Genomic DNA, 71,840 nt, shown 5'->3' with positions numbered 1-71,840 from the left:
GCATTGAGGGTTTGAATTATGAAGATTTGTGTATTCATCCAGATATAGAACTGCCAGAGAAGGACTTGAATTATGAAGATTCACCGTAACTGATAAGGACTTGAATCCGAATCCGCCGAGAAGGACTTGAATTATGAAGATTCAACGTAACTGGTGATCAGAAGGTGCACTTGAGAACATATTGTGACAAGCTTGTACGAGCTGGCAGGGATGTAAGAATCCGCATGAAGCTGTTCATGAGGAGCCTCACCGGAGATGCCCTGTCTTGGTACATCGGTCAGAACCCAAAGAAATGGGTTAATTGGGTGAGCATGGCATCAGATTTCATGGATCGGTTTAGGTTTAACATAGAAAACGCACCAGACATTTTTTACGTTCAGAATCTCAAAAAGAAGCCAACGGAAAATTTTCGCGAGTTTGCTACTCGGTAGAGGTCTAAAGCTGCAAAAGTAAGGCTAGCACTGGAAGAAGAACAGATGAATAAGTTCTTCGTCAGAGCTCAGGATCCGGAATACTACGAAAGACTGATGGTTATTGAAAACCATAAATTTTCTGACATCATCAAATTAGGAGAAAGAATAGAAAAATGGATCAAAAGCGGAATGGTGACAAATTTTGAAGCACTCCAAGCCACAAATAAAGCCTTACAGTCAGGAGGTATCTCCAAGAAGAAAGAAGTAGGTGCGATGATGGTAGCCCAAGGTCCAAAATCTCATCTTACATACCAAGAACCCCCACCCACATATCAGCCTTCACCTCCCAGATACCAATAACCTACCGCCACTTACCATACTTATAACACCCAGCCAGCATACTACCACTCACCACCATCCCGCCAAAACTACCAAAAACCTAGACCAAATTTCGACCGCAGACCACCCAGACAATACACCCCAATTGCTGAACCTATAGACCAGTTGTATGAGAGATTGAAGGTTGCCGATTATATCACTCCCATTCCCGTTGTTGCTATGGAAAACTCTTCCCAGTGGATTAATCCAAACCAGACATGTGCCTATCACTCAGGCATGAAAGGTCATACTATTGATGAGTGTCATACTTTGAAGGATAAGATTCAGACATTAATTGACACCAAAGTCATACAGGCAAAGGAGGCTACACCCAATGTCCGTAACAACCCTCTCCCAGATCACAGGGGTGGAGGCGTAAGCGTGATAGAGACCGATGAAGAATAGGACTTTAAGGGGTCAATTGGACTCATTCGAGAAGGGGATAATTCTGAAACATCTCTAATCACTCTCACACCTATCATGGTACAGACTTAGGCACCAATTGAAATTGAGGTAGCTGCACCAACTCCATTTGAGGTTGAAGTAACAACGCCCTTCACTGTGATGGTAGCACATACGCCGTCTTATAAGTCTAATGCTATACCATGGGATTATGTTGCGGAAGCAAGAAGGAAAGGAAAGGCAAAAATGGAAGAAACAGGTGCAGTGCAAGGCATGACCAGAACTGGTAGGATTTATACACCCGAGTATTTGGGAGGAACAACCAAAGAAGCCGCCTCTAAAACGCATGTCATTGAGACTGTCCCAAATGATCTTTGGAGAAAGGTGCAGGCAAGAGAGTATTCTGTGGTCGATCATCTGAACAAAACCCCTACTCAAATATCCATTTTATCACTGCTGCAAAACTCCGAGGCACATAGGAATGTCCTGATGAAGGTGTTGAATGAAGCCTATGTACCCAACAACATCACCAGTGGAGAGATGGATAACATGGTAGGGAAAGTGTTGGAAAGCCACAAGTTCACTTTTCATGAAGACGAGCTGCCACCATAAGGACTAAGTCACAACAGGGTACTGCATATCACAGTGTAGTTTGAAGACAAGTTCATTGCCAGAGTCCTAATAAATGGGGGTTCGAGTCTCAACATATGTCCACTAACTACTCTGAAAAGATTGGGTAAAGGCCTGCACGAGATACGAGCAGGAAGTATGAATGTGAAAGCATTTGATGGGTATCAAAGGGCCACAATTGGGGAACCCAACCTCAGCCTACAGATGGGCCTAACCTGGTTTGATGTTGAGTTTCAAGTGTTGGACATATCTACTACCTAAAACCTATTGTTGGGATGACCTTAGATACATGCCGCTGGGGCCGTAGCTTCTACTCTACATCAGGTCGTGAAGTTTGAGTGGAACCATCAGGAAGTGATCATCCATGGGGACGGAAATAATCCTATTTACACCAGTCAAACTGTTCTGGTCATCGAGAATAGAAAGAAGTTGGGTGGAGAAATATAGCATCGCATCGAGCGCGTCAATGCAATTGAAAATGACAAATGGTGGAGCAGTAAGATAGAAGGCATATTGGCATGGACAGGGTATGAGCCTGGAAAGGGTCTTGGTAAGAATCTTCAGGGGATCACCAAACCGATACATCTAAAGTGTCACGGCACAACTTTTGGGCTTGGGTATGAATACACCTGGCACGAGTATCAGAATTGGTCGCCACCATGGCATGGTCTTTATTACCCTTTAGAGCAACCAGTACCATATTTGAGCCAGTCATTTCATCAAGCTGACATGATATGGGAGTCCGAAGAAGATGAAGTTCTAGCTGGCATAAGGAATCTATTTCTGAAGGATGAAGACATGGATTGCGGTGCGATAGTTGAGGAGGAGGAGGAGGAGGAAGGCCTCATTATTCAGACCGTGGAGGAGGGAGTTGTTCTCAAGAATTGGACTGCTGCACCCTCAAGGGCCCGTCGAGTTCCTGGGTAGCTTGGCAATTAGCATCATTTATTTTGAAAGCAATTTTATGAGCATCTAAGATATTTTCAGTATTTTGGTTTAAGCATATTTTGTTTTGAAATAATTGCTCGAGTCATCGAGCTGTACTTGTTTGACATTTTAAAGATTTATCTAATGCATTGTTATTTTTAGTATTTATTATTATTCTTCACATTTTTCTCTACAAAGTTATTATTACCTATCCCGATGAACCTATGAGTGTGACATGTAATGAGATAACGCAATATAAGGATAATGATTCAGAGGATCTGAAAGAGGATATAAATACCCGGGGAAATTGTCAGAGAAGTGGAAAACTTTGAAAATAAGCCTAAGTCTAATTTGGATGAGACCCAAACAGTTAATTTGGGAGACTCCGAAATAGTCAAGGAGACGCGTGTAAGCATTCACCTATCACCGTCAGAGAAGGAAGAGTATGTTCGGTCCTTGAAGGAGTATGAGGATATTTTTGCATGGTCCTATGATGATATGACCGGTTTGAGCACGTCCATAGTGGCTCACAAACTACCTACCAACCCTATGTATCCGCCTATAAAGCAGAAGCTCAGAAAGTTCAAGCCGGATATGAGTCTGAAAATAAAGGAGGAAGTCACCAAGCAGATCAAAGCCATGGTTCTCAGAGTGGTTAAATATCCGACCTGGTTGGCTAACATTGTGCCAGTTCCAAAGAAAGATGGGAAAGTCAGAGTGTGTGTCGACTATCGGGACTTAAACAGAGCAAGTCCCAAAGATGATTTCCCGTAGCCCAATATACACATACTGATCGACAATTGTGCCAAGCATGAACTCCAATCTTTTGTGGATTGCTTCGCGGGATATCATCAGATCTGGATGGATGAAGAGGATGCTGAAAAGACAACCTTTATTACACCATGGGGGGTGTATTGCTACAAAATGATGTTGTTTGGCCTAAAGAATGCTAGAGCCACCTATATAAGGGGCCATGACAACCATTTTTCACGACATGATACACAAGGAGATAGAAGTATATGTGGACGACATCATCATCAAATCCAAGAAAGGTACAGATCACATAGCAGACTTAAGAAAGTTCTTTGATCGGCTTCGAAGGTATAATTTAAAACTGAACCCCGCAAAATGTGCTTTTGGGGTCCCTGCCAGAAAGTTGTTAGGATTCATCGTCAGCCGCCGAGGAATTGAGTTGGATCCGTCAAAGGTGAAGGCTATCTAGGATTTGCCACCTCCGAGGAACAAGAAAGATATGATGAGCTTCTTGGGGCGTCTCAACTACATCAGCCGCTTCATAGCAAAATCAACTATGATTTGTGAGCCAATTTTCAAAATGTTAAAGAAGGATGCCGCAACAAGTTGGACTGAAGAATGCGAGAAAGCTTTTGAGAAAATCAAGGAATATTTTTCCACATCACCAGTCCTGGTCCCGCCGGAACCTGGTAGACATCTGCTACTCTATTTGTCCGTACTAGATGGGGCTTTTGGTTATGTCTTGGGACAACACGATGAGACGGGGAGAAAAGAGCATGATATATACTATCTGAGTAAGAAGTTCACACCCTACGGGGCACGGTATTCTTTGTTGGAACGCACCTACTGTGCCCTGACGTGGATAGCTCAAAAGTTGAGGCACTACTTCTATGCCTATACCACATATCTCATATCAAGGATGGAGCCTCTAAAATACATTTTCCAGAAACTCATGCCTATAGGGAAGCTGGCAAAATGGCAGATACTATTGAGTGAATTCGACATCGTCTACGTAACTCAGAAGGCGGTCAAGGGACAGGCATTAGCAGATCATCTGGTAGAAAATCTCGTAGGAGGAGAATACGAACCGTTGAAAATGTTTTTCCCGATGAAGAGATATCATTTGTAGGAGAAGAGATCACTGAAACCTACGACGGTTGGATAATGTTCTTCGATGGGGCTGCAAATTTCAAAGGAGTGGGTATCGGAGCTGTTTTGGTATCAGATATAGGTCAACATTACCCGGTATCCGCAAAACTCAGATTTACGTGCACCAACAATATGGCAGAATATGAGGCTTGCATCTTGGGGCTCAATTTGGCCATTGACATGAACATTCAGGAATTGCTAGTAATTGGTGATTCAGACCTTTTGGTACATCAAGTTATAGGAGAGTGGGCTATAAAGAATACCAAAATATTATCATATCTGTACTATGTGCAAAAGTTGATGAAGAGATTCACAAAGATAGAGTTCAAATATGTTCCGAGAATCCAGAATGAGTTCGCAGACGCATTGGCCACCCTGTCTTCCATGATACAACACCTGGATAAGAATTTCATCGACCCTATTCCAGTAAGGATCCATAATCGGCCAGCTTATTGCGCTCATGTTGAAGAAGAAACGGATGGGAATCCATGGTTTCATGACATCAAAGAATACCTAGCAAAAGGAGAGTACATGGAGCATGCAAATCATACTAAGAAACGCACACTCCGAAGATTATCCAACCATTTATTTCAAAGTGGAGGAATTCTGTACAGAAAGACTCCAGACCTAGGATTATTACGGTGTGTTGACGCTAAGGAAGCTTCTAAACTGCTCGAAGAGATATATGCCTGAACTTGCGGACCACATATGAACGGTTTCGTTTTAGCCAAGAAGAAATTAAGAGCAGGATATTTTTGGATGACTATGGAAATGGATAGCATCAGATATGTTCAAAGGTGTCATCAGTTCCAAACACATGCAGATATGATACGAGTGCCACCAAGTGAACTCAATGCAACAAGTGCACCTTGGCCTTTCACCGCTTGGGGAATGGATGTCATCGGTCCGATCCAACCCGCCGCTTCAAATGGGCATAGGTTCATTTTAGTGGACATAGACTATTCACAAAATGGGTTGAGGCTGTATCTTACAAAGATGTAACCAAGAAAGTCATTGCAGATTTTGTCAGGGATCGTATTGTTTGCCGATTCGGGGTGCCAGAATCCATCATCAACGACAACGCCGCCAACCTCAATAGTGACTTAATGAAATTTATGTGTGAAACCTTCAAGATCAAGCATAAAAATTCCACAGCGTACAGGCCTCAAATGAATAGATCCGTGGAGGCCGCAAACAAGAACATCAAGAAAATATTGAGAAAGATGGTAGACAACCACAAGCAATAACACGAGAAATTACCATTTGCCTTATTGGGGTATCGTACCACAGTCCGCACATCAACTAGAGCAACCCTCTACTTGTTGGCTACGGTACTGAAGATATCATTCCCACCGAAGTCGAGATTCCTTCTTTAAGAATTATGCAAGAGGCTGAACTCAGTGACGCAGAATGGATACGAAGGCGCTATGAACAATTAGCTCTTATTGACGGGAAAAGAATGAATGTGGTATGCCATGGTCAACTTTACCAAAACAGAATGTCTAGAGCTTTCAACAAAAGGGTCAGACCTAGACAGTTCACAATGGGGCAGCTGGTGCTGAAGCAGATCTTCCCGCATCAAGATAAAGCCAAAGGAAAATTTTCACACAATTGGCAAGGGCCCTACATGGTTCACAGAGTACTAACAGGAGGAGCGCTCACACTTACAGAAATGGACGGAGAAATTTGGCCAAAGCCCATCAACTCAGACGCAATCAAAAGATACTATGTTTAGATTGTTCGCATTTCTTCTGATGTAACTGAACTACGCTTGACCTAATTCCCATTTAAGAGGGGATACGTAGGCAGACCTGTGGGTTTGGTCACAACTCAATAAAATTTTCATTTTTACCATGGTCAGAAACTGGGGCAGAATTTTGAGGAGGATCCTCAAAATTCCGGAACAAGTCCAGCCAACTTCGTCATATGCAGAACGGTCAAAGAATTGCTTATTGAATTGGGGCAGAATTTTGAGGAGGACTCTCAAAATTCCAATGCAAAGAAGTCGCAATGTCTCTAAAAGTGTCACAATCATTGGTTCATCTAACTTACTTGATATTGCATACTACTATGTTTTTAATTAGCTACATTCATCAAATGCACGCATATTTTCTCAAAAACATTTTTTATAAACAGCTAGATGCGACCCAGGATAACTCGAACAGGATCTCGAAATAAGATCAAAAGAAAAGCAAGAAGGTGAAAGCACGGACCAACCTTTCCCGTAAAGCTCACGATCTTTCTTTGGATGCAGGCACAATGAACATAACAGGAATATTCACAAAAATCACTATTTTCATAACGACAAAGTTGCCAAACGCAAACATATCTCCAGTTAAGAAATACTCTACTATCACTCATCACCCTCTTTTTGCATGAGGCTAAGAATTGCCTCCCTAATTGCATAAGGCTAAGCATTGCCTTTCTTTGCATGAGACTAAGCACTGTCTCCTTTTCCTTGCATGAGGCTAAGCACTGCCTCCCTAATTGCATAAGGCTAAGCATTGCCTTTATTTGCATGAGACTAAGCACTGTCTCATTTCCTTGCATGAGACTAAGAACTGTCTCCTAATTGCATGAGACTAAGTACTGTCTCCTTTTCCTTACATGAGGCTAAGCACTGCCTCCCTAACTGCATAAGGCTAAGCATTGCCTTCCCTTGCATGAGACTAAGCATTGTCTCATTTCCTTGCATGAGACTAAACATTGTCTCCTAATTGCATGAGAATAAGCATTGTCTCCTTTTCCTTGCATGAGGCTAAGCACTGCCTCCCTAATTGCATAAGGCTAAGCATTGCCTTCCCTTGCATGAGACTAAGCACTGTCTCCTTTTCTTGCATGAGGCTAAGCATTGCCTCCCTAATTGCATAAGGCTAAGCTTTGCCTTTCCTTGCATGAGACTAAGCACTGTCTCCTAATTACATGAGACTAAGCACTATCTCATTTTCCTTGCATGAGACTAAGCACTGTCTCATTTTCCTTGCATGAGGCTAAGCACTGCCTACCTAATTGAATAAGGCTAAGCTCCACCTTTCCTTGCATGAGACTAAGCATTGTCTCCTAATTGCATGAGACTAAGCACTGTCTCTTTTTCCTTACATGAGGCTAAGCACTGCTTCCCCAATTGCATAAGGCTAAGCATCGCCTTATCCTTGCATAATACCAAATGCTACCTCCGTTATGCTACTTGAAATCTAGCACTATATTCTACTTTCTCGGGGCTAAGCTCTGCCCCAATCTTACACAAGACTAAGCTCTGTCTTCTTTCTCTTCGTATATGACCAAGCATCATGTCTTTGCATCTCATGGGCTGAAACATCGCCATTTTGTCCAAAGGCATCATAGTCTGAAGGAATCATCCGCATAGCCGGAAGACACCATGCCATGGCCTGAGGACCTCTCAATATTGCACATCATTATTCAAAGTCGTCATGGTTCAGAGGCACCATTCACCTGGCCCGAGAACATCATTTCATGGCCTGCAAATCCTTTATCATGCGATTCATGGTCTAGGACATCATGGTCTAAGGACATCATCCTCATCGTCCAAAGACGACTTTCATGGTCCAAAGGGAATTTGCATCACGTTTAAATTCTCGCAATAATCCCATATATACTTGCATGCATTGTGTTTAAGTTTTGCAGGTAATCAAGGAGGTAACCGTTCCCTTAACGGGAGCAATCTTCGCTCCGGTTTCCGTTCAATGCTCACATCTTGCAATTATTTCAAACACAGTCAACCACCATCAGTTACCCACTTTTACTTGATAACTGTTCAGATACCCGTTCTAAGATACATCCGTTCACGATTTAGTATAAACTCATTTGATATTATCCTATCTAAAGGAGCCTTTCCGAAGCATACGACTATTCCTATAACAACTCCATCGGTTCAGTTCACCGTTAAATCCAGAACTACACACGACCTGATTCCCGTAGCACCAGGTTTATGTAGGCAACTCAGAAACCAGAGTTCGGCCTCCATTTTTCAAATCATCCCATTCAATCAAAATCGATCATTATTTCTTTACCCGATAATTCTTTCACCATTCCCGGGTAAAGAGGGGCAGTTGTTGATACCCAATTTTTTCCTCATCTTTTCTAAAAATGCATATATATTTTCAAAATGACATATTTGCATCATAATTTAGTGTACAAACTTATATAAGCATTTTCTATAATTTTTCATAATTTTTAAAGCTCTAAATCAATTTCTTTCTACATTTTTATTATATAAAAATCTAATAATTCTCCTTTAAATTATTTTGTGATGACTTAATCATCCAAACTTATTATTTGCACCAACATGTATGTTTTATAATATTTTATTTCATTTTTTCTATAATGGCATTTGCATTTTTAGGCTAATTGCATATTTTTGCAATAATAGCCTATATTTATGTATAATTACATTATTTGTGCCAAAAGAGCTTTATATATTTTAATAATGTTAAGTTATTATTTTCAATCATTTTAGTGCACAAATAATATTTTTTTTATTTATTAATTACTTTTATAAATTATTTTTGATAAATTTTGAGTATTTAAACAACAAGCCAATTTTTAAACCAATGCCGGACCAAATGAATGGCCCAAACACACAAATACCTAGCCCAAAGCCAAATGACACATGTCTAATACCCGGTCGCGACCCGCTTCTAAACGACCTGCCCGTCCAATTTTTTGATCTCAGCCATTGATCTCTCAAGATCAACGGCCATCGTCCACTCCCCCTTCTTAAATTAACCTAACCCAGAACCCTACCCATTTCCCCTTAATCCTCCGCCCCTAAACGCTCAACTCTCCTATTCTATCTTCTGGAGAACCCTAGCTGTCTCCCCCTTAATCCCCTCTCCTAATCCCACTGATAATGGGATTCGACTACCATTCTCTTGCCATATTCGAATCCTTTTGGTACTGATTGACCATTTGTGGTATTACCTAGGTGCTTGCCTAAACATGGCAAGCAATATCTTCCGAAATCAAATTAAAGTGGTTCGAATATTTGATTTTGAGCAATATTTCGTCTATATACGTTCAATACCATACTGTGCAAGTTCGATTTTGTTTGGATTCTGCTGATTTACAGTTTCCCTAAAAAAAAACTAGGGTTTACAGATTTTTTTCTCTCTTAAATTGATTTCATATCGATTTGCATGTTTCTTTTCCTTGTTTGTTGCTTAAATTATTCTGTTTCCTTATATGTTTGCTCGATTTTGACTGCTATATAAACCCCTCCCCCATTCCCTTTTAGACAGACTTTGAATAAAAAAAATTCCACTAAAAAGCTAAAGATCTTCACTCTGTTGTTCGCTTATTCTCTTGTTCTACTTTTTCTCTTGGCCAGCTGAAAGCCAAGGCCACCGGAATTCCTATTTCTCTCGACCTTCCTTGGGTGTGAGCATTGCCCTGGGTTCCTTGAAGCCCTTGGTAACTTGACGCATCTAAGGTCCTGGGTGAGACTGCTTTGTTGACGTTCAAAGTGATTCTGTTCTTTTCTTGTTTGTCTATTTGTCAATCAGTAACTGGTGAGTTCTTTAGCCTTTGCAATGTTCATTCTCTTATATTCCTGATTAGCATATTCATGCCTATGAAATTGCATAACCTAATGTGTTTTTAGACAATCTCTATGTATAACTCTGCTTATGATATGAACCTCTCTAGCATTTGCTCATGCCTAAATTGTCAGTTTTAAAATGTATTTGTGTTTAACTTGAGCAATTTAGACTGTTTAAAGTTCGTTTAGCTTAATGTGTTGGTACTTTGAGTGTTTATATTGTTTATATGACATCAGCTTATTTCCTGCCCTATCCTGGATTTCTATAATGATTGATTTGTATCTGTGATATGCCCCAATCCATGCTAAGACCCTCATTCTAGCTATGGTATGCTCCTATGATCATTTTATTCACTTAGTATGTCCTTACCCTGCCTAACTCTGTACTCCCTAACAACTAGTTGGAACCTTTTAGAATAGCTTCTTAACTTATGTTCCCTATAACATTTGATTCTGTTTGCCTTATTGGTGTGAGTTGCACTGTTCAACCCCTGGTGCTTAGCATAATTTGACCCTTAAGCTTGAACCTGTTAAGTTAATGTTCTGTTGTTTGTCCTATTTGGCATAATGCCTTGCTTATTAATTTCGTAATCCCGGAAGCCATAATCCCCCTTGCTTTCTTACAAATGTTCCTTGCCTCAATGATCTAAGTGTGGACTTATGATATTAACATGTCTCTTGAGTTTGTTTTCCCTCTGTGTTGATATGTTCATTGTGTGATCACTCTTGCAATGCATGTTCCTAAAATGCAAATGCACTTCTTCAAACTCTGCTATTTGACTACTATTTTCATTCTCATTGGTTGTTTACCCTATTCTGAACCTATAATTCTTGGTCGGCTGAAAGCCAAGGCCACTAAAGCTTTCCCTATTAACCTCCCTAGTGTGAGCACTGCTCTGGGTCCATTTTGAGACCCTTATGAACTCTCACACACTAGGGCCTGAGGTTCTTTAACCATTTTCCTTACTACTCAGTTCTGTCCTTCTTTCTGCCTGTTGAATGTGCAAATTGACTTGTGTAAGTGATTATTTCCTGGATCTTATGATCAAACCATGGTTGTTGGATTTGGTTCGAGTTCTCCTATGGTTTTTGGGCTATGTTGAGATCTGTGTGGAGAAAGAGCTTAGTTGAAGGCTTGTCAGTGCTGGGTATCTTTTGGGCCTGTCTTGGGCCTACTATTTTTGCTTGTACTATTTTGTAATTTATTCATTATTGGGTCTGTAATAACAATTGGGATGATAGTGAAATTGGAAAATGGGTATCTCTTAATATTTGCATGAAAAAGGGTAGAAAGAATGTTTATAGGATTTGTGTGATCTATTTGCTATCCGACTTGTTATATGTGAATCTCTTTGGGCACTATTAGAAATCATGTCATTAGGGGATCACACACTCACATAATTAGTATGTTGTCGATGCATGAGTATTCTATCTATTCTTGTGTCTACTGCTATATGTTGCTAGATAGCATGCCAATAGGAAATAATTGCTAATGAGTGCTACCTAATCTTCTCAGTAGATATCATGCCCATAGGATTTTAACTAATTAATTCGCTATTGCAATCTCATCGTCCATCTAGAAAGCACACCTATAGGAGCTAATTGTATGAGAATGAGTTTCAATCGCTAAGCTTTAGAAATCATGCCTATAGGACAACACTACTCGCTTTTCAAACATTGTTTTATTGTTCATCCACGCGATTATTAGGAAGCGTAATAATTTTGAGCACTTCTAATGAGTTTCACTGTTCCTTTTTATATAAATCACCTAGAAATCATGCCTATAGATGTGTCCACTGATAATCTGTAATAAGCCACTAAGCAATATCTGGCATTTACAAATTGGTAATTTGGAAATCATTAGGTCTAAAATGGCTTGCGCATCTGAATCAGATCATCTAGAAACCATGCCTATAGAGTTTAACAACTGCAATCCCTTCAATTCTGAAAACTGCCTAATATGTAAAATATGTTTGCGTGCATTTGTTTGCCTAATTGCAGAGGCTAATGTGAGCCTTTAATTGTATCTAATTACAGTCCTATTTGTTTTGAATTGTCGCCTAGTTTTAGCATTTTTGAGCAGCCTAAGTCAAGTTTAGAACCACCCAAAAATAGAGGTCCAAATACCTCCTGGACCATAGGCATGGGACGGGTAGTGCACGCATAAGGCACGATTTAGAATCAACTAATGCGCTTAAGGTAATAACTTAAAGATAGTAATTGGATAGCAGGAGATGATAGTTTGTGCCCGCTGAATAATACGAGTAACACCCCATCTTGAGGGAATTACGAAGTATTATTTATGTTGCACAGGGTGATCCTTTAGGCTAAAAAATTTAGGACCCCCCATTTTATCCTTGAATCAAGTGTTTGTACTTACTCAAAGTCTTTGATAATCAAACTTCCCAAACTTTTTATTTTCTCTGTCTTTGTTTATTTGACTAATTCATATAATTTAAGTTCGGCCGGGACCCACAGTTGTGGACCTCGAAGAGTGCCTAACACCTTCTCTTCGAGGTAATTTCGAGCCCTTACCCGATCTTTGGTGAGCAAACTGGTCAAACCCGAGTCATATGCAAATAGGTGCCCTAACGCACCTTAAAAATCGTTAGGTGGCGACTCTCCTCTTTTAATACCACCTTTAAAAGAGTTGTCACATGTAGAGGCTCGATTTTGCGAGAAAACGGGGTGCGACATTCATGACAAATACATTTGGAACAAAGAGTTCAAGGTGGGCGATCCCGTATTGTTGTTCAACTCGAGGTTGAGGATGTTTCCCGGAAAGCTAAAATCTAAATAGCGTGGTCCTTTTGAAATTGTGGGTGTGACACCTTTTGGTGCATTGGACTTGAAGAACAAAAACAATGAGGTATTTCGAGTCAATGGTCACCGGGTGAAGCATTATTTGGGAAAAGTTGGAGATGGCCACATCGTGGCGGTGATTCATTTCAACTAATGGTATTTTGCATCGTGTCGCGATGTTAAATCAGGCGCTTATTGGGAGGCAACCCATGTTTTTTTTTTCTTTTCTTCTTTAGTAGCTATGTGTTATTTGTGTGCTAACTTGATTTGAAGTGTTCTACAGGGATGAGTGTGCCTTACAGGAATTGTGTACAAAAATTTGGTTAAGTGTTGAAAGAATTGCAGACCGCAGTTGCATTGTGCGGACCGCACAATTATGGTTGCTGCAACAAAAGTGCTTTGCTGGCGGATAATTATCTTGCGAACCGCAGAAATAGAAGGTGGAAAATGCCAACTCTCTGAAGTTGGTCTCTCAGAAAAATGATCAATCTACGGTAGCAACAGGAAATTTGCGACCGCAACAAGGAATCTACGGTCGCAAACAAATATTCTGCGGACCGCAGATGAAGGTCACAATTGAATCACCAGGTAACAGAGTGCGGTCTGCAATTAAAATTTTGCGGCCGCACTCGCTCTTCTTTCCATTAGAAAATCAAGGAGTATAAATAGGGGGCTAGGGCCACTGTTACTCTTTTCCATCTCTGACCAAAAAAATCACATAATCTTTTGAAGTTTCTTGCTGAGTCTACCTGTGCATTCATACAACATCTTTGATCAATCACTCATCACACTCACTCATTTGGTATGCTTCATAATCTTATTAATTTCGTTCTTTTAATTTTTAGATTTTTAGTCAAATTTTAGACAATTTGTCAATTGATAGGAACTGCAGAAGAGGTTATGGATGGTGGTGGAGGCATAACTGCAACACTAGATGAAGGCTCGCCTGAAGTATATGGGACATCAACTCCCTCCGCAATTACCACAACTGGCTCATCAAACTGGCCTGTGGTAGTAGACGGTTGACCTTTTCTCTTCGGGTTGCTTGCATCCATAAGTAAGTACCATGAGAAAGGCTTCTTCGGCTACACCTTTATATCATAATCCCTCGGCTCTATCCTCGCATCCGTGATGTGCTCTGTAATAGTGTTGGAATATGGGTAGGACGAGTCATCTTGTTGAGCAATGACTAAGATGTTGTCCGACATCACGGCACCCACATTGATAAGGTACCTGGCCATGATCTAAGCAACTAAAACTGCCCGAGGGATCGGGAGATAGGTCTCATTCTGGCTCGGGTCCAGTCTGCTGCAGACAAAGGTTTGCCACCCCTTTGCCTCAGAGCTCAGAGTGCTCCTGTGAATAGGAACCCCTGCTGTGATCCATGGCGGTGGTGGCCCAGGAGCTGCTAGAATCTCTGCTAACCAAGGTCGGGCTTCATCTCCCATTGCATACTTCTCTAAGTATTCCTTCGGCTCGACATCTTCGAAACTCAAGTACATGTTGTGAGTAGCTTGATCAAATCTCACTTTAAGGTTACATACTTTGGTTAACTTTGTCCTCTTCTTGATATGCGCCACATTGGCATAGAATTCCCGGACAAGATATTCTTTGGCATCCACTACACTCTGGGTGAATCACATCTACCCCTTGTGTTCCTTGAACTGTCTAAGCACTGCCAGGTTATATTTCTCCAAATCCTTCAACTGAAACTGTCGCTCAAGAGTAAGCGACCTCACTGGCCGCCATTGACGGAAGCTGGTGAAGGCGGCCAAACTGACAAACCGATCATCCCAAACCTCTTTCTTCTTTGTCCTTTCAAGGCCGATAACTGTAGCATCTCCCCCTCTACCATCATCGGGGATGTCCTGAACTGATGTTTCTGGTACCTCAGGGGAAAGTGTAGTAGATGGCTCAGAAGCTTGACTAGCACTTTCCGAATCCTCAGAAGTGTTGTGGGATAATGATGGCTCGTCCCTCAGTTGGAATCTCGCTGACGGCCTGGACTGTACTACTGGTTGTTCCTGAACTGAGGCTGAGTTGCCCTCTGATACGTCCCTAGATGGGGCGTATGAACTCATCTTGGAGAGATCTGCACCTCTCCCTATCTCGGCTACTATCTTTTTTCTGATTTCATGCTGTTGGGCACTAGGTAAGGCTCTCTTGCCTCATCCCCGAGAAGGTTCTCCCCTTCTTTTAGAAGTATCACCTCTGCCTCTAGATCGAACCATTATCTGTATCTAGTAGACGTAGTTGTTAGTTGCAATTCAATGTTCAATCAGATACAGGAGTTATACAAGAAAACACAGTGAGGGTCACACACACAGGGTGCTTAAAGGGTGAGGGTCTGCAGTCCGCACAATTTGTTTTGCGGCCGCAGATGAAGTCTTGCGGACCGCACAATTCTCTCTTGCGACCGCATATGGGAATTGCGGTCCGCACATTTTTCCTTGCAGCCGCAACTCAGAAATCAAAAACATGCAACTCTCTGATGCAAAGAATTGGTGGATGTGCGGCCGCAACATGTTTTCTGCGGTCCGCACATTTTGTATTGCGTCCGCACATTTAATCATAGATATGTAAACTCTCTGAAGACAGTGAAACAACTATTTTTGCGGCCGCAATGGAAATTCTGTGGTCCGCATAATTTTTGTTGCGGCCGCAGACTCATGCTTAACTAATCTTACCTAGAATCAACTTCTGCGGACCACACAATTCAAAATATACGAATAGTCCTTTCTAGGGTTTGCAATTTTTTGTGTGCAATATTTGACATGGTAACATCATCAAAGTATGAGAATACATTTACCCATTCCCCATAGAGCATGTACTAGTTGACCCACTACAGATATACCTCCACAAGTATGTACAACCTCACCTTTAAAGCCTGTGCCCATACCTACTGTCCCACTTTTTGCGTCGCGAGTCTCCCAGACATTAGTGAGCCTCAAAAACTGGATGCAGACAACCACTATAAGGCTGCCTGACCTATCCAGTACTGTTGCAGCAAAGTCTTCAGTTCAGGCACCTCAGATTCCCCCGACAGTTGAAGAGATATTGAAGAAGCTCCTAGAGAACTAGAACACCATCGTAGCTACCTTGGTACAACACGGGTCAGTGATCGAAGAGCTGGGCAAAGAAGTAAAGAAGATGAGAAAGTCCCAGGCCAATAAGAAGTCAGTGGACAAGCTCCGGAGGTAGGTGACCAAGCTTGTTGCAGCCGGAGACATCCCTTTTGACATGTTGATTGACCCACACCCTTCAGGACCAGATCGTGCAGCACCATCAGCACCGGTGGCACCAGCTGGCCAGTCTGAGGAGCTAGACTCTGCTACCGACACTGCCGAGGCAGTGTGTCAGATCTTCACCAACCCAGGCACTCCCAGAGTTGAGGATGATGAGATCCAGTTGGATGAGACTGAGAGTGGTGACCTTTCTGTGGACACAGAGATGTCCAAGGAGCCATAGGGAGTTTTCTTCATTCTTTCCCCTCTTTTACTCTTATTTTGTTAAGCATTGGGGACAATGCTTATTTTTATTCAGGGGGTAGAGTGTGATGTCGCCCAAACACCACTGATTGGGATTGTGAAGCGGTCGATGCAATTATAATTACCCAACTTTAAGTCGGGGTCGATTCCTCAGAGAGCTTATATTGGATTAGGTATATACTTATACTAGGTGTATGACATGCCTAAATTGCACTTCCACCTACTTGGTTGTTTCTTTCTACTTCTATATGCTATTGTTTGTAAATGTAAAGCTATAGAACGATATTTTTGGTGTTGTTGTTTTTTCAAGTTTATAAAAGATCTAGGGCTGTGACATCCACCTAGGTGGTTACCTAACGGGTTGTGGGATTTAGGATATGTTTCATTGGTCGGGGTGTAATATAGCAATCAACACGCAATTATCCACTCGATACCTCTCGGTAGTTAGAGTGGTTTTGCCCAATTTGGCTTTCTCAAGTCCAAATGGACAATTCACAAAACCGTTGATATATGCTCAAGTCGGGTCTTACTATATCTAGATTCAACCCTTTAATTGAGGCTATCAGTTTCTTCAGTTCACCCCAATTTCTTGTTAGCCAAGTTTTCCTAGACTTAGTCTCTCTTTCTCAAGTAGAGACTAAGTTAATTAGGCATGAATCAATGTTTGCAACCATTAATTCCTAAATTCAAGCAAGAACTAGGCTAAATATCATACACCCAACCTTAAACAAGCCCTAAATCAAATACCCATTAGGTACCCACACTAGGGTTGGGTCACAACCCTAGCTAGAGATTTAGCTACTCATAAACAAAAATAAAGAAACTAAGGAAGAAGATAAGATTAAACTCATAATAGATGATAAAGGGATGAAAATCCAATGTTAAAATGATAAACTAATGCAAAATTTCCCAAAGCAGTAAAGGAAAAACGGCTATCTACTTTCTGCAGTTCAAACTTGACCTAAATTTGACAAAAAGAACTATTTATACACAGCTGAAATTATCGGACAAAATTGCCCCTGTGGAGGTTCTGCGACCACACAATTATGTGTGCGGTCCGCACTTTGAAGATGGGCTTGGCAGGATGGACTTCTGCGGCCGCACAATTCTGGGTTGCGGCCGCACGTCTTCAGATTATGCGGACCGCACATTTCTGAGTGCGGTCGCACTCTTGAATTTGAGCTAGACATGAGGGACTTCTACGGATCGCACATTTTTTAGTGCAGCCGCACTCTTGACTTCTGCAGCTACACAATAATAGTGCGGTTCGCACTTCTTCATGGACTCAGAACTCCATCTCTCTGAACTTCATCTTCTGCAGCCGCACAATAATTGTGTGGTCCGCACTCTTGAATTCTGCGGCTGCACAATAATAGTACGGTCCGCACTTCTTCATGGACTCAGAACTCTATCTCTCTGAACCTCTCTTCTGCGGTCGCACAATAATAGTGCGGTTCGCACTTTGCAAAGGCATTATGTCAGAGGTCCTTCATAGTCTGCGGCCGCACTTTTCTCGGTTTTAGTCCTTGTCCAAAAACACTCCTTCTTGAGTTGAATTTCATCGTTTTGGCTCTTTTTCCAATGCTCCTGCAAGTAAGCATATTTTATCAGTTTTCGGGAATACCTTTAAGCATTTTTGAGCTAAAACTAAAGTAAAAGAGTGCAAATAAGTAGTCAAAATCCCTACTAATCAGAGTGTATTTTGATGGTATTTGGTACATTCTGAGACAATTGCCATGTAATATATAACTTGATATTATTTTCTTTCTCTTTCTAATTCTGTATATATTCTTTATTTTTCTCTCATTATGTATATTCAGTAGTTTTTTGTTTAATTAGCTTCTTTGTTTATTTTAGTAGGTTCTTTCTATGTTTTAGTAGACAATAAGCTTTTGGTTTTCTTAATGCCACGGTTCTTTCCAAAGGTAGTTGTTGTGTGAACCGGGTGACTCGTCCCAATGATGGATGGCGTGACAACCTTCTTAAGGGAATGAGTCCGTTTTTGGTATTTAGTTAATAATAGTAGTAGTAATGAATAAGAAGACCTAATTAAGTCATGCTCAAAGAGTCAAACATGTTTCATTTGGTACCAACACACTTAACTACGTGCTTATAGTTAGAAACAAGGCCTTTGAAAGAAATAGCTCTAGTTAGTGACTTTGTGACTCTTGTGTTAACTTTGGCAACAATCGAGTGATTTAATTGAACCATAGTGATTTTCAATATTGAATGTGGTCGTTATGGTCCCTCGACTCTATCATTTTTAACAATCCAGTTATGTGAGGGGTGAGATACTTTGTTGCTAGTCCAAGTACCCGCGCGAAAGGTCTAGAACTTGCCCCGAATGTGTTTTAAGGCAAAATCCTAAGTTTTTCTTGGCTTAAAGTGATTGTAGGCTTTCCTTGGCCTGTTTGAATTTTCTATTGCCTACCAATGTTGTTATCCCTAGTCAACCCATTTGAGCATCGAGCCTTTCTCATTTGATAACCATGTTACAAGCTTTTACCCGTTTTGTCGTGACCCTCTCTTGGCACCCGAGCTTTCTTTAACACTCTTGTGAAACAAATGGCTTAAAACGTAAGTTTGGAGGAGATACGAGGAAATTGAAAAAGGTATCAAGGCACAAAAAAAGAAAAGAATTGATGAGAAGGAAAGTCAAGAGAAGAAAAGAACAAAAAGAAAAATGCAAAAAGAAAAGGTGAATAAGTGGAAGAGTTGAAAGGATTCAAAGAGAGGTAATGATCCCAAACATGGAGAAGTCAAAGAGGGAGAAAATGAATATAATGATTAAGAAAGAGTGATGTTAAGACTCTCTAGTACCCCAAGGAAAAGAAAGTGCCTCAAAGAATTGGCAAAGTGTGAGCCGAGAATAAAAAAAAATGGAATGCTTAAGGAAAGGTGTAACCACTCAACCATATTATATCCAACCCTAATCCAAAAGCCTTCATTACATCCCGAAAGAAGTCCTATTTGATTTCAAGCCGAGTGAGCTTACATTAGTGGCGATCTACATCTATGGTACTTGAAGCCGTACTTGCGACATTCTCTTGAGAGAGATGAGTGAACCTTTCATAAATCTTTGGATTGAGTGCTAAGAATTCTTAAGTGAGCCAGGCAACCGGAAAGTAGAAGAGGAAGAGTTTGGAGTCCACCATGACCTACCTGATAAAGAAAGAGTCCTTGATGAGTAAAGCCAATTTTTGATGCTCAAATGTCACTTTAGAACTATATGTGCATAAATGTTTAACTTGTCGTCTTGTTGATAATACATAAGTAGTGTGGGTAATTGTTGGTCCCAACTGATGTGTGGATGGCTCACCTTCGATTCGCTGAAATGATCCTTAACTTTTGGAGGTGAGAACTAATTTATTTGCTTGAGGACAAGCAAAGCCTTAAGTTTGGGGGGTTGATAAGTGGGGATTTTGACTACTTATTGGCGCCTTTTAACTTTTATTTTAGTCTAAAAGTATTGAATTATGTGCCCGAAACTAATAAAATTATGTAAAATTATAGGAATGTTGGAAGTTGGGCACCCGAGATGAAATCCGACTAAAAAAGAGCAGTCTAATCACAAAACAATAAAGGGCACAAAAGCACAAAATGTGCAGTCCGCAGAAGAAATTACGGACCGCAGAATTCCATTTGCGGCCGCAAGCAAAGAAGGAAAATCTGCAGACAATTGTGCAAATTGTGAACCGCACATGAATTGTGCGTCCACAAAAGCTAGGCTAGGAGTCAAGATCAGAGAGTATGCAAATTACCAAGTCCAGAACCTTAGTGAATTGCGGAAAGCATAATATTTGTGCTGCCACAACCCTAACATTGCGGACCGCAGAAGATTATCTTGTTGCTGCAGTTCTAAATTTGCGGACCGTAGAAAAGTTGCTTCGCGGCCGCAGTTCAGAATTATGCGGTCGCAGAACTCCAGCTCTTGTCAAATGAAGAAATATGCGGACCGCACATGGAATTATGCGGTCGCAGAACCTCCCGAGTGGTATTTTTGTCCGAGATTTTTAGCCTTGTATAAATAGACGAGTTTTACAAAATTAGGTCAAATTTGAATATCAGCAATTACTGTAGCCGTTTTTCTTTGCCATTTTTGGAAGTTTACTTTGCTTTGGTGTATTTTACAATAGATTTAATCATTTTAAGCTTTCATTATGAGTTTAATTAGTTTTTCTTCTTCATTTTCTTCAAACCCAAGTATGAGTAGTTAGATTTTTACTAAGGTTGTGACCCAACCCTAGTGTGTAAATCTTATGGGTATTTAATTTAGTACTTATTTATGATTGGGTATTTATTATTTTGTTTAGTTCATGCTTTAATTTGAGGAACTAATGGTTGCAAACATTAGTTCATGCCTATTTGACTTAGTCTCTTCTTGAGAAAGAAAGACCTAGTCTAGGATAACTTGGCTAACAAGGAATTGGGTCAATCAAGAGATTGATTTACCTAATTAAAGGGTTCAACCTAGAGATAGTAATAACGTGACTTGAGCTTTTATCAACTGTTTTGTATGATACCCATTTAGTCTTGAGAAAGCTAAATTGGGCAAAATCACTCTCTAACCGAGATGTATTGAGTGGGTACTTTAGAAACCCCAGTCAATAGAACAAGCATTAAAGTCTTTATCACATTAGGCAAACACCTAGGTAATGGTCAAAACCCTAGGCTTTTTATCAATTTGAAAAAAATCCCAAAAATAATTATCTCTAGTCTTCTTTCTTTATTTTGCAATCAGTAGAGTAAAATTAGAAATAGAAAACCAATCTTTTTGTGAAAGTTCAATCTCGATAATTCAATCACGCACATTGAAATATATACCCCTAACTCCCATCTTAGCTCCATGTGGATTCGACCCCGTCTCTTAGTTGGGTTTCTACAATTGCAAACGACCGTTTCAAACCTCTTTTGAGGTGTGAATTTGGACGCGATCAACATCCTCCTCTGTAAAAGTGATATCATCTTCCCGAAGCCTTTTGATATGCATTTTTGATACTTTCGTCTTCTTTGCTGCTGAAAAGGTGACCCCATTAATCTCATTCCCTCCGAAGATCATGTTGATTGTTTGACACATGGGATCTTCTCCTGCTTTCGAGGGTTCCGTGTTATCTCGGTTACGACCATAATTGTTCGTAGCTCGGTCACTCAAGAATTCTCTGAGGTGACCATTCTTCAGTAATGTTGTCACTTCTTCCCGGAGATGTCGACAGTCCCCTGTCCGGTGGCCATTCGCCCCGTGGTATTCACACCACGAATTGGGATCCCTCTGGCTAAAATCAGATCTCATCGGTTTTGGGAACCGTGCTTCTTTGATGTTTCTCATAGCCGATACCAACTCCACTATACTGACGTTGAAGTTGTATTATGATAATTTGGGGTAAGGAGGATCCGGCGATCTTGCCACTTTTTTATCCTGCAGTGATCGATTGTACCGACCGCGATCAGTCCTCTTGTCAATGGTGAACCTGTCTGCTGTCCGAAAACCTCTGCTACGGCCTTCAGTTTGTTCGTTGGGCAAAAACCGGCCCCTCGAAGTCCGCATGTCCGCTCTTAATCATCCTTTGGTTTTTCCATGTTCTTTTCTCGTCCTTTAGTCGACGGCGAATAACCAACCTGATCATCTTCAATCCTTATTTTTTATTCGTACCGGTTATGGACATCCGCTCAGGTCGTTGCTTGAAACTCGAGTAGGCTTTCCTTCAATTTCTGAAAAATGTCTGAACTCCTCGGATTCAATCCCTTGGTGAACGCCTTAGTCGCCCATTCATCCGGGATAACAGGAGCAACATTCTCTCTTTCTGGAATCAGGTAACGATCTCTCGTAGTATCTCGGACTCTCCTTGCGCAATCCTAAATATGTCGGCCTTTCGGGCCTGTACTTTTCTTGCCCCGGCGTGTGCCTTGATGAAAGAATCCGCAAGCATTTCAAAGGAATCTATGTAATGCTCGGGTAACAGCGAATACCATATCAAGGCTCCCCTCGTGAGGGTTTCTCCAAATTTCTTCAGCAGCACAGATTCAATTTTGTGAGGGGCTAAATCATTTCCCTTTATCGTTGTTGTGTAGGTGGTAATATGATCCTAGGGGTCTGAAGTTCCGTCATACTTTGGAACTTCAGGAATTTTGAATCGCTTCGGGATTAAGTATGGTGCCACACTTGGCTTGTACAGCAATTGAGTATACTTTTTCGAGTCCGGACCTTTCAACACTGGTGGCGCGCCTGGGATCTAGTCCATGCGGGCATTCACTTCCCTCATGAACCACAAAAGTTCATTCTTGAAAGTATCATTCTCGTTGTTGAGGCCGGATCCGTTCCCCCTGCCCCATCGGAGCCAATTTCACCTATGGGAGTGTTGTTGTCGATCCTTCATGTCGTTTGATTCGTGGGAACCCCTGGAGGAATGGGATCTCGTTTGTTTGCATTATTTGAAGCTCTCGATAACGCTTGCTTCAACTCTGTCATAACTTTATCCTGTCGCACGGGGTGGCCTAGAATGATCGCTTGTTGCTCTTGCAAGACCCTTACCGCATCGATGACATGTTCCTCATCGGCGTCATCGGGAGTTGTTTCCCGAACATGTCGAGGGTACTGCCTGTCATGCACTGGTGTAGCGTCATTCCCCTCATTATGGGTGTCACTAATTGAATCCTCGGAATGAGGCTGATCCCCTTGAATCTCGGGGTTGCGCATGTAGTTAACAGTGTTATTTGCCATGTCTTATGATCTTTTCTAAGACAAAAACAATCAAAACACGTTAGTAAAAAAGGCAAGGATCAATTTAGTTACATGGCTATCTAGCCCCCATGGTGGGCGCCAAACTGTTTACCCGTAAAATTGTACAGTTGAATTTATACTGGTTCATAGATAAGTGAATTAATTTGATCCTGAAATAAATAAATAATCGAAGAATTGCACAATACTTAGCCTTAGGATAGAGACGAAACAACAAAAGCAACGATTTCGGGAAGAGGGTTTTCGGGCACAACAACAAAGGAAATCAAGAAATAAGAAGATAATATTGGATTGAGCTTTGTATAGAGTGTAGCATAAGTTTGCCAGAAAATTTGTGTCCTTTACAATGACAACTAAGCTCACTATTTATAGCTATGAAGAAGGTCCTAGGGTCGTGCCCTTATTTAATGTCAATTATGAGGGGCATTGATTAAGATATAACGGTGAACATAAATACCAAATTCCTTATAACGGGTAACTGTTCTTAATGCCATGGAATATTGTCTATTAAATGTTACCGGAAAAAGAACATTTATCACATCTTTATGAGCGTTATTCTTTCCGGTGACAAACGAAACAGTTGCCTTCGATCTTTAGCCATCCCATGTCTTGGGGTTCCACGTGTCACTTTCTCGGACGGCCACACGTCATAACATATTTTACCCTATATAAATAGTAACTAATTTTATGCAAGATTTAACGTATATATAACATACATAGTGATAAGATAAATTAATATTTTTATACTATCGGTATAATTTAATTTGTTCTATTTTATTATTTTTCTTATTACAAATTTCGTTTATTATGAATAATTACTTATTTTTATATTCCACGTTAAACCCAATATAATAGGGTCCATTAGGAATGGTACTTAAAAAAAATTCAAGTTAAAGTAGAGTAATTGTGATTCCGCCATTGGAGGCAAATGGACAATTGGAAAGGTAGGTGAGTGAGTGAGGTGGTAGCATGACTCGGTCTCCAGCTCGTAATTTCATTCTCTACGCAAAGGCAAAGAGACGTAAGACGCCATCGACCTCAACATCTCTTCGATCGCTTTCCTTCAGACGACGTACGGCGAATTAAAGGAAAGCTCGATCAGAAGAATTAACTATGTGGGTGTTTTACCTTATATCGTTACCCCTGACGATGGGAATGGTCGGGGTAACGCTGTGGTACTTCGCGGGACCAGACGTACCTCGTTACGTACGTTACACCGTTGGATACACCTGGTTCTGCTCTCTCTCTATCATCATCCTTGTTCCCGCTGATATCTGGACTGTACGTTCTTCACTCCCCCCTCCCCATTCTCATTCCTTTTTTGGATGACGAATCAGCTCTCTGCATCTCAACTAAGCTATCCGCCTGTTTCCTTTTTCTTTTCTTCAGCATGTTATCACTGTGCTTTAGTTGGGGTCAATTTTATAAATCTTCAATATCTTTCTGCTTTATTTCAACCTGTTAGCCGGTACGGATGTATGGTGGATATAGGAGAGTACTTCGTAACGTAGTCAATAATATCATCAAATATTGACTAGTTTTAGCTGGCCAACTAGAGGCAAATTCAGAATTTTGACTTTACAGTTCAATCTCTAAGATTCTTATTACCCATTGCACTTTAAAATTATGGTTTTAGAATTTATTATTTGTTGACTTTTTAATGATTTTTCATATGTATATTTATTCTTCATGTCGAAAATGATGGATTCTGTGAACCCATCCCCATCAAATTCAATGTCCATCCCCCCCTGGCATAAACCTAGCCGAACATACATAGTTGCATTATGCATTTGTTTTATTTCTACTTGACAAAGGTTTCAGTATCATTTGTTTTTGTTCAGACATTATCGAATCATGATAAGGGACAAATTTCTTTCTTTTGGATCTGGTCTTATTGGAGTACATTTTTACTCACTTGGTAAGCTACACCATCTGATATTCTTTAAGCCAGTGCTGTTGAAACTGTGGAATCTTATGCTAACTTCCAGTGTCGTTGATTGCTTAGTTAAATGTTTGCTTGAAATGCATAGTATTGATGTGTGAATAATTTAAATATAGAAGACTAATAGTACTTGAAGTACATTGTTTTTTCAGTAAATGTTGTAAGCTAACATGTGATCAGGACGATTTTTGGTATTGTCAGCTTTTGAGCTGAAGGGTTATCTTTTAAAGTATTGGCATACGAGGAAAAGTACGAGTATTTCTGATGAGTGATATGAGGAGAAGTAAGAGTATTTGTACAGCAATCTTTTCAATGTTCGTCCAGATTGAAGGAAACACTGGAAACTCGAAAATTTCAATGGGAGTGAATGCTTAATGTGCAGACTGCCACAGGCTTTTGTTTTTGTTCAACTTTGTGGATGGATGATCAATTTAGCTCGTATTACCTGTATCAATTCTCCTAAACTTCTTAGTCTTACTGGTACTTTATCACATTAACTTGTGGCTAAGATTAGGAAAAATATATGACAATGCTTCTGCTGAATCTTTCTTGATGATTCAGCATGATATCTTTGTTTAGAGGTATCTTTGTGTACCTGTTGGATGATTCAGCCATATCTTTGTGTACCTGTTGAATACTTATATGCCCAGCTATCCCAGATTTTCATTTGAAAAGGCAAATACCATGCAGCATTTGTGTATGTGCCCATCCACTGGGAAAATAATGCAACTCTAGAATTAATACCCTCTCAAGACAGTCAAAAATCGATGTCTAAGCCTTATACTTCTGTCCTTGTACTTATATTCAACTGGACATTACCAGTCTTCATTTCCCTTAATGACACACGAAGAAAAATAGTACTTATGTTTAAACTGCTCACTGTGGCGAATAGGTGTTATTACTTGATAATTAATGGTTCTCTTTAATTTCAAGTTTTATACCTTCCTTTAGATATTGCTTTATTAAAATTTGGATGGCACTGGTTGGGGTGCTTTGTTGAAGTGAGCATTTTATCATGCATTATGGCTATTTTCAGGGTTGTAGTGCCTATAATTCAGGGTTATGAAGATGCAGGGGACTTCACTATAACTGAAAGGCTGAAGACTAGTGCACATGCAAACTTAGTTTACTACTTGTGTGTTGGTGCTATCGGGCTCTTCGGACTTCTCTTGCTCGTCGTTGTTCAAGAATACCGGTTTATCTCTCACTTTCTCAATAGTTTGTGTAGACTGCAGTCTTATGTTTCTCTTCTCCTGATTCTGCATTTTGTTGTACCGATCATATTGGATTGTTTGTCATTGAATTATGTTATATTTGCTCTAATAAAAAGAAGTACACTGGTTTTACAATTAGACAACTCTACTTGCCAAGTGCAACAAGAAGGCTGCAGCGCATGCTTTTAAGTTTTAACTGTGCCATGGAAGCATCTTGGTTAAGCAGACCATCTCTATTTTGGGATTAATGAGCTGACCTGTTAGTCTCTACTAAAGTGTGATGCGATTCTTGAATTTAATAACAATAAAGAGCATATATATATAAATACATTTATCTATTTGGTCATGTAGGAAGATTAAGAAATAAAGCAACATCGCTTACTCCATTCTTTTTTTTTTCCTGCAAAATTCTCTCCACCTTTTACCGCTCCTAGCTTCAATTTCCAACTATTGATCCCTTTCTTGCATTCTCAAGCTCTAAATATGCGCATGCAGGATAGGAAACATTCCTGGTTTTGCTATGGCTTGCTCCAATACATTTGGTCTTGTCACTGGTGCATTTCTCCTTGGCTTTGGTCTAAGTGAAATTCCAAAAGGCATCTGGAGAAGTGCAGATTGGACAATTCACCAAAAGATTCTCTCACATAAGGTGGCGAAAATGGCCGTCAAACTTGATGATGCTCATCAGGAATTTTCAAATGCTATAGTAGTAAGTTCTGCTTGACACGTGGCTTTTCTTCTATCATTGTTCATAGTTCATACAAGGTCTAAATTGTCATTACATATACTCTGCTTGTTAACATTTACTTGTAAAAGATTTTTCTTGACAAGTATAATTTTTTTCTTGACAACTAGAGTACAACTATTATATCCGGGGATGAAGTATGTTTAAGATGGAAATGTTGAGAAGATACTGGGGAGATTTGATTTGTAAATTGTAACATATTGTAATACACAGGGGCGGAGCTAGCATGCGGAATACGGGTTCGGGCGAACCCCGTTGCTTTGATTTAAATCTTGTAATTAGAACCCACTAACTTAAACGCACTACATTTCTGAACCCATAAACTTAAAATCCTTGCCCCGCCTCTGGTAATACAAGATAATTTGCACTAAGAACTTGCTAATGCATTTTCAATTGGCCTTATTGCCCCATGTTTACCACTCTGGTTTAGAATGACATGAGTTTTTTTAACTGAACCCCACTGTCGGTCGCTTCTAAAACCGACCAACATGAGAATTGGGGATTTGCCCATAAAAATTACTAGAAGAAAAGGGAGAGCTCAAAGGGAATTGGGTTCATTTCCGAAACTCTCCACAAATTTCAGTTTCAGTTGTGAAAGTGATGTTCATATCTTGAGCGCAGCTCTATAATTGCCAATACTCTATTTATACAATAAAGAATCTAGCATTACCTCTAGCTGCTTTTGAGACAATTGGTGGGGTGGATTGATAGGTATGTACAATTGTGCGTGCATTTCCCCATCTGGGCTATATTTGCTTTGACTGTTCATCTTTTCAACCTACCCAAAATGCTGCAGTTGGAGCAAAGATTAATCTTGTTGAAGATGAACAACTCAAGATTTCTCTTCCAACAGTAAAGATGTGGTTTCATACTTTCAGGTTGCCCAAGCCACGTCAAAACAGATGTCAAAGCGTGATCCTTTGAGATCTTACATGAATGTCATAGACAAGATGCTGATTCAGATGGTAATCATGCTTCTCTTTGCAGATGATTTTGCCTCAAAGCTTCATATCAGCGATTTAGGCACTTCTATTCTTGTTAAATGCTTATCTTCTCATACGCATTAAAGCCTTTTCTAGTATTACTTTGAGTGCAGCTTAGCGAAGATCCCTCTTTTAAACCACAAGGTGGAAATTTAGGAGAAAATGATATGGATTATGACACTGATGCAAAAACAATGGCTACACTTAGACGTCAACTCAAGATAGCTCGAGAGAAATACTACCGATACAGAAGGTACATGTTCATTGCTGACTCAAAAGATTGAGTACATGTAGTCCATGGTTAATTTTTGGATCATAAGTGTTTAGTCATGACGTATAATTGCCTATCCACATATTGTTATAGCCTGGATACACTCCTAGGTTTGAGACCTTTATTTTGAGCTTAAGAATGATATTAATTGCTTAGGAATCCATTCTGCGCCCGTGGAAAACTAGCCCAAATTTTGTTTTCCTATTCCTTATGCCTGCAAGGATCATGTTAAGGCCCTGGTATCTCTGAAATCTTCTTCATTTTATCTTATCTAATTTCCAGATTTGAAATGTAGTAGTTTCATAACGTGTAACTCTGTGGCAATGGTCTTAAAAGGCAAGTCTTTCCACATATGACAAGTTGACAACTATGGTGCTGTAGGTTAGTGGTTTAACCAGGAACATTCGCAAGCATTGGGATGAACATTAAAATATCTTGCAACAACATTGTCCTTAAAAGTTCTGGAGACCATGGTTTCTATTTAAGAGCTATGTTTTTTCTGCTCTCTCCAACTGTTGAACCCACTTAAGCTCTCTTTTTATGAGAATTGTGTTTTGTGTTAGAGGGAAATACTGAAACATTACTGTATGTTTAAGATGTGCAGAGTAAATCAATAAACTAGTAATACATTTGCCCGCTGGTGTGTGCTAATGAGAATTATCTATTCAGAGAACCACGTGATTTATGGGTGAAACACCCAACTTCATACATTCAACTCATGCAGTTCCTGATTTCATTTAAAATTCCGTTGGCACACTAATAGCATATAATTAACTCTAAGTCTCTTCTCTAATACAGCGAGTATATGAATTTTGTAACTCAAGCGCTTGAGCTGGAAGATACCATAAAGAACTTTGAGCACCGAAGTGGCACTGGATGGTTTGATCTCTCTCCTTTCTTTCTTGTTATTTCCTTTTATATTAACAGTAGAAGCTACACCAGGTATCTTGTTGTTATTAACAGTAGAAGCTAGACACTTATGGGAAAGTTTTAGAAGCATTATACTCCTAATTTATATTAAAAGACGGATTGTTGAGTATTGGAATGTACCGGTTTTCAAATGGATCAGAATGAATGTTGAGGATACATATAACCGATCCAAACTAGTTTGGGATGGACGTAGTTGTTGTTTTAGCAGTCTTTTATAGCTATAGTCCTATATATATAACTCTGGAAAGCAGTAATTAGTTGGTAGTTGTTCAAATATCTAGTGCGTTAATTATGCTAAGGAACATAGGTCTTTTATGTACGAAACTCATGGTTCAGAGCTTAAAATTGATCGATGATGAAGTGAACCGGCAGAATCAAAGAGTACTGTTCTCTTTCACTACCGATCTACCCCTAATCATGGGCTTAGACCTGCCTGCTAATTCTGTTGCTTAGGTTTTGTCTGGGACATCGTTACTGATTTAGGTATTTTATTTAACACCTGTAGTTCATATCATCATATGACAAATTGATAGAATGACATTTTGGGATTCAATCCCAAAAGAAAGTAAAAGGGAAGGGATTTGACACTTATCTTTCATTAGGGGAAGTATTCTGCTCACTATCATGCTGTTTGCTTGATTCAATACCAGAGCTAGAAATTGTGCTGAGGCACATGCAGTAGCAAGACAATATATTTAGCTTTTCTTTGATGTGAACTAGTCATGCTAATGGTATATGGCATACAAGATCTTGTCTTGTAGGTTAAGTTGTTTGTACTGATTAATTGATTATAAAGATCTATTTCTTAAACTTGGCAGGAAATATATATCAAGCTTCCGGCCTGAAAGAGGTGGAAGATTAGGGTCTACGCTGGACATAATAGGTGATCTTCAGATTTTTTTCGTCTATTCTATAATAAATGGAAATTCTCATTCCGGCATTTCTTGAAACACTTCCTACTTAAATGCTTAGCAAACGGCGGAATATGTTACAAGATTTGATTTCAATCTTGATGATGATTTGCAAAAGAGAATATTGGTAATTCTCACATAATCCTACCTTCAAAATCTACAAATTTCTTGTAGTAATGCATTTTCTAGTTCATACTACAAAATGTAGCCATGTAAAATGGCTTCAGGAAGAAAATGCCTTTCCTATCTTTTGGCTTCAGGAAGAAAATATATTTTTCTGTATAAAGCAATCAAAGAAAATGCATTCACAATAAATGACCACATTAGTGCCTTCACAAGAAGAGGTGGGGAGAGGTGATTAGGCAAGACATGGCGCAGCTTCAGTTGACCGAGGACATGACCCTTGATAGGAAGTTATGGAGGTTGAGGATTAGGGTAGTAGAGTAGGTAGTCTAGAGTGTTCATAACAGTAGTATTGGCACGTAGTCTCGCTTTCTGTTGGTAGTACGTTTTTATGACTAACCGATTTCTTTCATTGTTGATCACCTTACTGTCTTGTTGTTTTTATTCTGCTTTTATATTGCTTTTTGGTACTGTCCCTTGTCTATATTTTCATTAATGTGGTGCTTATGCTTTCCTAAGCCGAGGGTCTATTGGAAACAACCTCTCTATCCTCACAAGGTAGGGGTAAGGTCTGCGTACACAGTACCTTCCCCAGACCCCACGGTGTGGGATAATACTGGGTATGTTGTTGTTGTTGTAATAAATGACCAAATTACAAAGGAACAATAATAAAAAGAGAATCAATTAAATGACCAAATACAATGTGATTATTAAGTCGCATCTCTGCAGAGTTGATTTGGCGTTGTGTATTGGCAAAGCAACTTCAGAAATTTTTGGCGATCGTCTTAGGCTGTATATCGGCTTCTATACTTCTTGCTGAGGCAACAATTCTACCAAGTGGAGTTGATTTATCTCTCTTTTCTATTCTGATTAATGCCACAAAAAAGCACGAGATGCTTGTACAGGTAAATTTCTCTCTCTCTCTCTCTCTCTCTCTTTTTACTTCTATCCTCTCTTAGTTTTTGAAATTAAGATATATAACTTTGTAATGATGAAAGCTTCTTCTGAACACCTTGACTAGATTTGGCATAGAACTTTCCAAATGAGTTATTTAGCAATAGTCAACACAACATTGTGCATCATTTATCCTGTGCACAAATGTTTTGAACAGCGATTGAACTGAGAAGGTGCTTTTCTTTCACTAGTTGTTTGGATTCCATATATGATCTCAAGTGAGATGGAGTAAACATTTGTTACTAAAAAGATGGACTAAACATCTGTTTTTCTTTTTCTATTTCTCTGTAGCTTTCTTTTGTTCCTTGTTTGGATCATGTCCTTCTACACACTACATAGAGGTAGTGAGAAGAGTTAGTAATGCCATACATGTACTTTTATAAGCATTGCTTCCTGTTTTTCAAAGCTTCTCTCACACTACAGGTATCTCGTTGTTTAGATCTACGAGATCAAGAATATTTGTTAATATGCCTGAGTTTGCAGAGACACGGTTTCCCCCTTTCTTATAGTTTGAATCTTTTGATGGCTCTTAATGGTTGATGGATATCTTTCTCTGGTAATTGTAATCAAGTTAAATGCTATATGGCTTCTTTTCCTGAAAACTTTTTTATCAGGGAACTGGTGGAATGCAGAATTTGCCTGACCTTTCCCTCTTTGGAAAAGAAAGTTTAATTAGTTGTAGTTTTATTGGGAGTTTGTCTAACTTACTTTTCCCTTGGACATTATAGAAGACTGTTTGACTACTTATGATGTTGTCTAATTTCCCTAACATAAGGAAATGCCACCTAACTTTTGTTTTGGCATTAAATTGGATGAGCTAAATTGGTAGTGTCTTGAAGTTACTTCATAGCTTGTGCATTCATATTTATGTTTTACCTGTCTTCTTTTCCCTTATTTCTGGTGCAGGTTGCTGCCTTTATTCCTTTAATGTATATGTGTTTGTGCACATACTATTCCTTGTTCAAAATAGGAATGTTGACATTTTATTCACTGACTCCAAGACAAACAAGTTCAGTCAGTTTGCTTATGATATGCTCGTATGTCTCTTTGTTCTTCCTTTTCCTTTCTTACTGGAATTTGCAACCATTCTGTGCCTAATACTTCTTAATAACCATGTAAATCATATTAGGATGGTTGCACGCTATGCTCCTCCTATTTCATACAACTTTCTCAACCTTATCCATCTTGACAACCGTGCAAAGACTATCTTTGAAAAGGTAAGTAACTGATCCATATGTCTTTTTGTTAGCTAGAATGTTTAATTCCGGTATGTCAAATTATAATCACATATTGGATTTTCTTGTGAGGCACAAACAGAACTCCCTTTTGCCCATTTTGCATGACTTTGATTGGCTTTCATGAAGTTGTAGAGTAAGGGCTTGGATTTTTTTATTATTATTTGAATTTGTACATTTTAAAATAATGGTTGGACGATGTGGATGTCAAATAATTAAAATAACGTAATCTTATATTTTAAGAATACAAGATTAAGATCATGGGTTCAAGCTGTGAAAACAGTTTCTTGCAAAAATGCAAGGTAAGACTGCGTACAATAGATTTAACGTGGTTTGGCCCTTCCCCAGGACCCCGCGCATAGCGGGAGCTTAGTGCACCGGGTTTTCCTTGGTAATCTTATATTTTAAATTGACTTTTCCGAAAATCTTGGACTTTGTCATGTAAGGGAGAAGTTATGTACTAAAACAGAAAACAAGTCAAGCGAGATGAGACGAAGGAAGTGGAACACAACCACTCTGAAATATGCAGCTCTGTTTTTGCTCTCATAGTTAGTATTCCATGGATGATTATAGGACTGCAACGAGAGAGAGATTACAGAGAAGCTACCTCAAAGAAAAGATTACAGAAAGTTGAAATGCGTACTTGGTTCCGGACGTACAATGTATTGATACACGTATTTTGCAGAGAGAACACGAGGGATTTGTTCTTTATTAGTATTCTTCTCTTTAGCAAATATTGAGACTCAAATCTTAAATTTCAGCTTAAATTTGGGAATTCGAGTGACATGGTGTAGTTCATAATATTCGTCAGACAAATAAATTGTAGTTCATAATACTTCCAACTATAGCTTAATAAATTCAATCTTGCTATAATCATCCTTTTTGTCTATCATGATGATCTAAGGCCATTAGAAATTTAGAATAAAATTAACCAATCTAGTTAATTGGTCAGTTTATTCAAGATCTCTTGTCTAATAAACAAATTCATCTTTTCCTAGTCCACTTGCAATTGGTAGTTAGATGCATAGACACAAGCAGGCACCATAATGGGAAGTAATTAGAAAAAGGAGGGAGATGAACAGATATTCTGAACTTTCATAAGAAATTCGTCTTTCTAATTGACCATGCAAGTTGATGATTTTGTCATTGCATTTATGCAGAGAATGGGGAATATTGATGATGCGGTCCCATTCTTTGGAAGAAATTTCAATAAAATATATCCGCTTATTATGGTCATCTACACCTTATTGATTGCGAGCAACTTTTTTGATCGAGTCCTTAGCTATTTTGGGAACTGGAAAATTTTCAAATTCCTGAGTGAAGAGGCTGATGATTTGGATGGATTTGACCCCTCAGGACTCATTATTCTGCAAAAAGGTTAGTCTTGGCATTTATCCCTATGTGACACATGTTATTGGAGTTCTGCCAAAATAAATTTGTAGCTTGGGTATTGTTTTTTGGGAGAATGGAGGTCTAAAAGAAGACAATATAAGACAAGTAGTTTAAACTTTATGCAAAACCAGGTAATGCACAAAATGACTTTGATTTCACTTCTCAGAACGTTCTTGGCTTGAACAAGGACATAAAGTAGGTGAGCTAGTTGTTCCATTGGCAAGGAATTTCCAAAATGCAAGCTTGGATCTTGAATCTGGCAGCAATAATATGGTATGTGATTCTCGGAACATGACATATTCTTTCCATCAGTTATCTGGAAAATATTAATTTTACAGATGTCTTATTTCTCACATAAATTTCTTGGTGTTTTACACTTTGGCGTCCACTGTTTTACAATTTTCACCTTCCTTGCAAATGATACTAAACAGGAGAACTATATCGCAAGGCAGGTTTGGCACATTTAAATCCTGTTTTCCTGAACTTGCAAAATTTGCTTAATTTGAAAAATACTTTTTGTCAAATAGAGTTTCAGAAAAAGTACTTTTAGACAACAGCTATTTGTGATTGGCCAAATCATTTGAGAAATATTATGGAAGCAGTTTTTTTATAACTGTGGTGTTCGGGCCAGCTTGCGCAAACCTCGACTAATTTCACGGGGTACATGCTAGTTGTTACCTCCCGCTAGCACAAGGACTTGGTAACTCTGTCCAGTCAGGTGGGATGAAACCACCTAATGTTTTTGCCTCCATTGAAATTTGAATCTAAGACCTCATGGTTCTCAACCCACTTCATTGACTACGACGCCACACTCTCACAAGTAGTTTATGTCTGGCTATTCTTTCCAAGATAATGATGTGCTCTAAGTGCGCAAGCTTTTATTAGTTTTGCGGTGCATATGTGAATTATCCACCGTGAATGATTATTCTTCCGTATTGCATGTGACTTTGGGTTTATATTGGTAAAAGCTTCCTGAAACAAAACCATCAACAAGACTGAGGGAAGAAGATAATGTTAGCAATTCAAAACCTCTAAAAGGAGAGGCACAACATGAGAACAGCAAAGAGGGGATCAGTGGAAAGTACAAGGCAAAAAGAGCAAGACAGATGAAGAGAGAAAATAGCATAAGTTCAAATGAGAAGAGCAGGGACCGCCCCTTGTCTTCACGGGACGAAAGCTCCATGATGGATATGCATGTTCAACCTTCTAGAAGCTTATCCTCAACTTGGAGATCAATGAAAACAGGTTTTCGCAACTTCAAGTCTAACATGGAATCAAATGGATTTGTCCCTTTACGTCAAGTTCAAGATGCAGGACACAGTCGTGCTTCCTCAACTGAATCCCTGGATGAAATATTTGAGAAGATAAAGAGGCCAGGTTCAGAATCTACAAACTATGACAGTGACGATGATGTTTATGAAATGAGCTTGAAAAGTTCAAGGCCAAGAAGATAATATATGTCAAATTTTGTCAGAGATCAGCCTACCAATTTTGTGCCAGAATCAGGATATTGGTTGTAAAGTTTGTTCAATATTCTTTTCTCCAAGTGGCAGGTTTCTGCGTTGCAGATCCTTTTGGCATCTGTTTTTGTTGTAACAAGTAGTATAGCATAGTCACTCCTTTACCAATTACCATACAAGAAAGCATAAGCCACAACTTGAAAACCTTCTTAAAGAGTTGGAAACATTGTTATTGGAAAACTCCAGTTTCTGTAATGACTCACGCACGGTTGCTGTAACGCTCCCTTTTAAGCATTCCATTTTAGGAAATATAATGAGACAATGTCTGCTTCCTTTTATTTTTCGTGGAAAAGTTCTTTGACTCTCGATTAGATGTAAAAAGGTTAAAAACAAAAATTGAAGTTTTATCCATATAAAATAATATTTACATGATTGTATAAAAAGTATATCACGATGATCATCTGTTAGAAAAGCTGGTGATAATTTGTTGGTATAAAACTAATTATACTGAATGAATAAAATTGTTTGCAACATTAGTGGATAAAAGTTAAACCAAAAAGAAAGTGTTCTTCTCACCATAACCTCCCCCCCCCCCCCCCACCACCACCACCACACCACCCCCTTCAAGGTAAGCTATACTTAATTCCAAATTAGTTAGATTTGACTATATAATTGTCACTATTTATTGTGCTCCATGAACTCATTTCAATCTGATATCTAATCGTTTAATATTTTCTAAAATTGAAGTTCATCATTACTCCCTCCGTTCACTTTTACTTGTTCATTATGCTAAATATAAATTTTTATTTTGCTTGTTAACTTTAGCAAATTAACAGAAAAATAATTCTTTATCCTGTTTTACGTTTTTCATTAATTACTCATTTCTCAATGATTATGCTTGGAACACTATGTTAATTATTGAGACTATTTATCATTATTTAGGTTTATATGGTAAAATATACTATAATTATTATTTTATTAAAGGACTTGTAAAGTTAGTTGTTGACGAGTAAAAGTGAAATGAGAGATACTTAATTTTGTTATAAAATAAAGACAGTAAAGTAAAGACAAGTGTAGAGAGAAAACTGATATATTATTCAAACTTCAAACTTATGTACATAATAAACTGAATTCTCCTCTATTTATAGAAGAAAGGAAGTTGTTGTGTAAGCTGCTACTGCAAGCTGCTGTGTAAGCTACGACTGCAAGCTGCTGTGTAAGCTGCTTGTAAGTTGCTGTGTAAGTTGCTTGTAAGCTGCTACTCTAAGTTGTTGTGCCAGATATAGATAATCTTCTACCATGGGTAATATTTATCCATAACGGAGTACCGGAAGGATAAGCTTCTTCAGGAGGCTTATTTCCAATGGAGTACTAAATAGATAAACATATTTACGGTGGAGTCTCATATGGATAAGTTTCTTCAGGAAGCTTATTTACAACGGAGTACTAAATGAATATCCATAATATAATATATTTATAACACTCCCCCTTGGATATTCATTAGAAGATAATATGCCTCATTAAAACCTTACTTGGAAAAAACCCTGTGGGAAAAAATCCTAGTGAAGGAAAAAGAGTACACATATTTAGTAATACGCATTGCTAGCTGCCTCATTAAAAACCTTATAAGGAAAACCCTGTGGGAAAAAACCTTAGTAAGGAAAAAAGAGTACATCGCATATTTTACTCCCCCTGATAAAAACCTTGTTTCAAATATTTAAGTCTCCGCATTCCAATCTTGTATACCATCTTCTCAAAAGTTGAAGTTGGTAAAGATTTAGTGAATAAATATGCCGGATTGTCACTTGAACGGATTTGTTGCACATCAATGTCACCATTTTTCTGAAGATCGTGTGTGTAGAATAATTTTGGTGAAATGTGTTTCGTTCTATCTCCTTTTATAAATCCTCCCTTCAATTGGGTTATGCATGCAGCATTGTATTCGTATAAAATTATGGGTTTTTTCTCACATTCCAAACCACAATTTTCTCGAATAAAATGAATTATTGATCTCAACCATACGCATTCCCTACTTGCTTCATGAATAGCTATTATTTCAGCATAATTTGAAGAAGTAGCAACAATAGATTGCTTTGTGGAGCGCCATGATATGATAGTACCCCCACATGTAAAAACGTATCCGGTTTGAGATCTAGCTTTATAGGGATCAGATAAATAACCTGCATCTGCATAACCAACAAGATCTGCACTATCTTTGTTAGTATAAAACAAACCCATATCATGATTAGTAATATTATCACCACATAGTTTCAATTGAAAAATAATTATGAACATAGCAATTATATCCAATGATAGATTTAAAATCTTGTAGCCTTAGATGAGTCCAATCATAACGTGTCTGTGGAAGAACGACCATCTTCAGGTGGTCATATCTATCTTTTAAATTATTCCACAGTATGACTGGATCTTTAACAGTAAGATATTCCATTTTCAGGCCCTCATCAAGGTGATGGCGTAGGAATATCATTGCTTTGGCACAGTCTTGGTTTGATGCTTGATTTTTATTTTTGATGGTGTGTGCCAGACCCATCGCATCAAGATGAATTTCGGCATTAAGCACCCAAGACATGTAGCTTTTGCCCGATATATCCGGGGCTACAAACTCAAATTTAGAAAGATTTGACATTATTTAGAAAAAGAAAGTTCGTACCTCTGATACTTTCAAAGTATTTTCTCGAGATGGCAGAGTCTCGTGCTGATAACGTGTTAAAAAATAAAGATAGTAAAGTAAAGACAAGTATAGAGAGAAACTGATATATTATTCAAACTTCAAACTTCTGTACATAATGAACTGAATTCTCCTCTATTTATAGAAGAAAGGCTGCTTGTAAGCTGCTTGTAAGCTGTTGTGTCAGATATGGATAATCTTCTACCATGAGTAATATTTATTCATAATGGAGTATCGAAAAAATAAACTTATTCAGGACGCTTATTTCTAATGGAGTACTAAATGAACCTCCGTAATATAATATATTTATAACAAATTTCAGTTTATTGCAATCTTCTTCCTTTTAAGAATACGAGCTCATATCGGTCGAATTAATGCCCAAAATAAACAGCGGACCAAATATCTATTTTTCGTTTCTTTTCAACGCGGACCAAATATCATTCCCCTTAACCCTGCGGTTCACGGTGCACCCCAAATTTTCCCGCCCAAAATTCTTGGTCCCCAATTCCCGCCAGACGCGCCGCTGACGGTGAAAGCGAAAAGCCTTTTCCGACGTGGGAAAATCCGATGGAGGGAAACGGTTACAGCAAAGAACTGGCGGCGTATTTGCTAAAGCACCACTCGGAGCAGCTGAGTTCCATCATTCTCTCTCCTGATCCTCGACTTCACTATCCCCTCTTTGTCGAGTAAGCAGCACTACACTACCCTTCGCATTTGGCTCCACGAAATCCCACGATTTTTATTTTTTGTGAAACAGTTTTGCAGAGATAATGGATGATAATCCAACCCTTTCTCAGTTCATTTTCGCTAAACCCACAGAATATTTACCCCTTTTTGATGAAGCTGCCGTCTGGGCTCAGGTATCTTACTTTACCCTCTTTTTCAAAATTCTGTTAAATTAGATTAGTAATCTACATAATCAGTGGTTTTTTTTTGTCTTTGGGTAGAAAGTTATTTTGGCAGATCTTAAACAACGTGAGAACGCAAGCCTTAAGGACAACATACATGTCCGTATCAATATCAGTGGTTCTCCTCTTGAATGCCCTGGTTTGTTCCTTTTTTATCCCTTTATTTCTTTTCGCATTAGTTTTGTTGTATTTAAGCGATATGTATGAATATTTTAAAGATTCTTCTATATTATTTGTGTAGTTTAACCGGTTGTAGAGGTTACCCCGGCGAATTTACAGTTCAACTTATTGGTTCATCCGGAGCTAGTAGCTTTGTTCGGATCCATATGTGTGTTTAAAAATTCACTAAAAAAGTACAAATAATTGGTTGCGAATCCAGTAAATTAAAAGAGTTATGGTAATTTCCCAAACTCGAACCCTTAAAGCTTAAATCCTTGATCCAACGGAGGTTACATATCTTATTTTCCATATTACTGCCCCATGCTTACTATAGACAATTACTTTAGTTGGGTTTTGAACAACTTGATAGTATCTATCAAAAATCTTCTACACCATCAGTGTAGATAAATTAAACCCATTATTGTTTAGGATTTAAATTATCTTACTGACCATGTAGAGATTTTAACTGGTTAAGACATGTTACTAGCCTTAATTACCATTTGACCTCACTTTGCACAAGTACCTGTAATAGGCTTCCAAACAACATGATAGTGTAAAGAAATTTTATACTATTAGTGTATAAAAGTTAAACTCTATTGGTTATGTTCCTAATACTAGAATTTTTACAAGTTTCACATGTAAATGCACATGCTCCGATCAGAAAAAGCACATATTACTAGTATGCTTTCAGCTATTCCGTGCATATTTCTTTTCTATATCCAAGTCATAAATCCTTCACTACCCTTGCTAAATAATGCTTCAGTGCATTGCAGTTTTAAGTATACCTTGTAATATCACATTCTCAAAAAAAGTATACCTTGTAATATCAAACTTAGTCATTTTTTATAATGTTTTAGAGACATTTCCCAGCATTGGCCGTGTGAGGGTGAAGCATCGTGGAATGCTTCTTACTATCAAAGGGACTATAATCAGGTCTGGAGCAGTGAAGATGATTGAAGGGGAGAGGATATATGAGTGTCGGCGATGTAAGCACAGGTTGTTCTTGTGTGCCTCTCACCTAGTCATTCTGCTAGTTTCAATTCTTCCAACTAGGTTGAAAATCATGGAGATATTTTCACAAAGCATTAATGGAATCATTGATTTATTTTATCAAGTCTAATACAAACTAATCAAAGTAATTGGTTCAACTTTGTCTCATATGGAAATTAGTATGTCAGGATTCAACTGAAAAACGTCTTATCTTTGCAATTATAATTCCAATTTGCCAGAAAACTTTTCTACTAGAATCGGATTGCCGTAGTTTTCACTTACCACAACTGTTCCTCAACCTTAATCTTATTTAGACAAATTATTTTTACTTCTTTGTTAGTGACATCTCTAACTAACAAAACAAATTGTTGCACCTGATACCAAGTAACTAAGGATGCTCATCTGGTTTTTCAACAATATTGGGTCGCCAAATAAGTGGCATGGGGTTGGTATATTCCTCAACAAGGGATAACAACAGAATGAGCAATTACAAATTAGCAACGGATCTCCATGTTTCATCTTTTATTAAAGATATATTTGGTAATTGTAATTGAACATGGATGATTCCCTTGTAAGACTTTGTGGGCGCTTAGCATCCTTAAAAATTTGAGCTCAGCTTTAATTAATCCTTTATGGGACCGAACTCAGTGCAGACATGCTTAATTCGATTGGTAGAGTCTGTATATTGCTCCAGTAGACTAATTCTGTTGGCTAAACTTCCGTTTTGTTCTGACTTCTATAATCACGTAGGATGTGTTTGGTTACTATAATAGGTAAAGATGCTTCCATTTCTATATAGGCTAAGTGGGTTGTGTAAGATATTGCTTAACATAACTAACTTTCGAACAGATTTATAAATTAGGCTAAAACCTCCAATTTGCCAGAATTTGGCTTCTCAGAGGATATGCTTATGTCAAAAACAGACTTCTACATCTCACATTGGGGCTTGCATTTCTCTGATGCCTGAAAAAAATTTGTTAGAAAGGCGATTTAGCTTGTTTATAACATAATGTTCTTAGACAACTCTTTATCACTCTGAGGTCAAAACGTCCACACATTTTTTTCTGCTTTCCTTTTAACTGGTCGTACCAAAAAAATCAATTTAGTCTTATGGAAAGATTACACGGTCAAGGTTTTACCATATGCTAATCTACCCCAAACAGATAATTATTGGCTAAGAAGGAAAGTTTATGTAGGTTCAAGGTTTATCCGGAGGTGGAAACTAGGAATTCAATTCCAAAACCAATTTTTTGTCCCTCACAGGTCTGTTCCCAACTATCCTTATTTTTTTTTTGCGTGGACAAACACGCAATGCTTTGAATTTGCTAATATATTTTGTTTATCTCCATTTGATTACGCGTGGAAGAAAAGCTCTTTTTAATCTTCTTTTGCTTTTGCTATACATCAGTATACATTCACATTTCCTCTAAGCCTTATCTCATAAGAGTAGGGTCTATGTGAATTCCAACTAGATTCTTCTTTTGGATTTTCTAGTTACTTTTAGCTTTGAAAGAAATGGATGTTGCTTTGTGGCATTGTTCCAAATGATGCAATGAGATTGCACTTGAATACCTTTTTCTGGCAGCTTATTAACAATAATACAATGGGTGGGTTGTTTTTCTTTTTTATGTTTTCTGGTTAAGAAAATCACAAATATTAATTTTTTTATAACATACTTAAATGTAAGTAAGCAATACCGCAAAGCATTTCAAACTATTTTAGAGTGGAAAAGAATTACATTTTTTCCCTATTAAGACCAAATAACAGGCATATTGAATTCTTTCTAGATGTTTACAGAGATTATTTTGTTGGCTTAGAGGAGATTCTGTAATTAGCTTTTCCGATTTCACGAATTTGCTGGACTCTGTTACTGTGTAGTTTTTGTTAGAATCCTGATCCTTCGTAAACTTTTTGGTACCTTCTTGGTACTGTTCAATTAATACTTTACCTTATAATTAAAAAGGACAGTCATACTGAATTCTTATGAACGAAACATGCTTCCTACTTTAACAGTTCTAGATCTGTCCCACTGAATTTAGGAACTTTACATGTTCAACCATGCCAATTGATTTGATAGAGACTTTTGTTTGTTACAAAGTATTCAACTAGAAGTAGATTGGTATGGGTAGTTTTGTAAGCAATTTGTCCCGACAAGAGAAGCTCTTTTTGGTTAGATATGAATTTGTACCACATTTTATTTTGAGAAACTTGATAACTAGCAACAGATTTGGCCAAGTATGAAATTTTGGAGTGTAATGTGTGGGCTATAGCAGAACACCCAGTGGATTAGTGTAGGTGAACTAAGCTGGTCCTGCCCTTTGCCGGACTTTGCGCATAGTGGGAGTTTAGTGCACCGTAGATGAAGGAAGCTAGTCCTGCCCTTTGCCGGACCTTGCGCATAGCGGGAGCTTAGTGCAGCGGACTGGCCTCTAAAAAAAGAATAAATTTTCGAGTGCAACATGAGGAGATATTAACATAAGCTGCACTATACTAATTTTTGTATAATCAGGTTTCCTTTAATTGTCACATAAGTGTGAGAGTTACAAGAAAGTTAAGCATTAGAAGCTGAATACGTCCATAAATTGAGTTTATGGAAAAGAACTGGAATAGTAAAAAACTGAAATAGATACCAAACTTGGGACGAGTGAAATGTTTTGTATTGTATCCTCCTATATTTGAGATATTGGATCATTTTCACACAATGTCTGAAATTGAGGCGACATAATAAATATGACTATGTTATCTTTCCTTTACCTTTACTAAAGTGTGCACTTAACTGTGCTTTCTGTTTAAAGCCCCACCAGATACTTGGTGCTTATTTATACTTTTCGCCTCTGATAACCATGCTGGTAACAGTAAAATCCAAACTGCCTCATAGATTATATATGCTGTGTTGTTTTACTTCATTATTCAATCTCGAATTTCTATTCTCTCCTTTTCTACCCTCATTCCCTCCCATTCTCCATGTTGGTTTTGCAATAACCTTCATCCAGTTTGGTTTAGCATTTTCTAAAACCAGCTGCTTGTAAGAAAATCAATAATCTCTTAAAGTTCTTTTACAGAGGCCTAAGTTTTGTGAAAGCACAAGTTTTCAGCTTGTAGAAGACAATAAGATCTGTCATGATTATCAGGAGCTTAAAATCCAAGAAAGTACTCAGGTATTGGGTGTTGGGGCTATTCCTCGCTCCATTCCTGTCATTCTGAAGGATGATCTTGTTGACATGGTTAAAGCTGGAGGTACTATTTTCTTAAAACTAGCTTGTTTGCAGTTCAATAAAGGTGTGTGGGCTGATTAGCTGTCCCTTGATGCTTGTACTACAGAATATGCTAAAACATCTTATGCTCTGACGCCACAAAGATTTAAGCCCCTCCATCCTACATGGTTCAAAAGATCATTGTTTTGTCTCATTTAGGACATTTATCATTCACATGTTATAGAATTTTTTTTTTGATGTAAAGCACCCTATTCGCTACAAATTTTGGAATTGAAAATTTCGAAGCATTTATTTGAGTAATCAAGGTCAAAGTTAAGATATGTTTTGAATTTGAAGCAGTAATAGGTTGCTTTTCATAGTGGAGGTAGTTTATATGTCAGTCTGCTCATTTGCAATGTTGTTCTGTGTTATTTTATGTTAATTCATCTTCTACCCTAATGAGACACAATTCTCTCTTTTCTTCCTCTTTTTCAATGATAAGCTTGATACAGATTTTCTTCCTTGTCCTTTATTTACTGCCATGTTTTAATGTCGTCAGATGATGTGATTGTCACTGGGATCTTAACCGCCAAATGGTCCCCCGATTTAAGAGATGTTCGCTGTGACCTTGATCCGGTACTAATTGCCAACCATATAAGGTAAAGGGAGTACACTCAGTTCATTTTGAGAATGATTTCAATTCATTTCATGTGACCACAAGTCAAACCCGGATAGTTAAAGGATTTTTATCCAATTATTTGTGCAGAACCTATGAATGCGAGTTATTGTATCTTGTACAAATCATTGCTGTTGCTTGAGATGAAGTGCATCACTTTAATTTGTCCTTAAGTATTAGGTTGTTTAGAGTAGCAGAGTAAACCATGGCGAGCTCAATCTCCCTCTTTTTTCCTTTTGCTTTCGATCCTTGTCAATTTAATTTGAGAATGAAATCAGAAAGTGCCACTTAAACTGGTAGATACTGCTTGATATCTCATCAATTGGGAATGATGGTTAATAATTGGGTAAAACAGAAGCAGGTCACCTTTTTCTTTTTGTTTCCTCTCATTTAACATTGTTTCCAGTGATGTAGATTTTTTCTCATCATAAAAGTACTAGCATGGTTTCATTACACCATCTCCGCTCCCCTCTCTTAAGGTTTATTTTTGTTATCACGGCATCTTCTTGATGCCATTCAATGAAACAACTTACCTTGTCGGAAAATAAAAATAAAAATAAAGGAGAAGTAGAGTAATTCTAAGCCTTAGGTTGGTTCTTGTTCAGTAGATACATCAATTTCATACAGTAAAGCATGGTGTAGATGCAGTGGCGGACCCAAGTGGTGGCTAGCGGGTTCAACTGAACCCGCTTCACAAAAAAATAATACTGTGTATATGTATAAATTAGGATTAAAACTGTGTAAATTTTGCATAAATATTTTATTTGAACCCACTTGACAACTACTATTTTACGACTAAATTTATATAATTCTAAGATTGAACTCGCTTGCACAAAATCCTGGGTCCGCCACTGTGTAGATGCAATGAAGACTTTGGATGAGAGCTAATTTGCTCCGACACAGCAGTTTAGGTGCCGCATCCGTGTCGACTCGACACTAGTATGGGTGTGGGTATGGGATCTGTACCGGATCTGGTCAAATAATTTTGGGTACTTTGACCACGACAGACGGAAAAATTCGAGACGAGATACAATTTGATTCCAAATCAGACCAAAATTAGGGTAAATTTAAAGAAAATAACATACCTTATCTAGGAAATCAATAAAGTAATTCAGACTTTACAAGCTATACGTAAGTATTCCACAAAATTTCTCATAATTTAGAGATATTTTTATTTTTTGAATTATTTTTAGCCGGATCCCCGCATCCGTATCCGTTCTAGGATCCGTATCCCAGAATCTTAAAATTTACATTTTTAATGATCCGACCTCTAGATCTGCACCCGTGTCGGATTATCCGCACCCGTGTCCAAGCAACTTAGGATGAGAGTATGTAGTTGGCCTTTTACTGATAGTATAGGGGAGTCCCAATGAAGGGCTCAGAGTATGAAGAATTGCCTTTGAATTCTTTCACTGATTTTTGTTACCAGAAAGGTGGTCATCCTCCAGGGTCTTGTTGTAGTTCCTCTTTCCTTTTGATTGATAGGTAAAGAAATACGATATGACTAATTGAATTTGTCATCTTCCAAGCTAAAATAGCATTGTGATATTTGTAGAGCTTAATGAATCTTATATCCAAGGAGGAATGGCCAAATAAGGATTTAAACTTAGAAGAGATAACAATAATATAATTGTTTTTATTAAAAAGTATCAGGAGCAGATGTACACTTTTATCTCTCATAATATTTCAAAAACTTACACGAAGCAAAACATGACTTTCAAAACTTAGAGATGGAAGGCTTTGCTGACCTACCACCTTTTGTCTCCACCACTGCTTGGAGGAGGTAATATATTTCTCTGACTCTTTCTCATAAAATAAACTGCCTTTCTTCACGCATTTCCTATAATGTATCTTCAGGAGAATGAATGAGCTAAAGTCAGAAATCGATATCCCTGATGATGCTATTCTCAAATTCAAGCAGTTTTGGATTGATTTTAAAGATACTCCTTTAAAGGGTAAAAATTCTTTGAACAAGTTGGATTTTAAATTACTTGCTAAAAGTACTTGGGACTCAGACCTGCTTTTCTTTCTATTCTCCTTCATTCCTAAACGCAGGTAGGAATGCTATTCTCAAAGGTATTTGCCCACAGGTCTTTGGGCTTTTCACAGTCAAGCTTGCAGGTATTGTCCCCTGCAAGTGTCTCCTTTTCAGTTGATGTCACATGTGTAATTGTTAATTTATAGTTTTAACTTGTTCGATATAAAGTAGAGGGAATTTGTGTTACTCTTGGTTTTCTCTCAGCAACTGTGCATCGTGAAAAGTATCCCCTATGATGTTAATGTATAATTCAATCTGTCCAAATGATGATGGATAATCCCTTTACCATTTTGGCCAATGACCAACTTCGAGTTCAATGCAGTGGCATTGACGCTTATTGGAGGTGTCCAACATGTTGATGCTTCTGGAACAAAAGTTAGAGGAGAGTCTCATTTGCTTCTCGTTGGTGATCCTGGTAATGGATTGTAATGTTAAATGTTTTGAATCAAGATTGAAGAATATCTTCTTTGTAGGCAAATGGTCATCTTTAGAGATTTCACTTCTTCCAGCACTCATTTAATTGTGTCTAGCACTAATGTGCTGCATAGCAGCCGGTACACTTGATTTCACCTTCTTTCATGGTTGTGGTGACATCTTATGGAGCGTGATATTCATTTGAATTTTGGGTTGTCACAAATGAGATAATGTGGTTGCTTACTTATCCTGTCAGGCACTGGGAAGTCACAGTTTCTGAAGTTTGCTGCTAAATTAAGCAATAGATCTGTCATAACGACTGGGCTGGGAAGCACTAGCGCTGGATTGACTGTTACAGCAGTTAAAGATGGAGGTAGATTGTTCATGTTATCTTGTTACTCACTAATAGCTGTCATGTTGAAGTATGTAGCTAGCTGTCTCTATCTATTTGCGTTGATCATATTGAAGTGGTAATCTGTCTGTGTTTCTGTCACAGCACTCGCACAGAGACAGTCATGATAGCAAGCCCACATACATTAATTCTTCGATGAAACTAAAACTAATAGTTTGTGTGGTCTACTGGGTACTGCTGGGAATTCTTCTTACATCTCAAATCTTCTTTAGTTCCTTTTCTATTAGAAAGTGACACATGTAATTTTTTTGAGATTTATACTAGTGCACTTTCAGTTCACAAACTGGATAAAGTAGGATGGGACATTCCCAAATGAATTGCCCTCAGAGATTCCACTGCATATGTTGAATACTTTGATATGGTTCCATCCTCTTTAGTTAATGCTAGATGATTAACAATTAATCAAATCTCCCGTAATGAAGAAAGTAAATCTAAATCAAATTTGTTTTGCAGCTTTGAGAAACTAGGGAGCAGTGTTTAAAGTAATATAATAGTGTATATTACTATTAGGAATAATTCCAACCTTAAAACACTTTAGATTCTATATAGAACAGCATTTTTACTTGCATCATGAAAATCCAAGTAAGCATATAACAACCTAAAAGTTTCTGTTCATAAAATTTACATCAACAAAAAAATTGTACAAAGCAAAGGAAGTTTAGGTAGTATTATGGTTTGTTTATCTGACCTAAAGGCATAATAGTCTTGTTGAATTCAAATGTGGTTCTGAGTTAGTACTAGTACCCCGCTAAGATTAAATGATCTGTTTTTTTTATATAAAGAAAAGAGTACTGTAAGACTACATAATCTGTTATGTTGAAATAAAGGAGATGTGGGTTAACTCAGGCTGTTATACCTTTTAAATCCAGAAACAATATGAGCGGACGATTCATTGGAGTGCCTCTCCATCACGCGAACCAAACACGCACTTAATTCTTGATAATATTTTGACCTATATGTACAGTTATTTGATCATCAAGTGTAAAAGCGAGCTATATTTTCAGGAGAGTGGATGTTAGAAGCTGGTGCACTTGTATTAGCAGATGGTGGTCTCTGTTGCATTGATGAATTTGACAGGTATCTTATAGCTGTTGTTGGAGTCTTAGGTTGATTTGTTTCAGTTTCTCCATGTTTTGATATAACTTGTGTGGCTTGAATTGCAGTCTGCACTTTAGTTACGGTTATATGTAGGTTGTTGATTCAAATTATTTAATGATTGTTTTCTGTAGTAAAATATAGCCAGTAATGTTATCCTACACATTAATTTGATGTTGACTCATCAAATTCTGTTTGGCAGCATGAGGGAGCATGACAGAGCAACCATCCATGAAGCAATGGAGCAGCAGACTATAAGTGTTGCAAAGGTATATCATTCTTTGAAGAACCTAATTTCTTCTTCTTTTGGTATAGTACCAATACATGCATGATTGGCAAGGTCATGAGTTCTTGATATTTTCTTCATTCTTCCTTTTTCCGCCTTATTTCCAGACCCCCTAATATCTACTGTTCTAGTGCTCTTAATTACTTCGATGAATCCTTTTCTGATCCTTGATGATTGGTTAATCTCTAGGCTGGTCTGGTGACAACTCTCAGTACAAGGACACTTGTGTTTGGAGCAACTAACCCTAAGGGGCAATATGACAAGGATCAGCGTATCTTTTCTTCTGATGTCCTCTTTCTTAATTTTTTTACCTTTCATCTTTCTGCAAGCTAGAATCTCCATCCAGGCATCTTAAACGCTTTGCTCCCCATCTCATTTTGTTTTCTATGTTTTTAACACAAGCTAGCTCTATCTGTTAATACGACGCTCTCTGGCCCGCTGCTGAGCAGATTTGATATAGTCCTAGTTCTCTTAGACACTAGAAACCCAGAGTGGGATGCTGTTGTTTCTTCACATATTCTTGCTGAGGTGATGGATCTAAAACAATGTGAATACATTATTATTTAGTCATGAAGCGTCAATTAGCTGGATGAAAATTCTCTTTTATGTGATTGAAAGGAAGAAACAAAGAGCCATAATTCTGAAGAGGATCTAAGGAGTACCTGGGCACTTCCAATGCTCAGAAGGTAAAATGCTTCCCAACAACCATCCGGATTCTGATGTATATGATATGTGCTCATCTTTAATTAACTACTACTCCAGTCTAGTTGTGGTTTGTTGCCACTTTGGCTAGACTGCTTCTATATATAAAGACAACAACAACAACAACAACATACTCGGTGTAGTTCCACAAGTGGGGTCTGGTGAGGGTAGAGTGTACGCGGACCTTCTGCCTTTAAAAAGGCAGAGGCTGTTTCCGGTAGACCCTCGGCTCAGGAAGGGGAGAGGGGAGGGGCAATAACAAGCAAACCGATCTGACAACCGAAGCAAAAATACAGATGTGATAAGTTCCCAAATATGAAGACTCAGATATGATAAGTTCCCAAATATGATTATTGACATTGTTCATGAACAGTAAGAGATTATGCATGTGCTTTTGCTTATCAATAACAGTGAAACTGGCCAAGGTGAGTAAGTCCATAAAAATGATTATTGACTGTTCCAAGTATTGCCTAAACCAATAGTATTAGCTTATTCCTTCCCCCCCCCCCCCCCTATCTATTTCAATATGGATGATGCGCTACTCTTATGGTTTCTTTTTCCTTTGTAGAAGCTGGTACAAGACTGAGTTACGTAAAGCAACATGCAAGAAATTTCTCTTTTCACATTTCTTAATTCTGCAAAGATTTGTAGTTTAATGCTAATTCTTATTGGGAGAAGGTTGTTTAGCATGAATTTTCTTTAAAGCATTTAAAACTGGAAGGTCTCCAATTGGAATGCATGTATAAGTAAACAAAAAGGTTAAAGGGTCATTTTGGAGCCCAAAAGATTAAAGTCTAAAAGCATATCCATAGTCTTGCTAGCAGCACTGATTTTGAGTGTCTGAATTGTCACGAGACTTTCATGTCACGTGTTGTACAGTAGGCTTTAGTTGGTAGTTAGAAAAACATTTTAATCATATTAATGTCTCAGGCTCCTACTTTACCTTACAAAAAAATATGTCATGGGCTCCTGAACGGTGTGTGCAGTGTCGGTGAGTGCAACTTATCAAAACAATTTAGCATAATGGAAATGCACATGACTCTAAGAAAAACATTAATTCTAATTTATTTATTTGTGTTCTCCCATTTTATTACCATGTTAACTCCAGCAAAAGAAAATCTTCAGCAGCAATTACTCCATCAATTACTCCATCACATTCTGGTGATGAGATGGCAGCGTTATGTCTTCTGATGACATCTTGTAGGTACATCCAATTTGTGAAGAGATACTTTAGACCAGTCCTCACAAAGGAGGCAGAAAAGGTTATCTCAAGCTATTACCAATTGCAGAGAAGATCTGTGACTCAAAATGCAGGTCACTAGGCATCATCGTTGTCACTAAATATTCTAATTGTTGCATGACTATGCACTTAACAACTGTGAACATCTGCAGCAAGAACAACTGTGCGTATGCTGGAGAGTCTGATAAGACTTGCTCAAGGTGTATCATTGACTCTAGCTTTTTTTCATGGTTTGGCCCTATATGATCTATTTGTGACTTATTCTGAAGAACCAATATGGAATATTACAGCACATGCAAGATTGATGTTTAGAAATGAGGTCACTAGATTGGATGCCATCACTGCCATCTTATGCATTGAGTCATCCATGACTACCTCGGCTATAGTGGACAGCATGGGGAATGCATTGCACTCCAATTTTGCAGAAAATCCTGATCAAGAATGTATCCTAATGGTATCTTCTTATTCGCATGCACATGAATCATGATGCAGAAACCTTTGAAATTGACTTCTTCTAACAAAATTGTATTTACTTCTATGTGAGTGTTCAGTCATTAGTGCCAAAGTTGCTGAAATATTTTTCTTTGTTGAGGAACTAGTAAATATTGTGCCTCTTGAGTCGTACCCACAACATCCAAGCAACACAGAAAATGCATAAAAAGTACTTGTATGAACATATGTAAACTTGTTTTTTGTTAGTATGTGTATTAAGTTACCCTTTTGTCATAATCTGCCTGATGGTATTTCAGTAAATCTATTTCCAATCTGCTTGTGAATTGGCTTCATGTCTGGGGTGCTAGTCAGCAAGAATTTATTCTCTTTGTTTCATCTATAGCAGAGTTGGGTTATATATTTAAGCAAATGCTCCTTCAAATATAGATGCTTCATATTCATTTGTTTTTGCATATTGTATGTTATTCTTGACAACACATATTATAGACGCCAAGCAAGAAAGACTGATCCTTGAGAAGTTGAGCTTACTAGACGAATTCCCTGAAGTAATCAGCACTGGAAGCTCAATATGCTGATGAAGTTCAATCTGTATCCTGAGAACAGGTAATTAGAATGATTGCTGATTCTCTCTCTACCTGTATCACATCTCACGACTTTGTATAACTTCAAAAATGAGCATAAAGGTATCAAAATCACTATGAAACACTTTAACCTTGATTTATAGATACCCCTATGCTCATCAGCAATTGCAGTCGATTCACCAAATCTATAAATTGAGATGTGCGCATATAAAGTTGCAGCATCTTGACTAAATTGACTTCTCATAGATGGAGATGCAATTTCCATAATGTTAGCTTATGTATCATGTGCCAATAGTCGTTTTTTTTTCTTTCTTAATATGTTACGTTTATTCATATTGGAACAAAACAATTCAGAATTATTGTTCTTTTTATAACCGATTGTTATTTTATTAATCAACAAAAACCAGCACCAAACAACCTTGCTTGGGGTTTTTGTTTTCCATATTTTCTCTTCCATGGCCACTGATTATTTCTTCCAAACAATTCAGAATTTTGTTATATTACTACTTACCAGTTTCAAAAAAAATAAAAACCTCAAATGTTGTTATACAGCATCTCTTATAGATCAAGCCAAGAACGGGGTCTACAACTTTTTTAGTGCACGCATATCCCCAACGAAGGCAAGGAGCTGGATCTGTTAGCTGAAGGAAGAAGTCCAAGTCATCTTCAGCATGTCAAAATCATATACTAGTAATTCAGATGCAACGGCTATTAGCTTCATCAATTGGTGGGTAGTCATTAATGTATCCATTTAAATTGCCTGAGTCACTTCTGAGTATGATTAGCAGATATATTGTTAGTTTTCCAGGTTAAAAAAGAGCACCGCATTTCATTACATGTATAAACGGCATTAACAAGTTTTGCCTCTTTTGATTGTTGTAAGACCATAGAGTAACAAATTTAGAAAGATGAAGATATTTGATCCTTTCATTAGTGGTGTTAATCGGTGTAACTCTGCGGTTTTCCTTAGCTCATTTTGTAGTTTACTTTCGTTTCATCTTCCAATAGTGAAATATTTTAGTCATCAGCTCCGCCTCACTTGCCGGTTAATGGCCACGGTAAGGTGGGTTCCAGGAGAATTTATGGACTTCTCTTGATAGCCGAATTACTATTTCAAGTGTTAGCATGTGTTCTTGTAATACCTTTTTTTTTTTTTTTTTTGAGTAACGATTTTATATCCACTTTGAGAATAATCTTTGTAAAAGGGGGGCTTTGACTGACCTTTTACTACAAGAGACCTTTTACTACAAGAGTTGAACTTGGAAACCAAGTTTAGAAAGCTAAAAAGCTAACACCAAAATATAGTTACATAGTGTTGAACTTGGAAACCAAGTTTAGAAAGCTAAAAAGTTAACACCAAAATATAGTTACATAGTGGCTATAAAGTTGAAAATTCAAGGTGGGTCATATGTGAGGGTGCTTGCTTTTTTCTTCTTGACTTTAAATGAAGGAAGTTGCAATCTATCGGTATTTACCAAGCCTCGAACCTGCCCAGGTAGGCTATCAAAAGTGTTATATATACTAAGATCTGTCAGATTGTGGTTAAGGGATGCCAATTTGTCCGCAACACGATTTGTTCTCTATGGCAGTGCCGAGTTTTAATATCATGAGTATTTACTAACAACTTTATCTCTTCTACTGTATCACTGATTCTCCAAGGTGTATCCCATTCTCCAATCACTGCGTTCTGAACGATGAGTGAGTCAGTTTCTCCTATGATTGAGTTTAAAGCCATTGTTGATGCACCATTTAAGGCCATAGAGCAATGCACTAGCTTCTTCAGTATTACTGGTGCCCTTTCTCATTGGCAATGAATATGCCATTATTAGACAACCATCACTCCCTCGCACTATACCTCTTCCTCCACAGTTGCCATTTAGACAAGATCCATCATTGTTCAGTTTCACAAAGAGAGGTGGTGGTTTGAGCCATTTCATCATAATAAAGCAGTTCATCACCATCTGGACTTCATACATGTTACATACATCTTCCCAGTTGTTTCCAAAGTTGATCTTCTTGAAATGAGATTTGATAAGCTGAGTGATGTTGAACGTAATCATCTCTTTGGATCTGTGAAAAGATGATTTTTCCATATCAAATCTAGAGCTGCACCTAGACCTCCATAGCTCCCAAACGATGATAGGAGGCATGATTTTGTGTATGTAGTTAGCCATAGGATTTTTTCCCTTCTGTTTTCGGCAATTGAGTATAAGAGCCCTCAGATTGCTGTTTCTATACTCAATGCCCAATCTGCCAACAAAGAAATTCTACACTTGTTGTGCATATTGACCACTATAGAATAAATGATCTGTTGTTTCAGGTCCATAGATGTCACTGAAACTAGCACAATAACTGCACCTAGAGTCGGCGACAATCCCAAGGATAGAAATTCTCTCATCAGTGGCAACCTTGTTGTGAACATCCCTCCATGTCATAAAGGACATTTTAAAAGGAACACCTTTCTACCAAATGTTAGCGTCATAGCTAGAAACTCTCTTTCTTTGCCTTAACAGATTCCATGCACTTGATATAGTAAATTTGACATTGTTATTGCTAATCCAGATTGCTGAATCCTCCTTTTGTTGGTTGATGAGAACCTGCAAGGAAGACAAAGAAGATAGGTAAGTTTTTATGTGGTCAGAGGGTTGGTACTATAGAACTGACCAATCATATTGGCCATCCTTGAGTACTTCATTAATCTTTATATTACTCAATATGGGATTATCAGAGAGAGTTTCATAAAGAGGACCCTTGTCCATCCAATTGTCAAACCAGAAGTTGATGTTGCCTTTTCCAATTTTCCAAAGTATATTTTTCTCCACTTTGTTTTTGATTGAATACATAGCTTTCCAACTATAGGAATTTCTTTTCATTCAGTTTGTACAAACTGGATTGCTCCCATTACAATACTTTGCTTTCATGAATTGAGCCCAAAGGGATTGGGTGGTTTTGAATTTTCACCACTGCTTGGCATTGAAGGCATTGTAAATGTCTTCTAATTTCCTGAATCCTGTTCCTCTTTCCTCAAAAGGAAAACACAAAGTCTTCCATGCCACCCACTGGTGTTTCTCCCTATTTGCATGCCCTGACCAAAAATAATCTGGCCAAATATGTCTCAATCAGTTCAAAGGATTCTTTGGGAGGATGATATTCAGAGCCAGGAGAACATGCTTGATGAGAACTTCCCTTCCATCTGTTGATAAGAATTTCAAATGTCATCCTTTGATTTTGTTAATGACCTTGCTCACCATATCTGAGAATGTGGCAAGAGTTTTCCTTCCAGTATATATAGGACACCCTAGGTACTTTATAGGAAAATTACCATGTCTCATACAAAGAATTCTGCCAACTCTAGTAATAGTGCTTATAGCAGTCTTAGGTGCCATTGCATAATAACTTTTGGCTTTATTGATCATTTGACCACTAATCTTCTCATATGATTCTAAGCTAGCACCGGTTTCAGAGTTTGCTTAATACCACTACAGAAAATAATTGTGTCATCAACAAAGGAAAGATGAGAAATCTGTGGTCCATTGCGAACCATATAATACCCTCTGAATCTGTTGTTGTTATGGAGTTCATTGAGCATTAGGGAAAGCATCTCCGCACATAGAATAAAAAGTGAGGGTAAAAGAGGATCTCCTTGTCTGAGTCCTCTTTCAGACTTGAAGAATCCATGCCTGCTACCATTGATAATAAGAGAGTACCAATTGTTGGATATGAATCTGTAGATCATGTCTATCCACACTTCAGCAAAACCAAGTTGTCTAAGCATGAAACATAAGAAAGGCCAGCACACTCTATCATAAGCTTTAGCCATGTCAAGCTTAATGACAAGATTTAAACCTTTTTTAGGCTTGAAAATGTTATTAACAATCTCTTGGATCAGTAAGATATTCTCATTTATCAACCTTCCTTGATAAAATCACTCTGATTCAGAGAAATAATCCTGGGCAAAATGAGGCTGAGTATAGCATTTATGATCTTTGCAATGATCTTACTAGATACATTACAGAGATTGATTGGTCTGATATGTGAGAAATTTTATGGAGAGTCCACTTTAGGAAGCATTATCAGGCAAGTGTGGGAGAAGAACCTAGGTAGAGTGGCACCATTAAAGAACGCACCCACTGCCTAATGTATATCATAAGAAATCACTTCCCATGCACTTTGATAGAATTTAGCACTCAAGCCATCAGGGCCTGGTGCACTGTCAGGATCAATCGAGAATACACAATCTTTAACCTCCTGGAGGGAAGGCATAGCTGTCAGAGCAGCATTATCAGCTTCAGTAACCACCTTCTTCACTACATTTAGAATTTGAGAGTCTTCTACAACAATATCAGCTTGAAACATCTTTTGGAAGAACTGGACAGCTGCACTTGCCACATCATTGATGCCCTTTATCCATTCACCTTCCTCATTTTTTATTTTGAGGATGGAAAGCTTTCTTCTTCTATCCTTAATGACTCCATGGAAGTAAGCTGTGTTGGCATCTCCTTCATCTAACCATTTGACCCTAACTTTTTGCCTTAGAACTTTCTCCTGTAGAATCAAGAAACTGGTGAATTCAGATTTAGTTCTAGCCAACTTGGTCCTGATATCTTGAGTATTGTTGGTAATAGATGCCTCTTCAAGTTCCTTAATAAGTTTTTCCAACTTCTTTGGTTCTTCATAAATATCACCAAAAGTAGCCTTTGACCATCTGCTCAAAGCACTGCATACTCTTTTAGTCTTCTGGTGGAGGATATAAAAGGGATTCCCATGAACCTCTTCAACCCACGATTGTTGGATAACATTCAAGTATTCATCATGGTCTACCCATATATTAAAAAAATTAAAATATTTAGTATAAGTAGGATCAGAATTCCCACATTCCATCAGCAACGTGGCATGATCAGAGCATATCCTAGAAAGATGTGTAAATTTGGTCTCCCCAAACAGATCAAACCATTCAACATTGTATGTTAATCTGTCTAATCTCTTCCAAATTGTGTTTGGGGGGGGGGGGGGAGGGGAGGCTATCGTCACTCTAAGTGAAAACAGTTCCATGAAATCCATCATCATGTAAATTGCAATCATTTAGACAGGAGAGGAAATCAATTCCTTCTTGAATTCTATAGGGTAAACCACCTAGCTTCTCCTCTGAGCTAATAGCTACATTGAAGTCACCAACCACTCCCCAAGGGCCGTTAATGTTATTGGACGTGCTTCTAAGTTCATCCCGTAGAACAGTTTTTTGGTTTTCATCGCACTTGGTATACACAATGATAATGTGAAATAAAATATTCCCATAAATTTGAGAAATTTGAAGTAAAACTTGATGTTCTTTATCATCCAGGATATTGATCTTGTAATCAGCAGACCAAAAGACCCATATCTTATTGGAACAATTGTGAAAACATTCTTGGTATCCAAGTATCCTTTTATACTTTTCAATCTTCCTTGCTCTCACCATAAGTTCCTGCAAGAAAATAAAAGGAAGGTTGTATTGGTTTTTAATAGTTTTGAGCCTTTCCGCAGCACCTTGGGACCCTATGCCCCTAATGTTCCATGATAAACAACTAATCATTTGAAACATTTTAGTTTTGTTCCCCCTGAGTCTTTGAAATTTCTTCTAGATTCCTACTGTTAGGAGCCCAATTGATCTCACCTAGTTGATCACCAAGTCCTTTTGCAGAGAGATTGTTGAATTGAATAATTTTTTGGTGAACTTGGGTGGTAGTCACATGATTGCATTCGACACTTTGATACCTCCCTGTCATATGATCATCATCGGATAAAGAGTTTTTCTTATCTTCAGATGGTATTTCCATACTCATATCATGGTCTTGGGGATCACTGATAGCATTTGCTTTCCCACCTAAGGCCATCTGGCTAATTTCTCCTGGATCAATGATTCTTGGTGGCTCATCTAGCAGTTGATATTCAAGCCCCCTTTCTCTATCCTTCTAGCTAGCATATTTCTCAGCAAGTTTGGGGTCAAGGCCAAAGAGTGGTCTATAAACCAAGCTATGATTTTCTTGATCCATGTCACTTGTCAGAACAACATCACGTGGTATGGTCACTTTTTCTTTAAACTTTCTCCCTTTCTTGTTCATCTTCTTTGTTTCCTCTAGCTTCATATTCACTAGTGAAGCATTCATGATGTCCTTTTGATTATCGACAAAATCACTGCTCAACTCAATCTCTGGGTATTCTGCCTCCTTTCCCTGATATGTCTTTTTACCAGCCTTATTGATAGTAAGTAATTTTGACTTCTTCTTATTATCTGTGTTAATGTTGTATTTGTCCCTTATTGTGTGTTTGGCATGAGCTTGCGGGATCAAAGAAGTAGCAACTTGGATCACTTTCATATTCACTTCACCTTCACTGTTATTGTGGGTGACAATCACAGTACTTTGTCCATCATTGATCATGTTCCCTTTTGAATTGTCATAACAACATGATTGTTGTTAGCATTGTTTATATTCTTTCTTTCATTCACAGTATGACAACCATCTTCAGCTCCTTTGTCAATATTGGTAGCACTGCTGTTGTTACCTGGTCTGTTACCCGTGGGTTTTCAACAGCGTGTGAATTGTCATTGGTCTGTCCAGCAGACTGAGGCCTGTCCTATTCTTTTCTTTGCTCATTTGTCATGTCTGCTCTCATATTTTCATTTTGATTAGTATCATTCCTTTTGGTTTGCTCATTATCCTCACTGCCATTCTGAAATCTCAGTTCTGGATGTAAAATTCTATACATTCTGTCTGAATGTCCTTGCCTCATACAGTGCTTGCAAAATGCAGGTAGTGATTCATATTCAACTTTCTGAATAAACTCTTCTATATTGCCCTCATAGTTCCTGATCTCGACAGTAATCTCATTTAAAATTGGCCTTGCAAGGTCAATTTCAATTCTAAGCTTTGCAATGGTGGGTCTTGTTTTGGTGGTCGTTGCCTTGTCCAAAACCAAAGGAAAACCTATAGGATCAACTATACGACATATTGCGTCCCACTCACAGAAATGCCATGGGAGACCAGGAAGTGTGATCCATACCGAAACTCTGGTGGTATTAGGTTCCGGTTTAAATTTTGTGATCCACTTCTCAAGACTCATCACAAAATTTCCATCCAAATTCATAAAATTTCTAGTAGCTACTGCATTGTGTCTAAGTTATCAAAATCAATAAATACATGTTTCATGTCATAAGCTCTAATGGTTATGCATCTTTTCCCAGGAAACAATTTCGCGAATTCCTTCCTAATAATGTCGATCGAGGGACGGATCTTAGAAACTTACCGACTATAGTCCATTTGCATGACTGCGCCAAGATATCATTTTCCTCAGTGAAACTTACCACTGGTTTGCCGTTAGTCAGCTCGTAAGATCTGGGAGGGAGTCAGATTCTGCTCCTTTGTTTTGGGGTTTTGATTCCTATGGCACCTACTAATAATTGTCGCCATTGATTTTGCTTTGAGAGCTAGCAGCTTTATTAGCAGTAGTACTTTCAAAATTTCCTGGGTTCAAAGTGATTTGGGGGTTTTGATTTGAAAAAGAAAAAGGGGTCCAAGGGTTTGGGGTATTTTGATTAGAAGAAGAAATTCCACTAATGTTTGTGGGTTGGGGTGTAAAGGATTTTTGATTTGGGATAAGAGATGTTGTCGGAATCTGGGTGGGGATTAAAGGCGGTGGGTCCGGGGGACCATTGGGTCCATTGATCGGAGGAGGCCGTTGCCGGAACAGTAACCCAAATTTGGGGTTCACTTGAGAGAAGAGAGGGTTTGCCAATGTTACCGTTTATAGTGAGTGGAGGTTACTCTAACCTTGTGCATATGAAGATGAAGCAACTAAAGTGTAGTACTGTAGCAAGAGATACTAGTAACTCATTATTCACCCGAGAGAGAGATTATTTTGATTCATACTTCCTAAATGTTGACTCAGCGCCAAAAAAACAGAACTTTTTTCATCCGCATGTTTTAAGAATGTTACAATGGAGAAATGCTGAGATTGTACTTCAGCTTGGAGTCAATAATTTCGAGGACGTTGCTAAAATGCCACAACAGATAGGGCACGTATAACTGGGAAAAAATCTACTTACACCAAAAACTAAGAATCAGTATAGACCCAAGAACTTCCACCAAAATGTCCCAACGATTCCCCATATAGTAGCATTGACGAGTGCCATTATGAATCCCATTTTGAAGACATCCGGGAGATCTACATAACCAGCTGTCATATAAGCAACAAAATTATAGTCAGTCCAAGATCTCAAAACAGCGAAAGAACAAAGACTATCCCAAGCAAGGGGGTTAGGTGGCTATTGGTCATAGACGTAGCAATTAATTGCAATCTTTATTGCTCATTTTCTTATCAGCGAACAGAAAGTGAATGGATAATTTTCATCTTGTCACCCCAGAAGTAACTAACGATGATTCTCTGAGAAAAGCCATTTCTCCAGAGGATAGAACCAAGCAGAATTAGTTGAATGCAAAGCACCAACTAAAGAACCTAGAAGAGGAGAGACATACCTCCAAAGTAGACAGCAGCCTGACCACTGCTATAATGCGTCAAAGCACCAAATAGATTAGTATTGTAAGCTAAAGCCAGGGCTGCCAATACACCAGGCACCCCAGACGCCAAATGCATAGCAAGGAATGCAGAGTATAGTGCTCCAACATGGCCAGTTTGACTTGCAAATAAGTAGTGGATACAGAAGTATGCCGCTTGAAGAACACCAAATGCAGCTGGCCAGCTCAATGATAAAGCTTGGAGGGATTTAGCTACACAACTAGACATCCAACCAACAATACCAAGGTTTGTCAGCTGCCCAGCCATGCCAACTAGGACAGCAAACCAAGCCAAAGTATCCCATGCTGATTTTTCACTTAAACAGTCATCCCAATCAAGCACTCCCAACAGCAAGAGAATTGATAAGCCGAGCATTGCGGCAACAACGCTCGCAATACCAAGAGCGTCACTGAGAACAATATAAAAGTCGGTGTATTAGAAATTAAATACATTAAGACCACACGAACACACAGCCCATAAGCAAGTCATAAGAACCAATGATGACATATTATAAACATGTAGAAACCCAAGAGACAACTATCTTTTTTTCCTCTATATTCTCTGCACTGTAAAATGGAAATAGATTTTACAACCAACTTTAGAATTGGCAAAAGTGCTTCCAATTAAGTCACTGTATGGAGGTGAAAAGCAGTAGTCAGTACCTATATGTTTCTTTTCCTTTCTCTGTCTTTTTTTTTTTCCGATAAGTAAAGCTAATTCAATGCATTTATATTTCTAGCAATTGGGAAGAAGGATCAATAAGGATTCCCCCTCCCCCAGCTAAAAACAAAAAAAAAGACCCTTCTCCCATTGTCTTTTACTCCATCCCCTTTTAAGCAGATGTTGCTTAATAGAAGCATAGCAAGAAAAAGGGAGGAAAAAAGAAGGTGAATGTGTGTGTGGGGTGGGGGATATTCTAATGTGGAATGAGCCTTTTATACACTGGTGATACTATTGCATGGCTGCTGCCCAAGCCTGCTGGTACTGTGCACCCAACCAGCTCTCCAAATAAACCTTTCATTAAATGCCTCAAGGCAAGAAGTCAACTTTGAAGTCAGACTGAGAATTCCGTTATCAATAATTCTTTGGAGCAGTCTTTTTGGGAAAAGAACTCTATCCCTGTACTGTCTATGATAAGTCTCTCCCCGTTTAACTTTCTATCCTGTAATATGTACACGCTTCAGAAGCTTCTGACTATTCTCAGAAGTCTCAGATTAGAGAAAATCCAAAATGGTCCTGTAACAGGAAGGATTTCAAGGAGAATGGTATTTTGGTGTTGTGTTAGATGAAAATGGAAAAAGGAAATCATCGGCAAAAACAGAGAGGGGGTAACCACAATTACAGACCCCCTACTGCCTCTCTTCAGCCTCATTCTTTCTGTCTGGAATTGCAACTATTTTCTACCCTTAATAATCAACTTTTACCTAAAATCAAAATCACAAAGAGTTAAAGCACGGCAAGTTACAGGTATCAACATCAATTGAGAAATGATACCTACCCGAAAACCCATAGAGATACTGCAAGAAGCATTGTGCCAATCATCACCCATTCATTTTTGGTCACAGGACCCATGAGGTCCAGTTTTTTAGCTGCCATAGCAGGGGCATCCGGTGTATCTTTGGTTTCAGGAGGAAAAAGCTTGTACAAGATGAATGGAGTAGCCAAAAGGGAGATACATGCAGGTAAACTAGCAGCCTTGAACCAAGACACCCATGGGTTTGAGATTACAACCCCAAGTTCCTCAGCTAGCTTGAGGCAGAGTAGATTTTGAGCTGCAGCAGTTAGAAAAAGAGCACTAGAGTTACCTGCAGACTGTCATGCACCACAAAAAAAGCAATCTGTAAGTGGATGGACATCTAGAGTGGTGGCAAAATAGTACATCTTCAGAAATTTTAATGCTGCATAAGATATAGTATTCGTATCTACCAGACCAAAATATTAAGCCGAGTTGCTAAATCAGCCAAAAAAACAAAGGGAGGGAGGAGGGCATAAATGATTATATTCTTCTGCTAAATATGAGATGCATGCACACAAAAAATTCAGTACTGTCAATACAAATTTCATCGGATATAAAATAAAATAACTGCCAAGAAACACAAAGAGTGCAGATGTTAAAGCATTTACTTATAGTGATATAAAGCAATTTAACATCCGATAGCTAAATGAGCTCGAAAAGATACATGATACGTCTCAACCAGACTTAATACTGATTTTAAGCACACAACTACTATTATTAGACTTATAAAGAATCAATTTCATATAAATATGCTTATTCAACAAAAGGAAACTGCTCATCTAATAGGGAAGGACTGGAATCACTTCATATGCAATACTCAGAATATATAGTAATACTAGATCAAATGCATAATGTCTCAGTTGCAAATTCAAGATAAACCAAAGTGCCCTGACAAAGATCTCTCAGGCATAAAGCCGTTGCTATCTTAGAATCAGAAATTGCAAATTTCCTCAACTCTTTCTTGAAAACCATTGAATCTCAACAAATGAGACACATCTCCATCCAGCATAGCTGCTTAGATCTATTCCATAATAAATTTAAACTATACATACTGACATTGTAAAGATTTTTTATAATATCAATATAATTTAACCTATTGTAGTAGGTTAAAAACCTCAATTTCCAGGTTACAATTAATTTCGAGGTTACAAACTCAATGTTACTTTAGACAGTTAACTGTGTTGGCTTTTAAAGAACCTGATAGCTCAAAAAATCTTTCCACCATTGGTGTATACAAATTGAATTCGTCCATAATTAGGATAATTTGATCTGTACCAATTCGTGTATCCACAGAGTATGCTATAAAATTCATTAAAATACACCTAGTTCGGTGACACACACAATGCTATAAAATTCATTAAAATACACCTAGTTCGGTGACACACACACACACACACACATATGTATAGCAGGCAAAAAGCAAAGGCAACCTGAAATTGAGATTGGATCAAGTAAGAACCAAGCTTCCTGGAGGAGGGATCACCAGGCTTACTTCCAGCGGACAGCGAGAGAGATTTAATAATAGGCAAAAATACCCCACCAGCTCTAGCAGTAGTACTAGGCATTGCAGGTGCAATCAAAGCCTCACTCAGTGTCAATCCATAGGACAAACCAAGTGTACTCTTCCCCAACCACTTAACAAAATACGTGGCAATCCTATCCCCTAAACCAGTCTTGACAAATCCGCGAGCGAAAAAGAATGAAATCACAATTAACCAAATGACTTCATTAGTGAATGCATTAAATGCAGCAGTAAAAGTTAGAGTCTTGGTGAGAACTGAAGTTGTAAGCCCAAGAAAAGCCCACGCCCCTACTGGCAATGGGCTGAGGACCAAACCAGCAATGGTAGAGAGGAAAATAGAAAGCAATTGCCATGCTTGAAGTGAAACTTCAGGTGGTTTTGGAACAAAGAAACGGACAATAAGCCCAATTGAAACAGAAATGATCAAAGGAATGAGCTTTGCTCCTTGGGGTTTGGGCTTTGCATCTATAGTAACTACCTTATCTGGGTCAGGAGATGAGGAAGCATTGATGGGTTTGTGAGATGGTGAGTTTTTGGAAGTGGGTTTTGAAAGGGGATTGAAAATGAAAGGTTTGGGATGAAAAAGATTGAATCTTGGGCCGGAAAGATTGAATCCTGGACCAGATGGAGGTGATCGGAGGGAGGAAACTGGACGGAGAGCGGCGGTGGAAATGGAGGAGGGGCGTGATCGGAGGTGGTGGTGGAAGGAGAGACGAGAGAAAGAAGTGGTGGCGGCAGCGGCGGCGGAAGTGGCTGAAGATGGAGAGTAAAGTGCTAAACTCTCCATTGTTAGAGTGAAGAGAAAAGAGAAAGTGTGTGTGTGTGTGTTTGTATTAGAATGAGGGAATTTTCTGTGAAAGTGAAGAGGGATTTGGCTGATTGAGGGTGGCGGAAACTACAATAACCACATACATAGAGAGTGATCGTTTTGTTCGTTTGAGAAATAAGGGGCCACACTTCTCCTACTTTTTCTTTTTTCTTTTCCTCTTTATTCTTTTCTTATTATGACCAAAAGTAAATTACAAGGGACAAATTTGCAAGAATTCTTATACAATATCGGAATTCAAAGAAAAGAATTCAAGGTCAGACCAAATTTTTCTTATTTGGGGAATTCTGGTGCTCAACAGACGTTGAGAACTTCCCTCTTGGAATAGATGATCGGTATATGTTACAAATCTGATAAAACGACTTTTTAACTTGCATATTATGTTCGATGAAGCCATTTTCAGAACAGTGACTTTGATGTCATTTCATATCTTCTTCTTTTTTGGCACAAATTTTCCTTTAAATTAATTGAGTACAAACGACCAATCACTGAGGTTTATACTCTTATACAAAAATACACTTGTAACACTCACATCATTTGAGTATTTATCGCCACCAATAAATCTCTACTCGTGTCAAAAGAAGTAAATCGGCCGGACAGCATCACTCTGGATTTGTTTATGAGCTTTGCATGGTTGCAGTACTCGGTCATCTTAATATTTCCAATGAACTATCGGCTTTGATGACAATTTGTTGGGTTAACCATTCCAAAGACAGGAATTTTGCAAATGCCATTTGAAAATTCAATATCTATTTATAAAAAGTATAAATTTTAACCTATTTATAGTATAATTTTTTATATATTCAATATAATCTTTCGATTAAGGGTGCTCAACTAAACACCCATCGTTCTATGTGGCAATGCCACTGGTTGCTACCACCAAAAAAAATAGGAAATGCACTATTGTTAATGTAGAGATCGTATACACTTTATGTTTATCACCTCTGTGCAGTTTACATTGTTTTGAACGTCCATATGCGTTCCTCTAGAGCTGTTTTCTCATTCGACAATAGAATGGAAAGAAAATCTCAAATAGCTACATTTTCCAGTTGTGCAAGATGAAACAAACAAATGAGGAATTATTATTGGTATTGCATGTGATTTCGAAATGAGTATTGGCCTATTGCCCTTTCATTTACCCCAAATACCAAAGAAGATAGTGGCCACCAACTACTTTGGGCCTTTCAACTTCTTTAAGCCTGGTTACTAATGTTGCAGTACAAATTTCATCGAGAAAATTACCCTCTATAGCCCTTCTAAATTTTAATAGCACATATTTTTTTTTTACTTATACGAAAAGACCCTTCGGTCCAAATATATTATATCTAATAGCCCGAAATATCTATTTTATATATTTTTTATATATTGACAGTCTATTTTGTATATTATTTGTATAGTGACAGTCTATTTTGTATATTTTTTGTATAGTGATAGTCTATTTTGTATATATTTTGTATAGTGACAGTATATTTAGTATATTATTTGTATAGTCAGTCTATTTTGTATATTTTTTATATAGTGACAGTCTATTTTGTATATATTTTATATAGTCTATTTAGTATATATTTTAAAAAAAAATTATTTATGAATTAAACTAAGTTCACTAGCTATGCAGGGTTTAAGTTAATACCTGGTTTTTTCTCTGCAATTTCACATCACGCCTTGAGGGGAAAAAGATAGTATTTCTTAAGGTGCAGAATTCCTCAAAGGCATAGAATTCCGCAAAGGCACAGAATCAACCTCCAATCGTTTCTGGAAGAGAAAAATCAAGACCTCTCGGAGTGATAATAGGATCTACTCTTGTAACTTTCTTTGGGATAATTTTAAGTATCAGTACCTGCTTTGTCCTTATCAAAAAGAGGAGATATGAGTCCAGCAAGGCTGGGGGTTTTCTGGATTTAGAGCCAATCTTACCGGGAATTATGCTAACTCGGTTCTCTTACAATGAGTTGAAAATAATTACAGAAGATTTCAGCTTTGATTTTCCACCTTTGATTTCCAGTAATATGCGGTGAGGGACCGGAGGAGCAGAAAGAAAAACAGCCCTTATTATTGTTTTTAGACTATGACTTGTATGGGATCATTTTGTGGCTATCGGGTGATATAAGTTCTGGCCGAGTGGCTACAAATGAATTTTGCTCAATTTCATTACTCGGGCCCTAGAGTTTTATTAAGTATTTTCCTTGAAATTGATAACCAAACATAAATAAATAAATAAGGTTAAGAGGAAAAACAAATACAAATATTGGATGAGCAATACAGCCGACCTTATCAATAACAGTTTTATTTGTTCCGAATATTTTTTTTTTGTTATAGCGAAATACTGTTATAGAGAACATATACTATAATATAATATGAAAAATTGGTTTCAAAAAGAACTTGTTATAGATGATGACTGTTATAGAGAAGTTTAACTGTATATGATTCTAGTATTAAAAAAGCATGACACTGACGCAGTCACACTTATCTGACATTGTGCGTTTTTTCCTAGCCAGATTACACCATTTTTCTGTCCTTGGTTTGTGATGTTCGATCATTTTATCATGAATTTGTTCATTTCTATTTTGAAATAATAATCCGAATTCAGAACTAACGTGTTTATCCCAAATTCAGCTTCATCCAATGTTGAGTAGGGATGTACCTAGTCAAATTTGTAAACTTTTAGATATCATGAAATCCTTCATAGTCGAATTTGTGAATGTCACATTTTATATATCAGAAAAGTCATAAATTCCCCTATGGACTTGTTTCGAGAAGTTGAGTACTTATCCAAAGTCTATCTAAAGTTCTCTACCATCCTAAGTTGCGATGTGCCAAGACAAGACAAGTATGATTGAACCAAATATAGTTGATAGTTCTTTACCCCTAAAAGACAAGTCTATTCATAGTTCTTTACCCTTATGATTTTCTCTCTTCTTTTTGTAATCCGACAAAATCGAATCAAAAATTTCAGAATTTTTTTCATTCTCAAACTCGAAACTGGCCTTTAAATTAAGAATGGAGAGATTCAGAGACTATTTATTCTCTGTCCTTTGTTTATATTATATAAAGTTTATTGCTGGAACTATTACGATTTAATTTTTTTTTTTGTGCCAACTTTTTAATTTTTTTTTATTTTCCGTGACTTTTTCACTAAAACAAATTCTCGCTTTCGCACAGAACTCAAGTGTCTCTAGTACGTATGCTGTGTACAACTATGTTAAGCACAACTGGAAAAGCAAATTGAAATAAGGTACGCTATAATATGAAATAGTACTTATATGTCAATCTAATAACACTGACGCCAAACCAGCTCCGCCAATTACTAATTCATCATTTGAGGTTACGAAAAGATTTCATTGGTTGGGAGAACCATAAACAAGAATCCTGAGTTACCTCTACTATTTTTAGTTTATTTCTATCTTTTTCCTTTTTCTTTTTGTGGAAGTCTGAGTTTATTTTCTCAATGAATGCTAATATTGACATTTCATTTTACATGCGGTTCCGCGTCAAACTATGACTATTCTACTATACTTTTTTTTAATGAATTGCGAGACACATATATAGCAGCAGGGGTGTACATGGATCGGGTTGGTTCGGGTTTTATCAAAACCAAACCAAACAATTATATCGGTTTGGATTGGTTCAATTTTATCGAATTTTTCGGATTTTTTATTACATGAATATTATTCCAATATTGCTTTGTTAAAGTTATAGATAAAATTTTGATAAGTGAATATATGTTTACTAAAAATTAAAAACATTAGCCAACACATGATCTATTAAAGTATTCTTATGGGAGAATTATTTTTAGTAACACATAATATATAGTTTATTTTCTTAGTCATCTAATAATAATTTTTATTAAACATAAAAATCAATATGACACCTAAATAATGATATGTTCTATGTAATTTTAGATTATCGAAATACCACTTCACATTCGAAAAAGATATAAAATTTTTTGACATATGAATATGAAAGAACAAAGAGATGATTGACGTATTTCAATAACACTTAATAAGAAAGTGATACAATCTATTATTTAAAGCAAATAAAAGTGAATGCATTTTATAGTTCTATTAAATATTACATCCCATGAGAGGAACTCAAATATTTCTACACATCTTTTAAACAAAATTCTATATAAAGTCTTAGAAGTATATGTAAAAAATTATATATTTATATGTCGGTTTGGTTCAGACTTTTTTACTCAATATCAAGTCAAATCAAATCAAATCTAATCGGATTTTTTAATCATTTTGATTTGACTTTTCGATTTGGTACTGTTTTCCGATTCAGTTTTAACACCCATGTATAGCAATCACGTTAACATGAACCCGATCATCTACCTCGACCAACTATTTTACCAATTTGCCACAACATGATATATATATATATATATATATATATATATATATACTAATACTAGCTTTAGGGTATGTGCTTTGCGCGTGTACCCATATTAATAAAAATAATCATTAAAAATTACATAAGTATTACTAAACAATATGTTTGAGTGATCAAATAAAAAACAAATATAAGTTCCTGAAAATAATAAATGTTAACCCTATTTAGCTAGCTCAATAAAAAAAAGATGTCTTATTGTGATTTTGGCATTGTCTTTAATTATTAAAGATAAAACTCTCTCTCTCTCTTTAGATTTTTAATTATATTATTATTATTATTATTATTTTGTTATAATTGTTGAGTATAATTTTCAAATATTATGCAAAAAATCCGAAGAAGAGGAAACTATTAGTATTTGAGTAGAAAATTAAAATTGTTCAAATAAAATATCGAACAATTTATAGTTAAACAAGATTAAATGATAATTATATTTAACGTAAAATATATTTTAAAGAAAAAATGGATCATTATACAAATATAGACAAATCAGTACTAATCGACATGGTTGCGACATAAATTGTATATAAATTTTGTATCATGAGAATTATCCTTCTCAAAAGAATTATAATTAGAAAGGCATGTGAAAAAGTCACGGTGATATTGTATGAGTTAAGTGTAAAATGAACGTGCTTTAAGCATGTTTGTTCCTCACTTTTTTTTGTTTATTTTTCTGATTATATTTTAGAAAATTATAGCTCCACTTTCACTCTATTACATTGTATACTATCTCCGAATGATTGAGTTGATAGTGCTTTTGAACAAAATATTTAATAGTATATTTACGTTAATTTATTTAGCATGGATGGCGGGAACTTTGACTCCCCAAAACTAATAGATATTGATAGGAGTTAGTTTCAATATTAAAAAAACAGTTATCAACTTTTAAAAAAGTGTGAATATATATTTGTACGTTTGTTGTTTATGCAATGAACTAAAATTATGTCACGACCCAAAATCTCACATGTTGTGATGGCGCATATCTCAATACTAGGCAAGACGACAATCTCAATAAACCACCATATCTTTTAAATTTGAAAACATAATTATTAAATTTAATGGAAGAAAACCTCACAAACACAAATATAAATACTCCCAAAACCCGGTGTCACTGAGTACATGAGCATCTAATATAAATACAGAGTCTGACTGATAAAACAATGTCTGAAAGTATAGAACAATACAATAACTGAAAGAAAGAAAGACAAGGTCAGCAGACTCCAGGCCGCTACCTTGATAGTCTCCAACTGATAGCACTTTGAGATCCAACAGTCGCCGTATCCGAAAGTACCTGGATCTGCACACAAGGTGCAGAGTATAGTATGAGTACAACTAATAGATATTGATGGGAGTTAGTTTCAATATTAAAAAAACAGTTATCAACTTTTAAAAAAGTGTGAATATATATTTGTACGTTTGTTATTTATGCAATGAACTAAAATTATGTCACGACCCAAAATCTCACATGTTGTGATGGCGCATATCTCAATACTAGGCAAGACGACAATCTCAATAAACCACCATATCTTTTAAATTTGAAAACATAATTATTAAATTTAATGGAAGAAAACCTCACAAACACAAATATAAACACTCCCAAAATCCGGTGTGACTGAGTACATGAGCATCTAATATAAATACAGAGTCTGACTGATAAAACAATGTCTGAAAGTATAGAACAATACAATAACTGAAAGAAAGAAAGACAAGGTCAGCAGACTCCAGGCAGCTACCTTGATAGTCTCCAACTGATAGCACTTTGAGATCCAACAGTCGCCGTATCCGAAAGTACCTGGATCTGCACACAAGGTGTAGAGTATAGTATGAGTACAACTAACTCAATAAGTAACAAGACTAACCTCTGGGCTGAAAGTAGTGACGAGCTCCGCAGGTACAGTCCAGTATAAATAATGATACAAAATGTAGGCATGCTTTCAAGTTCAACAGTTAAACCCAATACAAGTGAAATAGATCGATACTGCATGATATGAAGAATATGACATCTCAGTAGAAAGACCTCATATAAATACTGATCATAAATTATTCGGTCACTCGGTACTATTTATGGCCAGTCTAGCCCAGGGATATTCCATCTCGTATATATATATATATATATATATATATATACACACACACACACACACACACACACACACATCGACTGATAGTCAGTCACTCCGTACTGTATAAGGCCAATTTAGCTCTGGGGTAATTTATCCCCAATGTAAATAATACGGACAAGATCCATGTCCAGAAAAAATTCATCACAATATATAAATAAGTTAGGCAAATTCATGCCCTGAAAAGTCTATCCCGAATATATATAATCATCTACGCTCACTAGGGGTGTGTACAGACTCCGGAGGGGCTCTTTCAACCCAAGCGTGATATAAAGCCGTTATGGCCTACTGCAGGCGGGCAATCCCGATCCGTATAATAATAAAGCCTATAAGGCCTGCTGCAGGCGGGCAGCCTCGATCCAGAACAATAAAGCCTATAAGGCCTGCTGCGGCGTACAACCCGATCCCATAATAATAAAGTCTATAAGGCCTGCTGCGGCATGCAACCCGATCCCATAATAATAGTATATATAAAGCCAATATGGCTTGCTGTGACGCGCAACTCGATACCATAAATATCCTTGCAATGGATGAATATGACTGAATGTGCTATGTACATTTTTAAAATAATTAATTCAACAACAACACGACCCCATGAGTCCCAAAATATTGGCACGTAGCCTAAACATGATCTTTAATAAGAGCCTCAACTCAATTTCTCTAACACGTGGAACATGTTCAGATAATAACATGATTCATAAATTTTACAACTCCACGATATTTATTTAAGTCACAATTTCTATAGTGCACGCTCACACGCTCGTCACCTAGCATGTGCGTCATCTCCAACAATTGATATAACACAATATTCGGGGATTCATACCCTCAGAACCAAGTTTAGAAGTGTTACTTACCTCAAACCGTGTAATTCTTTACTCCGCTATGCCTTTGCCTCCGAAAGTCTCGTATCTAGTCACAATCAGTTCAATTCAATCAATACAAATCATAAGAATTTTTTTCCATATGAAAATACTAATTTTCAAATAAAATCCGAAATTTAACTCAAAAATTGCCCGTAGGGCCCACATCTCGGAACCCGAGAAAAGTTATAAAATCCAAAAGCCCATTCAACCACGAGTCTAACCATACCAATTTTACCAAAATCCGACATCAACTCGACCCTTAAATCTTCAAATTAAAGCAAGAGGATTTTCTAATCTTTCCAACTTAATTCACCCATTAAATATTAAAAACAATTATGGATTCGGATAATTTGACCAATATTGAGTTAAGAACACTTACCCCATAATTTTTCTTGAAAATCTCCCAAAAATCGCCTCTTCCCGAGCTCAAATCTGTCAAGAATGAAAAATGGGACGAAGTCCCATTTTCAGAACTTAAATCCGCTGCCCAGTCATTTACCTATGCGATCGCAACAAAACACCCGCGATCGCGAAGCACAAAATTTTTCCAGCCCTTTTTTTTTACTCTATGCGATCGCGGCTATTCTCCCGCGATCGCGAAGAATAAATTCCCCAATAGCCTTGTCCAACTTTTTCCGCAGAGCCTCTAGTTTAACGGTTATCACACTTTGTATACAACTCCAAATGACAGATGGTTTATATTTCTGAAAACTAAACACAAAGAGCTACAACTTTTATTTTTGGATCATCTCCAAATTTCTTATAGATTGAGAGATATTAGCTTCCAAAGTCGGGTTAGTGTAGCAGAAAATTTCCTCTACG

At 37.7% G+C, this 71,840-nt stretch overlaps 5 protein-coding genes across 9 annotated transcripts; 3 read left to right on the top strand and 2 right to left on the bottom strand.

Moving 5' to 3' along the window:
- The first annotated feature begins 4,083 nt into the window (after nt 1–4,083).
- On the top strand, nt 4,084–5,345 carry LOC138900700 (uncharacterized). Its single transcript, XM_070188058.1, has 2 exons — nt 4,084–4,297; nt 4,525–5,345. Exons 1-2 carry the CDS (start codon nt 4,084–4,086, stop codon nt 5,343–5,345), a joined length of 1,035 nt encoding a protein of 344 aa, XP_070044159.1.
- Nucleotides 5,346–24,121: 18,776 nt separating this feature from the next.
- LOC104115617 (uncharacterized) lies at nt 24,122–35,733 on the top strand. 4 transcript variants are annotated; one of them, XM_009626293.4, is made up of 14 exons: nt 24,124–24,516; nt 25,077–25,153; nt 26,214–26,372; nt 26,887–27,100; nt 28,015–28,101; nt 28,233–28,372; nt 29,189–29,269; nt 30,139–30,203; nt 31,084–31,259; nt 32,215–32,345; nt 32,438–32,525; nt 33,704–33,920; nt 34,102–34,208; nt 34,904–35,733. In XM_009626293.4, exons 1-14 carry the CDS (start codon nt 24,349–24,351, stop codon nt 35,387–35,389), a joined length of 2,196 nt encoding a protein of 731 aa, XP_009624588.1. In that variant the 5' UTR covers nt 24,124–24,348; the 3' UTR covers nt 35,390–35,733. The 4 variants fall into 4 exon arrangements, with proteins under 4 accessions (XP_018632989.1, XP_018632988.1, XP_009624588.1 ...); XM_018777473.1 differs by lacking the exons at nt 34,102–34,208; nt 34,904–35,733 and having other exon boundaries at nt 24,122–24,516; nt 33,704–33,925; XM_018777472.3 differs by lacking the exons at nt 33,704–33,920; nt 34,102–34,208 and having other exon boundaries at nt 24,123–24,516.
- A 2,724-nt stretch (nt 35,734–38,457) lies between these two features.
- LOC104115616 (probable DNA helicase MCM9) lies at nt 38,458–52,175 on the top strand. Of its 2 annotated transcripts, XM_009626292.4 has the most exons (21): nt 38,460–38,770; nt 38,842–38,944; nt 39,032–39,131; nt 40,009–40,147; nt 41,338–41,404; nt 43,204–43,378; nt 43,895–43,994; nt 45,869–45,966; nt 46,067–46,132; nt 46,372–46,464; nt 46,720–46,836; nt 47,880–47,952; nt 48,173–48,239; nt 48,446–48,527; nt 48,663–48,784; nt 48,875–48,942; nt 50,163–50,272; nt 50,351–50,398; nt 50,489–50,641; nt 51,138–51,254; nt 51,785–52,175. In XM_009626292.4, exons 1-20 carry the CDS (start codon nt 38,652–38,654, stop codon nt 51,224–51,226), a joined length of 1,989 nt encoding a protein of 662 aa, XP_009624587.1. In that variant the 5' UTR covers nt 38,460–38,651; the 3' UTR covers nt 51,227–51,254; nt 51,785–52,175. The 2 variants fall into 2 exon arrangements, 1 of the variants encoding a protein (XP_009624587.1); XR_001973112.3 differs by having other exon boundaries at nt 38,458–38,770; nt 50,163–50,398; nt 50,489–50,652.
- Nucleotides 52,176–55,366: 3,191 nt separating this feature from the next.
- On the bottom strand, nt 55,367–56,113 carry LOC138900695 (uncharacterized). The gene has a single exon (XM_070188028.1). It carries the CDS (start codon nt 56,111–56,113, stop codon nt 55,367–55,369), a length of 747 nt encoding a protein of 248 aa, XP_070044129.1.
- A 3,041-nt stretch (nt 56,114–59,154) lies between these two features.
- On the bottom strand, nt 59,155–64,004 carry LOC104115615 (dicarboxylate transporter 2.1, chloroplastic). The gene is made up of 4 exons (XM_009626291.4): nt 62,732–64,004; nt 61,284–61,597; nt 59,746–60,194; nt 59,155–59,446 (listed from the first exon to the last, which is right to left on the bottom strand). Exons 1-4 carry the CDS (start codon nt 63,608–63,610, stop codon nt 59,331–59,333), a joined length of 1,758 nt encoding a protein of 585 aa, XP_009624586.1. The 5' UTR covers nt 63,611–64,004; the 3' UTR covers nt 59,155–59,330.
- Nucleotides 64,005–71,840: the final 7,836 nt, after the last annotated feature.

Source organism: Nicotiana tomentosiformis, chromosome 1, assembly GCF_000390325.3.
Source record: "Nicotiana tomentosiformis chromosome 1, ASM39032v3, whole genome shotgun sequence".
Lineage (NCBI taxonomy): Eukaryota > Viridiplantae > Streptophyta > Magnoliopsida > Solanales > Solanaceae > Nicotiana > Nicotiana tomentosiformis.
This window is presented reverse-complemented; position numbering and strand designations above follow the sequence as displayed.

Coding starts and splice junctions, on each gene's coding strand:
- LOC138900695 (XM_070188028.1), bottom strand. CDS start 56,113: ATGGAATGTGGGAATTCTGATCCTACTTATACTAAATATTTTAATTTT.
- LOC104115615 (XM_009626291.4), bottom strand. CDS start 63,610: ATGGAGAGTTTAGCACTTTACTCTCCATCTTCAGCCACTTCCGCCGCC. Junction 60,195..61,283: donor GTATCTCTATGGGTTTTCGG/GTAGGTATCATT, acceptor TATTGTTCTCAG/TGACGCTCTTGGTATTGCGA. Junction 59,447..59,745: donor GGCTGCTGTCTACTTTGGAG/GTATGTCTCTCC, acceptor CTTATATGACAG/CTGGTTATGTAGATCTCCCG.
- LOC104115617 (XM_009626293.4), top strand. CDS start 24,349: ATGTGGGTGTTTTACCTTATATCGTTACCCCTGACGATGGGAATGGTC. Junction 26,373..26,886: donor GTCGTTGTTCAAGAATACCG/GTTTATCTCTCA, acceptor ATGCGCATGCAG/GATAGGAAACATTCCTGGTT. Junction 28,373..29,188: donor AAATACTACCGATACAGAAG/GTACATGTTCAT, acceptor TCTCTAATACAG/CGAGTATATGAATTTTGTAA.
- LOC104115616 (XM_009626292.4), top strand. CDS start 38,652: ATGGAGGGAAACGGTTACAGCAAAGAACTGGCGGCGTATTTGCTAAAG. Junction 40,148..41,337: donor TGTCGGCGATGTAAGCACAG/GTTGTTCTTGTG, acceptor AAGTTTATGTAG/GTTCAAGGTTTATCCGGAGG. Junction 48,240..48,445: donor AGACTATAAGTGTTGCAAAG/GTATATCATTCT, acceptor GTTAATCTCTAG/GCTGGTCTGGTGACAACTCT.
- LOC138900700 (XM_070188058.1), top strand. CDS start 4,084: ATGTTAAAGAAGGATGCCGCAACAAGTTGGACTGAAGAATGCGAGAAA. Junction 4,298..4,524: donor GCATGATATATACTATCTGA/GTAAGAAGTTCA, acceptor TACGTAACTCAG/AAGGCGGTCAAGGGACAGGC.